The 72,089-nt window shown below is 43.5% G+C and overlaps 1 long non-coding RNA gene across 1 annotated transcript; it reads left to right on the top strand.

Annotated features, from left to right (window-relative positions):
• Positions 1 to 18,791: 18,791 nt before the first annotated feature.
• On the top strand, positions 18,792 to 48,600 carry LOC130277687 (uncharacterized). Its single transcript, XR_008845530.1, has 4 exons — positions 18,792 to 18,911; positions 45,383 to 45,554; positions 46,968 to 47,063; positions 48,471 to 48,600. It is a non-coding gene; the product is annotated as an uncharacterized LOC130277687 (long non-coding RNA).
• Positions 48,601 to 72,089: the final 23,489 nt, after the last annotated feature.

Genomic DNA, 72,089 nt, shown 5'->3' with positions numbered 1-72,089 from the left:
TACAAAGCCCCCTGTGGTGCCAGAACAGTGGAAACCCCCACATGTGACCCCATTTTGGAAACTACACCCCTCACAGAATTTAATAAGGGGTGCAGTGAGTATTTACACCCCACTGGCGTTTGACAGATCATTGGAACAGTGGGCTGTGCAAATGAAAAATTACATTTTTCATTTTCACGGACCACTGTTTCAAAAAACTGTCAGACACCTGTGGGACATAAATGCTCACTATACCCCTTATTACATTACATGAGGGATTTAAACAAACAACAAAAAACGTGGTCTCAAATGGCTGGAGGTGCTCAACCCCAAATGCGGTTGTGCATTTATACTGAGGGAGCAGATCCTGCCCTTGTAGTCCGTTGCTAGGGGCGATCCCCAGCATAAAAATGCATACAATGGAGGATGCCTGCAGCGGACTACAAGTGCCACAACAGAATCCTACACCAGATAAACGGTGTGGATGTGTAACAATTAGAATACAATACAGGAATATGGGTGCACTACTGTGGTAGATGTAAACAATACATTGGCTATCCCTCAACACTGATGTTAAAATTGAGACATTCGCCAGTGTATCCTTATATGAAGGACACACCAGAGCCCGCCCACCAACGCCAAGGTTTCTCAATTTGGTGCGAGACCTAACGCTAGTCCTACCTGTGCTTGATAAACAGAACAGGGGCCAGTGGGCAATTACGGCAGCATTCGGTTGACTCACAACTTCCTCCCAGATACCCTCCAGCATGACTGAGCACACATGCAATGGGAGGAGGGAGGCAAGCTGCAAGCCCCACCTGAGTTGGCTAATATGGGTGCCTGGCCTCACAGGTGCTACCTTAATGCTGCCTTGTAGATATTCAAGGCGCTGTTTTGCTTATCAAGCACAGGTAGGATTAGCGTTAGGTCTCGCACCAATTTGAGAAACCTTGGCATTGGTGTGCGGGCTCTGGTGTGTCCTTCATATAAGGATACACTGGCGAATGTCTCAATTTTAACATCAGTGTTCAGGGATAGCCAATGTATTGTTTACATCTACCACAGTAGTGCACCCATATTCCTGTATTGTATTCTAATTATTACACATCCACACGTTTATCTGGTGTAGGATTCTATTGTGGCACTTGTAGTCCGCTGCAGGCATCCTCCATTGTATGCATTTTTATGCTGGGGATCGCCCCTAGCAACGGACTACAAGGGCAGGATCTGCTCCCCCAGTATAAATGCACAACCGCATTTGAGGTTGAGCACCTCCAGCCATTTGAGACCACGTTGTTGTTTGTTTAAATTTTATATTTGGAGGTGTGTAAACTCCAACAAAAATCGCCTTGAATATCTTCAAGGCAGCATTAAGGTAGCACCTGTGAGGCCAGGCACCCATATTAGCCAACTCAGGTTGCAGCTTGCCTCCCTCCTCCCATTGCATGTGTGCTCAGTCACGCTGGAGGGTATCTGGGAGGAAGTTGTGAGTCAACCGAATGCTGCCGTAATTGCCCACTGGCCCCTGTTTTGCTTATCAAGCACAGGTAGGATTAGCGTTAGGTCTCGCACCAATTTGAGAAACCTTGGCGTTGGTGTGCGGGCTCTGGTGTGTCCTTCATTTAAGGATACACTGGCGAATGTCTCAATTTTAACATCAGTGTTGAGGGATAGCCAATGTATTGTTTACATCTACCACAGCAGTGCACCCATATTCCTGTATTGTATTACATGAGGGATGTAGTTTCCAAAATGGGGTCACATGTGGGGGGGGTGGTCCATTGTTCTGGCTCTATGAGGGTTTTGTAAACAGCCGTGGCCTTCAATTCCGGACAAATTTTCTCTTCAAAATCCCAATGGTGCTCCTTCTCTTCTGAGCATTGTAGTGCACCAGCAGAGCACTTTAAATCCACATATGGGGTATTTATATACTCAGAAGAAATGGGGTTACAAATTTTGGGGGTCTTTTTTCCTATTTTTCCTTGTGAAAATCAAAAATTTTGGGTAACACCAGCATTTTCCAACTTTAATTAAAATGTGTCAAACACCTGTGGGGTGTTAAGGCGCACTATACCCCTTGTTACATTCCGTGAGGGGTGTAGTTTCCAACATGGGGTCACATGTGGGTATTAATTTTTTTGCGTTTATGGCAGAACCGCTGTAAAATCAGCCACCCCTGTGCAAATCACCAATTTAGGCCTCAAATGTACATGGTGCGTTCTCACTCTTGAGCCTTGTTGTTCACCCGCAGAGCATTTTACGCCCACATCTGGGGTATTTCCGTACTCAGGAGAAATTGCGTTACAAATTTTGGGAGTATTTTTTTCCTTTTACTTCTTGTGAAAATAAAAAGTATGGGGCAACACCAGCATGTGGTGTAGCCCCCAACTTTTCCTTTTCATAAGGGGTAAAAGGAGAAAAAGCCCCCCAAAAATTTGTAGTGCAATTTCTCCCGAGTACGGAAATACCCCATATGTGGCCCTAAACTGTTTCCTTGAAATACGACAGGGCTCCGAAGTGAGAGAGCTCCATGCGCATTTGAGGACTGAATTAGGGATTGCATAAGGGTTGACATAGGAGTATTCTACGCCAGTGATTCCCAAACAGGGTGTCTCCAGCTGTTGCTAAACTCCCAGCATGCCTAGACAGTCAGTGGCTGTCCGGAAATGCTGGGAGTTGTTGTTTTGCAACAGCTCCGTTTTGGAAACACTGCCGTACAATAAGTTTTTTATTTTTATTGGGGGGACAGTATAAGGGGGTGTATGTGTAGTGTTTTACCCTCTATTATGTGTTAGTGTAGTGTACTGTAGTGAAAAAATTGCCGCAGCTCATACTTGAAGCAGGAAACTTACTGTAAACCTGCCCGTGTGAATGTATCCTGTACGTTCACATGGGGGGCAAACCTCCAGCTGTTTCAAAACTACAACTCCCAGCATGTACTGACAGACCGTGCATGCTGGGAGTTGTAGTTTTGCAATAGCTGGAGGCACACTGGTTGGAAAACCTTCAGTTAGGTTCTGTTACCTAACTTAGTATTTTCCAACCAGTGTGCCTATAGCTGTTGCAAAACTACAACTCCCAGCATGTACTGATCACTGAAGTGCATGCTGGGAGATGTAGTTATGCAACAGCTAGAGGTACGTAACTACAACTCCCAGCATGCCAAGACAGCTGTTTTGTCATGCTGGGATTTGCAGTTTTGCAACATCTGGATGGCTACAGTTAGAGACCACTGCACTGTGATCTCCAAACTGTGGACCTCCAGATGTTGCAAAACTACAAATCCCAGCATGCACAGACAGCAAACTGCTGTGTGGGCATGCTAGGAGTTGTAGTTTTGCAAGATCTAGAGGGCAGTATAGAGACAGTGGTCTCTAAACTGTAGACCTCCAGCTGTTGCAAAACTGCAAATCCCAGCATGCCCACACAGCTGTGTGGGCATGCTGGGAGTTGTAGTTTTGCAACATCTGGAGGGCTACAGTCTCAGACTGTAGCCCTCTAGATGTTGCTAGGCAACTTACCGGCTTCCGTCGGATCCAAGGAGCCGTCCTCTTCTGCCTCACGACATGCCGCCCGCGCCGATCACCGCAGCCGATCGCGTCCAGCAGCCTCCACCGACGGGTAAGTGGATCTTTGGCGCCCATTCCCCTTCGATTCCCCGTTCTGCCCGGCCTATTTTGGGTGGGCAGAACAGAGAAAAGAAAGTTAACCCCGCCGCCCCCGATCTGCAATTGGTCATCGTGTCTGACGATCAATAGCAGGGATAGGAGGGGTGGCACCCCTGCCACCTCGCTCCTATCCCTTCAGGGGGATCGTGGGTGTCTTAGACAACCGCAAACCCCCTTATATTCCGGGTCATACGGGTCGCCATAGACCCGTATGACCCGAAATCGGCGCAAATCGCAAGTGTGAATTCACTTGCGATTTGCACTGATCGCCGACATGGGGGTCTGATGAGCCCCCTGGGCATTTGCGCGGGATGCCTGCTGATCGATATCAGCAGTCACCCCAGTCCGGTCCCCGCCCTGCGAGCGGTGGGGACCGAAATTCCCACTGGTGAACAGGTACGCCCTGGGTCCTTAAGACCCAGGTACAGAAGGCATATCCATATGCCCTGGGTCCTATACAGGTTAAGGGGTTAAAAGTGTGCTTATAGTCATTGTCCACTTACAAGTCCCATTTTCTTTCAAGCATTAACTTCCTGAATGATGTCCTCAGATGTTGCTTCAATATTGTCTTCACATAATTTCCCTTCCTCATAATGCCATCTATTATGTAAAATACAGTATTCCTCCTGCAGAAATGTCCCCTACAACATGATGTTGCTAATCCTGGGCCAAATGGTAAGGATGATGTTCTTTGACTAAGAAGCCTCCCACTTTTTGCTCCATACATGGTCATTATGGCTAGACAGATTAATTTTAGTTCATTAGACCTTATTTATCCTCATGTGCAGTTGCAAACTGTAACCTGGCTTTTTCTATCACATTTGGAGCAGTGTTCTGTGCATGCTGAGCAGCCTGTCAGGTTATGTTGATATAGGACACATTTTACTGTACTTTTATACCCGTTTCCTCCAGCATCTTCACAATGTCATTTGTTGTTGTTCTTGGACTGATTTGTATTTTTTGAATTAAAGGATGATAATCCCCAGGAAACAGATCAGGTCTCCTTCCTGAGGAGTATGAGGGCTGCATGGTCCCTTGATGTTTAAAATTGCATATTATCATTTGAATAGATTTATCTGGTACATTAAAGCATTTGGAAATTAAATTTATCCCATATACCAAACTTATGGAGGTTTACAATTCTTGTTCTGATATATTGGTTGATTTCCATTGTGTCAAGCAAAGAGGCAAGCAGGCCTTGAAGACAGGTCTTATAATAACGTCATGGCCGTAAATGTTGGCCCCCCTGAAATTTTCAAGAAAATGAAGTATTTCTCCCAGTAAAGGATTGCGGTAATACATGTTTTGCTGCATACATGTTTATTCCCTTTGTGTGTATTTGAACTAAAGCAAAAAACGGAGGAAAAAAGCAAATTGGACATAATGTCACTCCAAACTCCAAAAATGGTCTGGACAAAATTATTGGCACCCTTTCAAAATTATGGATAAATCAGATTGTTTCAAACATGTGATGTTCCTTTAAACTCACCTGGGGCAAGTAACAGGTGTGGGCAATATAAAAATCACAACTGAAAGCAGATAAAAAGGAGAGAAGTTCACTTAGTCTTAGTGCATTGTGTGTCTGTCTGTGTCACACAAAGCATGGACAACAGAAAGAGGAAAAGAGAACTGTCTGAGGACTTGAGAACCAAAATTGTGGAAAATATCAAAAATCTCAAGGTTACAAGTCCATCTCCAGAGATCTAGATTTGTCTTTGTCCGAAGTGCGCAACATTATCAAGAAGTTTTCAACCCATGGCACTGTAGCTAATCTCCCTGGGCATGAACGGAAGAAAAAAAATTGATGAAAGGTGTCAACACAGGATAGTCCAGATGGTGGATAAGCAGCCCCAAACAAGTTCCAAAGATATTAAAGCTTTCCTGCAGGCTCAGGGAGCATCAGTGTCAGCATGAACTATCCGACGACATTTAAATGAAATGAAACGCTATGATAGACCTGACAGAGTAACTAATGTGCAAGTAGAAGGACACCTAGGAATAGTGATCATGATATAATACATTATAACTTGGTCTTCAATAAGGGAATCTCTCGAGGGGCCACAAAAACAATGAATTTTAGAAAGGCAAAGTTTCATCAACTGAGAGAAGCCCTTAACAATATAAATCAATATCCTTAAAAACATACTGACACTAAATGGAAGACTTTTAAGAATATTTTAAATTCTCATTGTAAGAGGTATATACCTTATGGGAATAAAAGGGTCAGAAATAAAAGAAAACCAATATGGATGAACAAAAATGTTAAGGGGGCAATAAATGACAAAAATAAAGCATGTCAGGGACCGACCGGGGGACAGGGGAACTAAAGTGCAGGGAGGCACCGACCCCCAGTTGTTGATCCACCGGTTAGGGTGGATTGGCAAGTAGGCAGAGAGAGCGGTTTTAGGGTCAGTTTAGGGCTCACTCTCCGTCCCCTGGTCGGTCCCTGACAGAATAATCAGCCAACCCACTTGCTCTGTTGCCACTTTCCATGTTCCTGATTCCGTTTTCAAGTGGACCAGATGCAAGGACCTCTTTGGCCTGTCTGCTGCAGAATGGTGTTCCTCCGTTCCTGAGCCAAGCATCTGTGCCCAGGTGGCAATCGTAGAGTGTAAAAAAAAAATTCTGGTATGTTTTCATGCTTGTTTTGTGTTTTTTAGAGGGTCCGAGGGCCCCCCCAAAAGGGGCGGGGGGATACTGTAATGTCCGTTTATTTGTTTTTGTACTTTTCTGTTTAGGTGTGTATTCACACACTAGTTTGTTCAGAGCAGTTTGCTATTTTACCTGCATAGGGAATAGTGAATGCTCTGAACGAATGATAACTCACATGGAGTTATTTAGCCAGGGTTCTCCTGTATTCTGGTGCTGGTTATTGTGCAATACACTTTAAAGTCTGCTTGAGCATTTACCTTGTCTTTATCTGAGTTTTAGCCATGGTTAAATAGTCTTGTTCTTTATAGATTTTAGTCTGTGTTACATTTGTTGGTTTTAGTATTTGCATATCCTTACTATTTTGGATCTTTTCGCAATATGTCTTGCTTGTTACCTGTGCCCTGTATGTTATATTCTTGTTCGGTATTCTGGAGTCTATTCAGACTCATCCGGTTCTAGTCTAATGTTTCATGTATTATATTTCTGTTTTCAACTGGGTGTGCTTTTTCTCCACACCGTGAAGTGTGTCCGCTGGCCAGTAGCCTATTTGGCTTTACAATTACTGGCTACTCCTATAGTGGAGTGGGGAGTCCAGTTTGTATGTTCTGTGTCCCAGTGTGAACAGTGTCCTATATTGATATCCTGTTTGGTTGATCTGATCTTTGTCCTTTGTACTTGTACCTGTTTGTGAACAGTGTTCTGTGTTACCTGTTCAGTTTAGTGTTTTGGCTCTCAGTTCTTCTGTCTATCCCCTCCATCTCCTGAATTCTGCTGTATACTCCTATCATGCCTAATCATGTTCATTTTATCATGTCTGTTGTTTATCTGATATCTGATTTATGAACTGTTTGTTGGTTCACTATATTCTGCTCTGTTTGTGAGTTTATATTCCGCCCTGTTAGTATTTGTATTCTGTCTGGTATATCTGTTTGTCTAGTAGTTTTCTGTTTCTGTTCTGGTCTGTAACCGACTATTTGTTTGCATGTGTTTTTATTAGGCCCCTGCACTTTAGCTCAGGGAGGGACCAGCACCCAGTTGTCGATCCACCAGTTAGGGTGGATGGACAAGTAGGCAGGGAGAGCAGTTTTAGGGCTCACTCTCCCTGTCCCCTGGTTAGTCCCTGAAAAAGCATTTAAACTACTAAAACAGTGAAGAAGCATTAAAAAGATAAAGAGAAACATTTAAAATATGTAAAAAATATATATATAAAATCCACAAAAATAGAGACAGAAAGTCTCATTGCCAAAGAGAGTAAGACCAAACCCAAAATGTTTTTTTTAACTATATAAATAGCAAAAAGTTTAAAAACAAAAGTGTTAACCCTGTAGAAAATGATGGGGAAGAAATTATAAACGGGGATCAAGAAAAAGAACATATATTAAACACATATTTCTCCACAGTATTCACAAAGGAAAATTAAATGGCAGGTGAAATACAGTGAGATAAGGTAAACACCCCTGTACAGGTAACCTGTCTAACCCAGAAAGAAGTACAGTGCTGCCTACAAAAAAATCAAAATAGACAAAACGCCAGGTCCAGATGGCATTCACCCCTGTGTTCTAAAGGAATTAAGTAATGCAATATACAGACCCCTATTTTTAATATTCAGGGACTCTATAGTAACATTGACTGTTCCCCAGGACTGGTGCATGGCAAATGTGGTGCCAATATTTAAAAAGGGGTCAAAAGGTGCGCTTGTTAGTTTAACCTCTGTTGTGTGTAAATTGTTTAAGGGTTTTCTAAGAGATGCTATATTGGAATCTTTTGATAAAAATAAATGCATGACTCCATATCAGCATGGCTTTATGAGGGATTGGTCATGTCAATCTAACCTGATCGGCAAAAATGAGGAAGTGAGCTTCAGACAGGACCAGGGGCAATCACTGGATGTTGTATATCTGGATTTTTCCAAAGCATTTGATACGGTGCCACATAAAAGGTTGGCGCATGAAATGAGAATGCTTGGACTGGGCAAAATGTCTGCAAGTAAGTAAGTAACTGGCTCTGTGATAGGAAACAAAGGGTGGTTATTAATGGTATTTATTCTGATTGGGTGACTGTTACTAGTGGGGTACCACAGGGGGTCAGTCTTGGGTCCTATTCTATTTAATATATTCATTTATGGCCTTGTAGAGGGGTTGAATAGTAAAGTAGCAATCTTTGCAGATAATACTAAACTCTGTAAACACAATAGAGGACAGTGCACTATTACAAATGGACTAATACAGTATTGGACACCAGTGTACAAGAAAGATATAGTGGGGCTGGAGAGGGTTCGAAGACAGGCAACCAGAGTAATACGGGGAATGGGAGGACTACAGTACCCAGAAAGATGATCAGAATTAGGGTTATTTAGTTTAGAAAAAAGAAAGCTTAGGGGAGACCTAATAACTATGTATAAATATATCAGGGGACTTTACAGAGATATCTTCCATGATCTATTTATACACAGGACTGTATCTATAACAAGGGGCATCCTCTACGTTTAGAGTAAAGAAGGTTTCTACACCAGCACAGACGGGAGTTCTTTACTGTAAGAGCAGTGAGACTGTGGAATTCCCTGCCTGAGGAGGTGGTCATGGTGAACTCGGTAAAATAATTAAAAAAGGGTCTGGATGAATTTTTGGAGAATAATAACATTGCAGGTTATGGATTCTAGACCTATAGGGACAGAAGGTTCATCCAGGGATCAATTCTGATTGCCATATTTGGAATCGGGAAGGAATTTTTACCTCAAGTATGAGGGGTTTTTGCCTTCCTATGGATCAACTCAGAAGGGACTCATTAGGGTTATAGGTTGCACTTGATGGACAGGTGGCTGAATGACACAGGGTGGAGGTGGCGGCAGCATGAAGACACCATATAGTGGCTTAATGACACAGCCTGGAATAGGCAGCAGCATGAGGAGAACATATAGTGGCTGAATGGCACAGCCTGGAGGTGGCAAAATCATGAGGAGACCATATAGTGGCTGAATGACACAGCCTGGAGGTGGCAGGAGCATGAGGAGAACATATGGTGGCAGAATGAGACAGCTTGAAGCTGGAATCAGCATTAGGAGAATATATGGTGGCAGAATGAGACAGCCTGGAGCTAGCATCAGCATGAGGAGAACATATGGGGGCAGTATGAGAAAGCCTGGAGGTTGCAGCAGCAACATCAGGAGTCCTGAAAGTGACCCAGTGACAGAGTGGTGCGGTGGGTGGCAATACCAGTACCCGGTGATGAAGGTGGGTGAAAAAAGGAGAACTTGGCATCAGATGTGTGGCATCCGGCTGGTGGCAGGATCAGAATAGTAGCTGAGGCAGGTAGGCAGAAGAAAATTATCTCTTTTGTAAAGGTGTTAGTGTGCACAAGTAAGTATTGAGGATATGCATTATGTAAAACTTAACTTTTAATAATATGCTTAGGATAAAATATATGGACCCAAGTTTTTTTTTTTTTTTAAATCAAACAAAAGGAAAGGTGTGCAAAAAACACCATGTGTCATCTACACCACCAAGTACTGATGTGATGCAAAGACCTCTAAAAGGTGGAAGGGAACAACGTATGGTCCATTGTAACCGGTGGGGCAAAAACTTCCCCTATAAGGAACTACTCTCGCATTATTAATTCCCTTCTTGGCAAGTGTTACTCACCCTAAAAAGGGAGACCCCACACAGAAACCTCTCCCTATTTTCACCTAAAAACCCTGGGAAATGGCAGTGTTTGTAGGTGGAAATAGGGAGAGGTTCCTGTGTGGGGCCGCCCTTTTTAGGGCGGGTAACACTTGCCAAGAAGGGAATTAATAATGCGAGAGTAGGATCTTACAGAGAACATTTTTACCCCCACCAGTTACAATGGATCAGTATGGTTATTCCCTTCCAACTTTTAGAGGTCTTTGCATCACATCAATACTTGGTGGTGAAGGTGGCACATGGTGTTTTTTGCACACATTTCCTTTTGTTTGATTTAAAAAAAAAAATTGGGTACATATATTTTATTTTTATCCTAAGAATATTATTAAAAGATACAGTTTACATAATGCATATTCTCAATACTTACTTATGGTCTGATGCGGAAAAATGTAAGTGGGGAGCAGCGTCTTAAGTGGGGAGCAGCATCTTAAAGGGGTACTCTGCTAATAGACATCTTATCCCCTATGCAAAGGATAGGGGATAAGATGTCTGATCGTAGGGGCCCTACCGCTAGGGACCCCAGCAATCTCGACTGCCGCAGCCGAGATCGCAGGGGTCCCCAGTGGCAGGGCCCCAGCGATCCTTTGCATAGGGTATAAGATGTCTAGGAGCAGAGTACCCCTTTAAGGCGCTGCTCCCCAGTTACAGACATTCCTCCGCATCAGACCACAAGTAAGTATTGAGAATATGGGATAGTTGATACGATGTCTAGGTGCAGAGTACCCCTTTAAATATCTTTAGCACTATCCATATCTGTGAAGTGTTGGTGTGGCACTATGGTCAATCTACTCTAATGCATCAGGCATTGGTGGGTGGAAATCCTGGCTGATCCATGCCTGATTCATGTTCACAAAGGTCAGTCTCCCCATTTTTCGTGGACAGATGAGTTCTCCTTGGGGTGACTATGGCCCCCGCCGCAATAAACAACTGCTCTGATGGCACACTACTGGCTGGGCGGGACAGGTTTTTCAGGGCAAACTCTGATAGTTGCAGCCACAAATCAAGTTTGGCTACCCAGAAGTCCAGCGGATCTTGAAGGTGTGTTGGCATGGTCATGTCAAGGTATTCCACCACCTGTTGGTTCAGGTCCGGTTCCAGGTCTACCTAATGCTGATGAGTTGCTTCCACCACTTGAAAAGGGAGGGACTGCAGCACCAGAAACATGGAAAGGAGCACAATCAGCTTCTGCGCCATTGGATGCGTTGGCGCATACTGGTGTCTCTTGGACATGGCTTTGCCGATGGATTGCTGGCGGAATGACTGACTCGAAGTAGGAGGAGCAGGAGCATCTAGAGCGACAGAAGATGGGTATGATACACAGGTCCCTTTGGCTGGGGCTGGAGCCTTGGCTGGCTGAAACAGGGAGCAGCTTGCCACTGATGCAGCAGGCTGGACCACCACATCGGAGCCACAGTTCTCCCAAGCCGCTTTATGGTGCCGCTGCACATGTTGACGCAGGGCCGTGTTGCCAACATTGGGACCCTGGCCATGCTTCAACTTCTGCCGACACATCTTGCATGGGGCCAGGTTAACATCCTCCGGATGCTTGATGAAAAACTGCCACACCGCCAAATAGCTGATTTTCCCACCAACAGTCCACGCTGATTGACTGCTACTGCCGCCGACTCCAGGAAGGTAGACTGCCCCGAAGTAGGTAATCTTTTACGGGCAAGTTTGGCTCCAGATTTTTCGCTTCTGCCACCATGCTGACTGCCAACCATGCTACCACCTTGATGGCTCCGCTGCTTCCTCACGGGCAACCTGCAAACCTCTTCTCCTGATGATGATGAAGCCCCTTCTGAACCCAGCTCCCAAGTGCGATTGGCTTCATCATTATCGAGTTGTGTCTGCACGTCACTGGTGTCCTCCTCAGGTTCCTCAACAGTGTCTGCTTCAGGAGCCTGAATGCTCGCAACACCACCTCCAACGCCACTCTCCTCATCACTACTTGCATGCCTAGTAGAGGAAGCAGCAGATGTTTCCTCCACTTCTTGGCTTGGCAGTACTATAGCTGCTGACTGTCCTCTAGTATATCGTCCTCACTAAATAGTGGAGCTGAACCCACAGTATAAGATTCTTCTGTGGGGGAGGGAACAGCATAGGGCAGAGGCAATGGGAGGACAGGAACTGCTCGCGGGCCATGCAAATTGAGGGTTGTGTCTTAGAAAGCCACCGACTGTTGACTGGGGGTGTCAGATGTCACTTATGATGAAGTGGATGAGTGTGTTAACCAATCGATGATGGCAGATGGGTTGCTGTTCGAGACACGACCCCTAGCTGATATCGGGAGCTCAGGTCTCTCACTGTGACTCCTGCTGCCAGTCACCCCTAGTCTGCTGTGATCTCTGCTTGATGAATTTAGGACACTGCCACTCCTCTGTGCACGTCCTGGCACTTCTCTGCCTGACATACTTAGTGCGCATATGAGGGGAGTACAATACGTTCCACTACGCTCAAAACAGTATTTGTCTACAACACCAGCAGGTGTGTACTTTTGGTTGACCTTTTATGGTATCTAGGCCCTTAAGGCTTTAACAGGAACAAAATGGTACACCACTTAGATGTATGTAGGTGATATGCACTCATGAGGGTAGGACAATGCGCAACAGTACAATTTAAACCGTATTTGTCTACAACACCAGCAGGTGTTTACTTTTGGCTGGCCTTTCACAGTGACTAGACCCTTAAGACTTTAAAAGGAACAAAATAGTACACCACTTAGATGTACGTATGTGGTATGCACCTATGTGGGGAGAACAATGCGCAACAGTACACTTAAAACAGTTTTTGTCTACAACACCAGCAGGTGTGTACTTTTGGCTGTCCTTTCACAGTATCTAAAGCAGGATACGAGAAGAAAAAAGGACCTCTGTGCCAGCGCTGCTCGGAACGTCTGAACTCAATGAAAATGCCGATTGTATAGTCCAACGATATTTTATTCAGACACATACATTTGGGGGTGATACAAGGACAAGACGCGTTTCGGAAGTGAGCCCTCCTTTTTTCAATTGTGGATGAGACTGCATACATCCACAATTGAAAAAGGGAGGGCTCACTCCCGAAACGTGTCTTGTCCTTGTATCACCCCCAAATGTATGTGTCTGAATAAAATATCGTTGGACTATACAATCGGCATCTTCATTGATTTCTGACGTTCCGAGCAGCGCTGGCACAGAGGTCCTTTTATCTTCTCGTATCATGCTTTATGTACTTGCCGACTCCCAGGAGGATCCCGGCCACGACCTGCAGGCTGCAGCTCCGGACCATCCACCAGTACCCCATCACGGAGGGGATATATGCATGAACCAAAGGTTCACGTAAGGTGAGCACATTACCTGCTGTGTTTCATACAATACGTGACCCATCGGAATTACACGAGGCGCTGTCCTCCATTTTTTTCTTGTTATTTCACAGTATCTAGGCCCTTAAAACTTTAACAGGAACAAAATGGTACACCAGTTAGATGTTCGTATGTAGTATGCACTTATGAGTGTCACGATTCGGCTTCCAGGTAGTGGATCCTCTGTGTCAGCGAGGGATTGGCGTGGACCGTGCTAGTGGACCGGTTCTAAGAGGCTACTGGTTTTCACCAGAGCCCGCCGCAAAGCGGGATGGTCTTGCTGCGGCAGTAGCAACCAGGTCGTATCCACTAGCAACGGCTCTACCTCGCTGACTGCTGAGAAGGCGTGGGACAGAAGGACTAGGCAGAGGCAAGGTCAGACGTAGCAGAAGGTCGGGGGCAGGCGGCAAGGTTCGTAGTCAGGATGGGTAGCAGAAGTTCAGGTACACAGGCTTTGGACACACTAAACGCTTTCACTGGCACAAGGCAACAAGATCCGGCAAGGGAGTGCATGGGAGGAGATCAGATATAGCCAGGGAGCAGGTGGAAGCCAATTAAGCTAATTGGGCCAGGCACCAATCATTGGTGCACTGGCCCTTTAAGTCTCAGAGAGCTGGCGCGCGCGCGCCCTAGAGATCGGAGCCGCGCGCGCCAGCACATGACAGCAGGGGACCGGGACGGGTAAGTGACCTGGGATGCGATTCGCGAGCGGGCGCGTCCCGCAGTGCGAATCGCATCCCCAACGGCCATGACAGTGCGGCGCTCCCGGTCAGCGGGACTGACCGGGGCGCTGCAGGGAGAAAGACGCCGTGAGCGCTCCGGGGAGGAGCGGGGACCCGGAGCGCTAGGCGTAACAGTACCCCCCCCCTTAGGTCTCCCCTTCTCTTTGTCCAGTAACTGCCTCCCCTGGGATGAGGACACCGGGAAAGAATGGAGGGTTTCCTCAACGGCAGGCAGTACAGCAGGAGTGGGAATGGGGAGGGAGGGCAGAGGCACTTCCTGTGGCAGGCAGAGTCCCAGTTCCTGATCTCCCCGGTGGTCCAATCAATGGTGGGGGAATGAAGCCGGAGCCAAGGCAGACCGAGGAGAACCTCAGAGGTACAGTTGGGGAGAATGAAGAACTCAATCCTCTCAAGGTGGGGTCCAATAGACATGAGGAGGGGCTCTGTGCGGTAACGTACGGTGCAGTCCAATCTGGCTCCGTTGACCGCGGAAATGTAGAGCGGCTTGACGAGACGGGTCACCGGGATGCTGAATTTATTAACAAACGACTCCAAAATAAAATTTCCTGAGGCACCGGAGTCCAAGCAGGCCACGGCTGAGAGGGAGGAGCTGGCTGAAGAAGAAATTTGCACGGGTACCGTGAGACGTGGAGGAGCAGACTTGGAACCAAGAGACGCCACACCCACGTGAGCTGGGTGCGTGCGTGCGTTTCCCAGGCGTGGAGGACGGATAGGGCAATCCACCAAGAAATGCTCGGTACTGGCACAGTAAAGACAGAGATTTTCTTCCCTACGGCGATTCCTCTCTTTCTGGGTCAGGCGAGACTTATCCACTTGCATGGCCTCCTCGGCGGGAGGCCCAGGCGTAGATTGCAACGGATACTGTGGGAGAGGTGCCCAGAGATCTAAGTCTTTTTCCTGGCGGAGCTCTTGGTGTCGCTCAGAAAAACGCATGTCAATGCGGGTAGCTAGATGGATGAGTTCTTGCAGATTGGCAGGAATCTCTCGTGCGGCCAGCACATCCTTGATGCGACTGGATAGGCCTTTTTTAAAGGTCGCGCAGAGAGCCTCGTTATTCCAGGATAATTCTGAAGCAAGAGTACGGAATTGTACGGCATACTCGCCAACGGAAGAATTACCCTGGACCAGGTTCAACAGGGCAGTCTCGGCAGAAGAAGCTCGGGCTGGCTCCTCGAAGACACTCCGGAGTTCAGTGAAGAAGGCCTGGACTGTGGCTGTGGCAGGATCATTGCGGTCCCAGAGCGGTGTGGCCCAAGACAAGGCCTTTCCTGAAAGAAGGCTTACTACGAACGCCACCTTAGACCGTTCTGAAGGAAACAAGTCCGACATCATCTCCATATGCAGGGAACACTGAGACAAAAATCCACGGCAGAGTCTGGAGTCCCCATCAAATTTGTCCGGCAGGGACAAGCGGAGGCTAGGAGCGGCCACTCGCTGCGGAGGAGGTGCAGGAGCTGGCGGAGGAGATGGTTGCTGCTGTAGCAGAGGCAGAAGTTGCTGTAACGTGGCGGTCAACTGCGACAGCTGCTGTCCTTGTTGGGCAATCTGCTGCGATTGCTGAGCGACCACCGTGGTAAGGTCAGCGAGACTTGGCAGCGGCACCTCAGCGGGATCCATGGCCGGATCTACTGTCACGATTCGGCTTCCAGGTAGTGGATCCTCTGTGTCAGCGAGGGATTGGCGTGGACCGTGCTAGTGGACCGGTTCTAAGAGGCTACTGGTTTTCACCAGAGCCCGCCGCAAAGCGGGATGGTCTTGCTGCGGCAGTAGCAACCAGGTCGTATCCACTAGCAACGGCTCTACCTCGCTGACTGCTGAGAAGGCGTGGGACAGAAGGACTAGGCAGAGGCAAGGTCAGACGTAGCAGAAGGTCGGGGGCAGGCGGCAAGGTTCGTAGTCAGGATGGGTAGCAGAAGTTCAGGTACACAGGCTTTGGACACACTAAACGCTTTCACTGGCACAAGGCAACAAGATCCGGCAAGGGAGTGCATGGGAGGAGATCAGATATAGCCAGGGAGCAGGTGGAAGCCAATTAAGCTAATTGGGCCAGGCACCAATCATTGGTGCACTGGCCCTTTAAGTCTCAGAGAGCTGGCGCGCGCGCGCCCTAGAGAGCGGAGCCGCGCGCGCCAGCACATGACAGCAGGGGACCGGGACGGGTAAGTGACCTGGGATGCGATTCGCGAGCGGGCGCGTCCCGCAGTGCGAATCGCATCCCCAACGGCCATGACAGTGCGGCGCTCCCGGTCAGCGGGACTGACCGGGGCGCTGCAGGGAGAAAGACGCCGTGAGCGCTCCAGGGAGGAGCGGGGACCCGGAGCGCTAGGCGTAACAATGAGGGGAGTACAATGTGCTCCAGTATGCTTAAAACAGTATTGTCTACAACACCAGCAGGTGTGTACTTTTGGCGCCTTTCACAGTAACTAGGCCCTTGAGACTTTAACAGGAAGAAAATGGTACACCACTTACAGTAGATGTATGCACAGGTTACGCTTAATAGAGGACAATATGCATTTAGTCCTCTGCTCACCCTAACTGGCTGGCTACTGTTAGCTTTTCAGTTGTTGTACACACTAGTGCTGCAGCACACAGTCCCTGTGTACTACACGCAAAATTGCACTCTCTCTCTCTCTCTCTCTCTCTCTCTATCTCACTCCCTTCCCTATCAGTGTTTCTAGGCTGGATTTGGGCTTGAGGTGAATCGCTGCTGTAAAAAAGCTTTTCTCTGCAACACATTGCTCTCTGTTCCTCTCTCTCTGTAATTTAACACTGATGTGACTGGGAAGTTAACAGCTGCTGTAATAATGCTTTTCTGTGCTACACACACTGCTGTCGGTCCCTCTCTCTCTCTGCAATAAAAGGCTGAAGTGACTGACCGCAAGATGGCTGCCGATTATATAGGGCTGTGACATCACAGGGGTGGCTGGCTGCTGGTAGGCTGCATGCTGCATGTGATTCAGAGTCATCCCGCTGACCCTTTTTCCCACCTTCCCAGGATTCCTTGCCCCATGTCTTCACCTGTGGATCTGCCACTTTAGATGCCCTGGAGCATGGAATTTAATGAAGTGATTCGCTTGATCGAAATGCAACGACATTCGCATTTGTTGCAAATCAAATTTATCTTGAAATTGGCAACAAATTTTGATTTGTCAGATTCAATTCGTTCATCCCTAACCAGCATTCTAGTGAAAATTTTTTTTTTCATTTTCACGTACAACATGAAAATTTGTCGATCACCTGGGTGTTTATTTTTTTGCTTTAATGTCAGAACCACTGTAAAATCAGCTACCCCTGTGCAAATCACCAATCTAGGTCTCAAATGTACATGGTGCACTCTCACTCCTGAGCCCTGTTGTGCATCCGCAGAGCACTTTATGTCCACATGTGGGGTATTTCCGTATTCAGGAGAAATTGTGTTGCAAATTTTGGGGGTCTTTTTTTCCTTTTACCTCTTGTGAAAATGAAAAGTATGGGGCAATACCAGCATGTTATTGTAAAAAATATATTTTTTTTACACTTACATGCTAGTGTAGACCCCAACTTTACCTTTTCATAAGGGGTAAAAGGAGAAAAAGCCCCACAAAATTTGTAACACAATTTCTTCTGAATAGGGAAGTACCCCATATGTGGTACTAAACTGTTGCCTTGAAATACGACAGGGCTCCAAAGTGAGAGAGCACCATGCGCATTTGAGGCCTAAATTAGGGATTTGCATAGGGACGGACCTGGATGCAAGCATTACTCTTGCCTCTGCTGCCAAAATACTCTATGGTAGTGTTTCCCAAACTCCCAGCATGCCTGGAGAGTCAGTGGTTGTCCTGCAATACTGGGAGTTGTTCTTTTGCAACAAGGAGGCTCCATTTTGGAAACACTGCCATACAAGATGTTTTTTTTAATCTTTATTGGGGTGGAGGGGTTAGGGGCACTGTGTAAGGGTGTGTGTATATGTAGTGTTTTACTCTTTATTTTGTGTAGTGTAGTGTTTTTAGGGTACATTCACAAGGGTTTATAGCGAGTTTCCTGCTGGGAGTTTGAGCTGCAGCGAAAAATTTGCTGCATCCCAAACTTGTAGTGGGAAATTCACTTTAAACCCCCCACCCATATGAATGTACCCTGTACATTCACATGGGGGAGGGGGCTGCAAAACTCCAGCTGTTGCAAAATTACAACTACCGGCATGCACTGACAGACTATACATGCTGGGAGTTGTAGTTATGCAACAGCTGGAGACACACTGGTTGCAAAACAATGAGAGCGTGTTACTTAACTTAGTGTTTCACAACCAGTATGCTTCCAGCTGTTCTGTCAGTACATGCTGGTAGTTGTAGTTTTGCAAGAGCTGGAGGCACACTGGTTGCTAAACACTGAGTTAGTTAACAAATTCTCAGTATTTCATAACCAGTGTGACTTCAGCTGTTGCAAAACTACAACTCTCAGCATGCATTGACAGCCAAAGGGCATGCTGGGAGTGGTAGTTTTGCAACAGCTGGAGGCACAACTACAACTCCCAGCATGCCCTTTGGCTGTCTGTGCATGCTGGGAGTTATAGTTATGCAATAGCTGGAGGCAAACATTATCATAGAAAAAATGTGCTTCCAGTTGTTGCTTAACTATAACTCCCAGAATGCACAGACAGCCAAAGGGCATGCTGGGAGTTGTAGTTGTGCCTCCAGTTGTTACAAAACTACAACTCCCAGCATGCCCTTTGGCTGTGCATGCTGGAATTTGTTGCTAAGCAACAGCAGGAGGCAAACAGTGCTTACCTGTTGCAGTGTGCTTCTTCTGCTGCGGCCGCCGCCACCAGGGACCGTCGCTAATGCTGCCAGGCACCCTTGCCCCCCCATCGGATAAGGTAAGGGACCTCCTCTGCCGCCGAGACGCCGCCGAACACCACCCAGCATTTTCCATGTTTGGTTGGCTGTTTTCGGCCGACCAAACGCGCGATCGTGGGATGACACTCGTGCCACCTCACTCCTGCTGGGCAAGGGTGACTTGTGCTATTTCGGACAGTACCAGTCACCCTTTTTTCCAGGTCACCGGGTCACCGGAGACCCGATTGACCTGGAATCGCTGCAAATCGCTGGTCTGAATTGACATGGGGGGTTCTCAAGACGATTTCAGCAGGCATCCATTCCATTCACAGCCTGGTTACCGGGGGTGAACAGAAATGCAGAGGGCTTACAGGCAAACCCTTGGTCCTTAAGTCCCAGGACGCGAGGGCATACCTGTACACCAATGGTCCTGTTGGGGTTAAATCACCCCCTTTTACCATTTAACAAATAAAAATTAAATATGTAAACATATTTGGTAACGCTGCATGTGGAAATGTATTAACTATTAAAATATAACATTAATAAACCTTTATGGTACACAGCATAAACATTTTAAAAAATGCAAAAGTTTCATTATTCTTGTATAGCTATGATGGTAACCATCAGATAGTGTCCCTAAGACTCTTGTGTTATGTGGATTACTATTCCCCTCTCGGATAACGGGTCTTGACCCTCCCCCATTATTCTTTTTTGTAAATATGTTATTCAGTTAACTGGTCATTTTCTTGCCTGACTACTTGATGTATCCTCCTGTTGAGAGATGTTACCACTTTGCCATGTGATGCACTATGAAGAAAAGCATTGCACTGTTTTGCTTGATTGTATACTTACCTGTAAACTTAATAAAACTTTATAAAAAAAAAAAAAAGCCTAAATACATGATTGAATCGATTATTGCTGTTTTTGGTCGCTTCACATAGCAGAAAAAAGGAATAAACATGATTGAAGAGTCACATATACGCAAAAAGAAGAATACAAACTACAGATTATGGCACACAAAATGACCCATATATGTTAAAATAACAAAGTTATAGGGGTTAAAATAGGACAATTTTACTCATTTTGTTGAAAAAAAAAGTGTGACTTTTTTTTTTAAGGCAGTACAATAATAGTAAAACAAGTAACCATGGGTATCATTTTACTCATATTGACCCACAGTATAAACAGTTTTACTGTAAAGTTCACTGCGTATAAATAAACCCCCCTAAAAGCTGTAAAATTGTGGTTTTCTTTTCAATTTCCCTCCACAAATAATAAATATATATTATTCTTTTGTAAAATGAAAGGTGTCATTACAAAGTACAATTGGTTGCACACCCAAAAAGCCCTGATATGGGTCTTTGGATGAAAAAATTAAAAAATCATGGCTCTTAAAAGACGAGAAGGAAAAATTTTAAAATGTTAAAATGAAAATGAGCCAAAAGGGATTGCGTCCTCAAGGGGTGAATTTGCAGTGTGTAAACTTCTGTCCCTCTGGAATTTTGATATGGTGAATTATAAATAAAAAGATCTGTTTGTAAATATTTTGTTGAAAAATTGTTTGTCAACTACTATATCATGTGATTAGCTCTATGTCTAAATGACATTGTTATGATAGCCTGGATACTATTCAATGTGGCAAATTCTTTTTTACAACAAATTTAAGGGGTACTCCTGTGAAAAACTTTTTTTTCTTAGATCAATTGGTGGCAGAAAGTTAAACAGATTTGTAAATTACTTCTATTAAAAAAATCTTAATCCTGCCAGTACTTTTTAGGAGCTGTATACTACAGATGAAATGTTTTTCTTTTTATATTTATCTTATGTCACTACCATGGTGCTCTCTGCTGACCTCTGCTGTTTAGGAACTGTCTAGAGCAGGAAAAAATCCCCATAGCAAACAGATCCTGCTCTGGACAGTTCCTAAAATGGAGAGCAGAGGTCAGCAGCTAGCACCGTGGTCGTGACATAAAAGAAATCCAAAAAGAAAAACATTTCCTCTGTAGTATACAGCCCCTAAAAAGTACTGAAAGGATTAAGATTTTTTTAATAGAAGTAATTTACAAATCTCTTTAACTTTCTGGCACCAGTTGATAAAAAAAAAAAAAAAGTTTTCCACAGGAGTACCCCTTTAATCTTGTATGTTATAACCATGAGATAGAGTGTCATGTGATATCACTGTCACTGCAGTAAAGCTTCTGCACCAGGGCCCAAAACCACCTGGTATATCCACTTGATAGATGATAACCGTCAGCTGTTGTAACTAATGCTATAATTTAAGACTTGTATCCAGATATTCTGATTGATTATTTGTTTGGAGTTTTAAATGTTTTAAAGTTGTGTAAGTTAGAAATTATAACTATGAGAACACATAATGAATATTAAAAATTACAAGTAATTTTTCCATTGTAAACGGGCAGTGTAAGATTCAAAAACGCTTTATATATTGTACATCATGACAAAACTTTAACCTTTCTAATATACTTCATAAGAAAACATTATTTCCTTTTTTATAGAAATCATGGCTTATAAAATCATGGCTTTGTCCAAGCTGAAGCACAGGCAGGGACAAAGTCCAGTAAGTAAGGGTGGGCTAGCACTGTCTGATAGGAAGTCCGATCAGTCAGGAGAGAGCACAGGGGAGTGCTATCAGACAGGAGAGAGACCAGAGGAGTCATATCAGATAGGAGAGAGTACAGTGGAGTTCTATTAGACAGGAGAAAGCACAGAGGAGTCCTATCAGACATGAGAGAACACAGAGGAGTACTATTAGACAGGAGAGAGCACAGAGGAGTCCTTATCAGACAGGAGAGAGCATAGAGGAGTCCTATCAGACAGGAGAGAGCACAGAGGAGTCGTATCAGACAGGAGAGAGCACAGAGGAGTACTATCAGACAGCAGAGAGCACAGAGGAGTCTCATCAGACAGGAGAGAGCACAGAGGAGTGCTATCAGACAGGAGGGAGCACAGATGAGTACTATCAGACAGGAAAGAGCACAGAGGAGTACTATCAGACAGGAGAGAGCACAAAGGAGGCCTTTCAGACAGAAGAGAGACCAGAGGAGTCATATCAGATAGGAAAGAGTACAGTGGAGTTCTATTAGACAGGAGAAAGCACAGAGGAGTCCTATTATACAGGAGAGAGCACAGAGGAGTCCTATCAAACAGGAGAAAGCACAAAGGAGTCCTATCAGACAGGAGAGAACACAGAGGAGTGCTATCAGACAGGAGAGAACACAGATGAGTGCTATAAGACAGGAGAGAGCACAGAGGAGTCCTATCAGACAGGAGAGAACAAAAAGGAGTCCTATCAGACAGGAAAGAGCACAGAGGAGTCGTATCAGACTGGAGAGAGCACAGAGGAGTACTATCAGACAGCAGGGAGAACAGAGGAGTGCTATTAGACAGGAGAGAGCACAGAGGAGTGCTATCAGACAGGAGGGAGCACATATTAGTACTATCAGACAGGAGAGAGCCCAGAGGAGTACTATCAGACAAGAGAGAGCCCAGAGGAGTACTATCAGACAGGAGAGAGCACAGAGAAGTGCTATCAGACAAGAGAGAGCACAGAGGAATACTATCAAACAGGAGAGAGCACAAAGGAGCGCTAGCAGACAGGAGAGAGCATAGAGGAGTGCTATCAGACAGGATGGAGCACAGAGGAGTACTATCAGACAGGGGAGAGCACAGAGGAATACTATCAGACAGAAGAGAGCACAAAGGAGTCCTATCAGACAGGAGAGAGCACAGATGAGTCCTACCAGACTGGAGAGAGCACAGTGGAGTACTATTAGAAAGGAGAGAGCACAGAGGAGTACTATCAGACATGAGAGATCACAGAGGAGTGCTATTAGACAGGAGAGAGCACAGAGGAGTTCTATGAGACAGGAGATAGCACAGAGGAGTACTATTAGACAGGAGAGAGTACAGAGGAGTAATATCAGATAGGAGAGACCACAGAAGAGTCCTATCAGACAGGAGAGAGCACAGAGGAGTGATAGCCCACCCATACTTACTGGACTTTATCCATGCCTGTGCTTCAGCTTGAACAAAGCCAATGTATGTATATATATATATATATATATATATATATATATATTTATATATATATATATATATTGTCAGGATCCGGAGTGGTATGCAGGGATGACACAGGTAGTGGATCCTCTATGTCAGTGAGGTGATGGCGTGGGCCGTACCAGGGGAGCGGAATCTAAGGGGCTACTGGTTTTCACCAGAGCCCGCCGCAAGGCGGGATGGACTTGCTGCGGCAGGTAACCCCCAGGTCGTTCCACCCAATAGCGACTCAACCTCACTGACTGCTGAGTCAGGCGCGGTACACAAGGACTAGGCAAAAGGCAAGGTCAGACGTAGCAGAAGGTAAGGGCAGGCGGCAACGGTTCATAGTCAAGGGCAACGGCAAGGGTCTGGATTCACAGGCAATGGACACACGGGAACGCTTTCACTGGCACAAGGCAACAAGATCCGGCAAGGGCAGGAAGGAGAAGTGGATATTTATATGTTCTGCAATGATTGGGCCAGGCACCAATTAGTGGTGCACTGGCCCTTTAAATTTCAGCAAGCAAGCGCGCGCGCCCTAGGGAGCAGGGCCGGGAGGAAGCAGACGGAGGCGTGAGGTAGGTGACATGGGGTGCGATCCGAGAGCGGGCAATCCGTAGGATTGCGTCCCCTCCGGTGACAAGGGAGCAGCGCTCGCGGTCAGCAGTGCTGACCGGAGCGCTGCATGCAGAGGCACGACGTGAGTGCTCCGGGGAGGCAGCGGGACCTACCCCCCCCCCCCTTGGGTCTCCCCCTCTTTTTGGAACCGAGGAATCTGTAGATGAGTTCCTTGTCTAAAATATTGGCCTCGGGTTCCCATGATTTTTCTTCAGGGACACAATTCTCCCAATCCACCCAAACATTTTTTTTTACCTCGGACGACCTTGGAGGTGAGGATTTCCTTGACGGAGAAAACATCAGAGGAGCCAGAGATAGGAGCAGGAACAGGGACCTTGGGAGAAAAGCGGTTAAGTACGAGAGGTTTGAAAAGAGAAACATGGAAAGAGTTAGGAATACGAAGAGAAGGGGGAAGATGAAGCTTGTAGGAGACAGAATTGATTTGATTCTTGATTTTAAAAGGCCCGAGGTACCGAGGACCAAGCTTGTAGCTAGGGACACGGAAACGGATGTATTTGGCGTAGAGCCATACTTTGTCACCGGGGGCAAAAACAGGAGGAATTCTTCTCTTTTTATTGGCATGTCTCTTCATGCAAGATGAGGCCAGTAGGAGCGACTTTTGAGTTTCCTTCCAGATGGAGGAAAAATATTGTGTCAATTCATCCACAGCAGGAACTCCAGATGAAGTGGGAATGGGGAGGGGGGGGGGGAAGCGGGTGACGGCCGTACACCACAAAAAATGGAGATTTGGAGGAAAACTCAGATTTCTTGAAGTTGTACGAGAATTCAGCCCAGGGCAGAAGGTCGACCCAATCATCTTGACGGGAGGAGACAAAATTCCGCAAGTAGATGCCAAGAATCTGGTTTACTCTTTCCACTTGTCCATTGGATTGGGGGTGATAGGAGGAAGAGAAATTCAATTTGATCTTTAATTGACTGCAGAGTGCTCTCCAAAATTTTTTAACAAATTGAACACCTCTATCAGAGACAATATGCGTAGGAAGCCCGTGGAGACAAAATATTTGTAGAAAAAATTGTTTCATCAATTGTGGCGCAGAAGGTAGACCCAGAAGCGGGACAAAATGAGTCATCTTGGAAAAGCGTTCAACGACCACCCAAATGACAGTGTTGCCATGAGATGAAGATAGGTCGGTTATAAAGTCCATAGCTATATGAGACCATGGCTGTTGAGGCACAGGCAGAGGAAGGAGAAGACCAGCCGACTTCTGGCGTGGAGTCTTGTCACGTGCACACACTGTACAGGCCCGTACGAAATCGGTCACATCTTTCTCCAAGGAAGACAACCAGTAGTGTCTGGCAATTAGCTGTATGAACTTTTTGATTCCAGCATGACCCGCCAGGTGGGAGGAATGACCCCATTTGAGAGTCTGGAGGCGAAGACGTGGAGGAACAGAAGTCTTTCCGGGAGGAATTGGCACCAAAGAAGCTGGGGCGGAGACGACCAGACACTCAAGAGGTATGATGTGTTGAGGAAGAACTTCTGATTCCGAGGCATCGGTGGTACGTGATAAAGCATCAGCCCTGACATTCCTGTCCGCAGGACGAAAATGAATTTGAAAATTGAAACGGGCAAATAACAATGACCATCTAGCCTGGCGAGGATTTAACCGCTGGGCGGATTGAAGGTAAGACAAATTTTTGTGGTCAGTGTAGATGGTGATGGGATGCAAGGATCCTTCTAGACGATGTCTCCACTCCTCAAGTGCCAACTTAATGGCCAATAGTTCACGGTCTCCAATGGAATAGTTCTCTTCAGGAGGAGAGAAAGTCTGGGAGAAAAATCTGCAAGTGATATTTTTTCCTTTAGCGTTTTTTTGAAGAAGGACAGCTCCGGCACCAACTGAGGAGGCGTCAACCTCAAGGAAGAAGGGCTTCAGAGGATCTGGCCTGGACAGGACTGGAGCAGAAGTGAAGGCGGCTTTGAGGTGTTTAAAGGCTTCCTCCGCCTGCGGTGGCCAGGATTTCGGATTAGCATTTTTCTTGGTCAAGGCCACAATAGGCGCAACAATGGTGGAGAAGTGGGGAAGGAAGTGACCATAATAATTTGCAAATCCGAGAAATCGTTGGATGTGGGACGTGGCCAATCTATTATTGCAGATAGTTTATCAGGGTCCATTTGAAGACCTTGACCGGAAACTATGTATCCCAAGAAGGGAAGACTGCTGCGCTCAAAAAGACATTTCTCAATCTTGGCACAAAGATGATTTTTGCGTAGGCGCTGAAGCACTTGACGGACATGGAGGCGATGTTCCTCTAGGTTGGAAGAAAAATTTAGAATGTCATCAAGATAGACCACCACACAGGAATACAGCATGTCCCGGGAAATCTCGTTGACAAAGTCCTGGAAGACTGCTGGGGCGTTGCATAGACCAAAGGGCATGACAAGATATTCAAAGTGTCCATCTCTGGTATTGAAGGCGGTTTTCCATTCATCACCTTCACGAATATGGATGAGATTATAGGCGCCCCTTAGATCAAGTTTGGTGAAGATCTTAGCTCCACGCAATCAATCAAATAGTGCAGAGATGAGTGGTAGAGGATAGCGTTTTTTCACTGTGATCTTATTAAGACCGCGGTAGTCTATACAAGGACGTAGAGATCCGTCCTTCTTGGCCACGAAGAAGAATCCAGCTCCGGCTGGAGAAGAAGATTTCCGGATAAAACCTCTTTTGAGGTTTTCCTGAATGTACTCTGTCATGGCTTGTGTTTCCGGGGCAGAAAGTGGGTAAATCCTACCACGGGGCGGTGTGGTACCAGGGAGCAAGTCGATAGGGCAGTCATAGGGTCTATGTGGAGGTAAGACCTCTGCTTGCTTTTTACAAAAGACGTCAGAATAGTCCTGATAGGCCTTAGGAAGACCTGGCAATGGAGTAGCAACGGAGACTTGGCAGGAAGGAACTGGGTGGAGACATTGCTTGTGGCAAGAAGATCCACAACTCTTAATGTCCCCGTTGGCCCAGTTGAGGCTAGGCGAGTGACGTTGGAGACAGGGCAAGACCAGAAGAATTTCTTAAGTACAGTTGGGCAGCACAAAAAATTCAATATGTTCATGATGGTGAACTCCAACACTCATGAGCAGAGGTTGAGTGCGGTAACGCACGGTGCAGACCAGCCTTTCTCCATTGACTGATGAAATGAAGAGAGGTTTGACAAGACGGGTAACTGGAATATTGAATCTGTTGATTAGGGAGGCTTCAATGGAACTTCCTGCTGAACCAGAGTCCAAGAAGGCCACAGCGGAGAAGGAAGTATTAGTATTAGCGGGTATAGCAATCCGCACAGGTATAGTCAGGCGTTGAGAGGAAGAATTCACACCTAGCAACGCCTCGCCTACGTCAACTAGGTGCGAGCGTTTCCCTGACGTGGAGGACGAATAGGACAGTCCTTTAGGAAATGTTCGGTACTAGTACAGTACAGGCACAGGTTTTCGTTCCTACGGCGACTCCTCTCTTGTTGGATCAGGCGAGACTGATCCACTTTCATAGCCTCGGCGGAAGGCACAGGAACAGATTGCAAAGGATGCTGGAAGAGAGGTGCCAGGGGAGGAAACCGCCTGGTGCGAACAAGATCCTTTTCCTGACGAAGCTCCTGGCGTCTTTCTATGAAACGCATTTCGATGCAGGTGGCCATATGGATGAGTTAAGACATGGTAGCAAGAATTTCTCGTGCGGCCAGAACATCTTTGATGTGACTGGATAAGCCTTTCTTGAAGGTCGCGCAGAGGGCCTCATTATTCCAGGATAGCTCAGAGGTAAGGGTGCGAAACTGAATGGTGTATTCGCCCACTGAAGAACTCCCTTGGACAAGATTCAATAGGGCTCTCTCCTCAAAGATACTGCGTACTTCTGAGAAGAAGGATTGGATAGTAGCAGTGGCAGGATCGTTGCGGTCCCAAAGCGGTGTGGCAAAGGACAAGGCCTTTCCAGACAGCAGGCGGACCACGAACGCCACCTTAGACCATTCTGTAGGAAATTGGTCTGACATCATCTCCAGGTATAGGGAACACTGGGACAGGAACTCATGGCACAGTTTAGAGTCCCCATCAAACTTGTCAGGTAGGGACAGGCGGAGTCTGGGAATGGCCACTCGCTGCGGAGGTGATGCAGGAGCTGGCGGAGGAGATGAATGCTGTTGTTGAGGCAGAAGCTGTTGTAGCATAGCAGTCAACTGAGTCAGCTGTTGTTCATGTAGCGTGATCTGCTGAGATTGCTGGGCGACCACAGAGGTTAGGTCAGCGACACTGGGCAGTGGGACCTCAGCAGGATCCATGGCCAGATCTATTGTCAGGATCCGGAGTGGTATGCAGGGATGACACAGGTAGTGGATCCTCTATGTCAGTGAGGTGATGGCGTGGGCCGTACCAGGGGAACGGAATCTAAGGGGTTACTGTTTTTCACCAGAGCCCGCCGCAAGGCGGGATGGACTTGCTGCGGCAGGTAACCCGCAGGCCAGGTAACCCCCAGGACTAGGCAAAAGGCAAGGTCAGACGTAGCAGAAGGTCAGGGCAGGCGGCAACGGCAAGGGTCTGGATTCACAGGCAATGGACACACGGGAACGCTTTCACTGGCACAAGGCAACAAGATCTGGCAAGGGCAGGAAGAGGAAGTGGATATTTATAGGTTCTGCAATGATTGGGCCAGGCACCAATTAGTGGTGCACTGGCCCTTTAAATTTCAGCAAGCCGGCACGCGCGCCCTAGGGAGCGGGGCCGCGCACACCGGGAGGAAGCAGACGGAGGCGTGAGGTGAGTGAGCTGGGGCACGATCCGAGAGCGGGCACGTCCCGTGCCTCGGATCGCGTCCCCTTCCGTGACAAGGGAGCAGCTGCATGCAGAGGCACGCCGTGAGCGCTCCGGGGAGGCAGCGGGACCCGGAGCGCTCGGCGTGACATATATATATATATATATATATATATATATATATATATATATATATATAAGCCATGATTTCTATAAAAAGGAAATAACGTTTTCTTATGAAATATATTAAAAATGTTAATGTTTTGCCAAGATGTACAACATATAAAAAGTTTTTGTATCTCACAGTGCTCATTTAAGTTTAGGTTTATAAAATACTCCTACACTCTAGTTTGTGCCCTTTAATTCCCTTACAGTGATCCTATTATCTTATGATTAATGGCATTTCTCTCATTGGACATCCTCAAGATGTATAAAAGTGTGATTTGAAAAAGGACTGATCTGAACGGTTAAAGGTCACACTTAAAATGTATGAAAAAAACAAACAAAAGATGCTTTTTGTTATGGATTCTAAAAGAGGGGTGTTGTTTATTATATAATATTTAAATTATGTTCAGTCTCATAATGCTTTTTTTTTTTTTTTTATGCATTAACAATTTATCAAGTTTCCACATTGCTATAATGGAACAAGTTGCATGAAGCAGTTTAAGGCTAAGTTTCTATTTGGTTACTTTTCTGGCACCAAGAAAGGCAAGAAAAAAACATCAAAAAAACACCACAGCATTTTCCTGCTGTCAGGCCCAAGCTTGATTATTAAAATCCTACATGTGTATTATAATTATAACTGTGTGATGTATTATCCAAGCCATGGGGGAGAGGTCATTCAGACTGTGGGCTTGTGTATTGCATTTTATTGGGGGTCTGGCTGTTTGTTTACATCTCCTTTGAAGTCAAAGGCTTTTTTGAAGTCATGCACTCTGGTCCCATCATATAATCAAATAGATAAGGGGCCAGGAAGAGAGAAGACCCCCTGGTGGGATCAGAGGGGAGGGGGGAATGGAGTCTCCCTCCAAAAAGGCAGATATATAATATTTAACAATGCTAGACTCAGAGTGTTCAATGCTGTGCAACAAGCTGACAAGACCATCCTAAGAACAGCACTCTCACTGACAAGGACTGATACCATCATACTGTAAGAACTTCATCTTTTGTTTTCTGAACTTGCCTTGCTAAACTCTTTTATATATTGTTATACCTGTATGTCATTTGTTCCTGTATTTCTATGCATAGCACTGTGATACATTTTATCAGATTAAATGTTTAATTAATCAGCTCTGGTCTTTGATCTCTAAATATATGAGCTCACCTTTTTTAAGGAGGCTCTGGTAAAACACGTTTATCTAAGGGTTAATTTGGTGACTTGCTGGGACTAGAAGTGGATACCCAGAGGTCTGGCGGCTTTAACCCTTGCACCATCACACTTTCTCTAGCGTCTTGGCTGGACCGATAGGGTGTTGTCACGCGGAGCGCTCCGGGTCCTGCTGCCTCCCCGGAGCACTCACGGCGTTCCTCTGGCTGCAGCGCTCCGGTCGGCATTGCTGACCGCGAGCGCTGCTCTCTGGTCCCCGGAGGGGACGCGATCCGAGGCACGGCTCGTGTCCGCCCTCGGGTCGCGCCCCGTCACACTCACCTCTCGCCCCCGTCTGCTTCCTCCCGGCGCGCGCGGCCCCGCTCCCTAGGGCGCGCGTGCGCCGACTTGCTTAAATTTAAAGGGCCAGTGCACCACTAATTGGTGCCTGGCTCAATAACTTCCTATCACTCCCTAACCTATAAAAACCCACTTCCCCTTCCTCTCCTTGCCGGATCTTGTTGCCTTGTGCCCTGAGAAAGCCTTTAAGTGTGTCCCAAGCCTGTGTACCTAGACCTTCTGCTGTTGCCCCTGACTACGAACCTCGCTGCCTGCCCTGACCTTCTGCTACGTCTGACCTCGCCTCTGTCTAGTCCTTGTGTACCGCGCCAGTCTCAGCTGCCAGAGAGGTCGAGTCGCTACTGGGGAACACGACCTGGTAGTTACTGCCGCAGCAAGTCCATCCTGCTTTGCGGCGGGCTCTGGTGAACACCAGTAACTGCTTAGAACCGATTCCCCAGTACGGCCCGCGTCATCGCCTCTCTGGTACAGGGGATCCACCTCCAGTGTCTTCACCAGCTGCCAGTCCGGATCCTGACAGTAGATCCGGCCATGGATCCCGCTGAGGTACCGCTGCCAAGCCTCGCTTATCTCACCTCCGTGGTTGCTCAGCAGTCCCAGCAAATTGCTCAACAAGGACAACAGCTGTCGCAGTTGACCGCCATGATTCAACAGCTCCTGCCTCCACAGCCTCAACCGCCAGCTCCGGCATCTCCTCCTCTCCGAGCTGCTGCTTCTTCTGCTAGAGTCCGCCTGTCTCTCCCAGATAAGTTTGACGGGGACTCTAAAAGTTGCCGGGGATTCCTGTCCCAATGCTCCCTGCACCTAGAGATGTTGTCGGACCAATTCCCCACTGAACAGTCTAAGGTGGCGCTCGTCGTCAGTCTATTTTCTGGGAAGGCCTTGGCCTGGGCCACGCCGCTTTGGGACCGCAACGATCCTGCCACTGCCTCAGTCCAGTCCTTCTTTTCTGAAGTCCGCAGTGTCTTTGAGGAACCTGCCCGTGCCTCATCCGCGGAAACTGCCTTACTGAAACTTGTCCAAGGAGACTCTACCGTGGGCGAATATGCCATACAATTCCGGACTTTGGCCGCTGAGTTGGCCATGCAAGTGGACCGGTCTCGCCTGACCCAGCAAGAGAGGACTCGCCGGAGGAACGAGAACTTATGCCTATACTGTGCGAGCTCTGAACATTTCCTAAAGGATTGTCCTCTTCGTTCTCAGCGTCAGGGAAACGCTCGCACCTAGTGATCATGGGAGAGGCGTCACTGGGTGTAAATTCTTCCTCTCCACGCCTGACTATTCCAGTGCGGATTTCTCCAGCTGATAAAACCTCCTTCTCTGCGGAGGCATTCCTGGACTCTGGTTGAACAGGAAACTTCATAAAAGCCTCCTTCATCAATCGGTTTAACATCCCTGTTATCCGTCTAGTGAAGCCCTTCTACATTTCCTCAGGTAACGGAGAACACCTGAATTCTACCGTGCGTTACCGCACGGCCCCTGTACGCATGACCGTGGGGGTTCTCCATCAAGAAAGGATTGAGTTCTTTGTCCTGCCTAACTGCACCTCAGACATCCTTCTTGGCTTACCCTGGCTCCAGCGGCATTCTCCTACCCTCGACTGGACCACGGGGGACATAAAATCCTGGGGCTCTTCCTGCCACTCACGCTGCCTTACGTCGCTTCCCAACAGCCAAGTCTCTATTGCTTCTCCTTTGCTCGGCCTTCCAAAGGCCTATCAAGACTTTTCTGACGTCTTTTGCAAAAAACAGGCAGAGGTCTTACCACCACATAGGCCCTACGACTGCCCTATTGACTTGCACCCTGGGACCACGCCGCCCGGTGGCAGGATTTACCCTCTCTCCGCTCCGGAGGCCATGACGGAATATATTCAGGAGAATCTCAAAAACGGTTTCATCAGGGAGTCTTCTCCTGCTGGAGCAGGATTCTTCTTTGTTGCCAAGAAAGATGGGTCTCTACGCCCTTGTATTGACTACCGCGGCCTCAATAAGATCACTACCCTCTGCCACTCATCTCGGAACTCTTTGACCGGCTGCGCGGTGCAAAGATTTTTACCAAGCTTGACCTCAGGGGCGCATACAATCTCATCAGAATTCGTGAAGGAGATGAGTGGAAAACTGCTTTTAACACTAGAGATGGTCACTTCGAATACCTGGTCATGCCATTCGGTCTTTGCAACGCCCCCGCAGTCTTCCAAGACTTTGTCAATGAGATCTTCCGGGACTTGTTGTATACTTGCGTGGTGGTCTATCTCGATGACATTCTAATCTTCTCCTCCAACCTAGAGGAACACCGCCTCCATGTTCTCCATGTGCTTCAGCGCCTCCGAGTTAACCATCTCTACGCCAAAATTGAGAAATGCCTCTTTGAACGTACCTGTCTTCCTTTCCTAGGATATCTGGTCTCAGGACAGGGCCTTCAAATGGATCCCGATAAGCTCTCCGCAGTCTTGGATTGGCCACGCCCCCCTGGACTTCGCTCTATCCAGCGCTTCCTCGGATTCGCTAATTACTACCGTCAGTTTATCCCCCACTTCTCCACTATCGTGGCTCCCATTGTGGCTCTGACCAAGAAAGATGCGAATCCGAGATCCTGGCCTTCCCAAGCAGAAGAAGCTTTTACTCGCCTTAAGGCCGCCTTCGCCTGCGCACCTGTCTTGACTAGGCCTGATCCACTGAAGCCATTCTTCCTCGAGGTGGATGCCTCTTCTGTTGGAGCCGGGGCGATTCTTCTTCAGAAAAATGCTAAAGGAAAAAACGTCACTTGCGGTTTTTTCTCTAAAACATTTTCCCCTCCTGAAAAAAATTACGCTATTGGTGACCGAGAGTTGCTGGCCATTAAAATGGCACTCGAGGAGTGGAGGCATCTCCTGGAAGGGTCTCTCCACCCGATCACCATCTACACTGACCACAAAAATCTGTCATACCTACAGTCCGCTCAGCGCCAGGTGGTCATTGTTCTTCGCTCGCTTTAATTTCTAGATACATTTTCGTCCTGCAGACAAGAATGTCAGGGCGGATGCCCTTTCTCGTTCCACTGATGCCACGGAGGGAGAAACTTCTCCCCAACACATTGTTTCCCCTGAGTGTTTGATCTCTGCTGCTCCAGCTTCCTTGGCACCAGTTCCTCCAGGAAAAACCTTTGTCCCTCCACGTCTTCGCCTCCGGATTCTCAAATGGGGTCACTCCTCCCACCTGGCGGGTCACGCTGGAATCAAAAAATCCACTCAGTTGATTGCCAGTTGATCCATTTGGGGTTTTTAATGCCCATTTTTTTCAAATAGATAAGTTTCTTCTAGAGGTATCTGTAAGCGGTTTTCTTCCCTCTCCGGGAGTAGGAATATAGAGGGTAAACAACAAGCAGGCACAGTAGTGTTGGTGGTGAACCAATGCATATTATGTACAAAGCAATATATTTTCTTGAAAAACATAAGATACAAGATGAAACATTCCCAGCATTTATTGTAAAATAGAATCCTTTTCAATGAGGCTTGTCTTATGTACTGTACATAATGCCTACCATGCATTTTACTGTATTCCTACTCAGATTGTCTAACAGATTATATTACAAATCATAAAACACCTTTTCTACCATATTGAGGAAAATATTTGATCCTGCATCACAATATTTATAGTTTCTGTGTCCACTTGAATAATTTCTTGTTTAACCTCCTCGTCTACTTCACAGGAAGGAGATTAATACATAATTCTGGTTGTGCTTTATATGGAAAGCATTCCAGTGTTACTTCCTAGCAGATTAATCAGCGTCATTCAGCGGGGATGCCATTTATTCCATTCTCCCAAGCGTATAAAGTTAACAAGTGAACGCTCTGCTGGTGATGTTTTTTTTTTCCTTCAGTCTCCGATATACAACCTGCAATTTCTTTATTGAGCGTTAGAAGTGCAATTATATGTTTTAGATGTAAAAAGTATGCTCATAGGCACATATATACTATATTCTAGATGAAACACTGTTGTACAAGCAACATTTATCTTTTAAATCTTTTCTGAGGTGTCTAGTGAGTAAATGCAACATTATATCTTCACTTTGAAACAATCTTGTTCTTTCTACAATGAATAAAAGAGCTTTCAACTGTGTGTGTCTCTAAGATGCACACACAGTTGCACTGCGTCCCTGAACAGGCATTGTCTTTTTTGCGCACTGGAAGGAAAGTACTGGCAGGGGACTGGAGCATTGGGAGGATGAAGCGGAGTTGCAGGATAATGCTGTGAGAGGGGAGTATTTTTTTTTATGTTGTCACTAGGGATGAGCAAATCGAATCTGACAAATCCGAATTTGTCATGAATTTCAGGAAAATGTTGCAAAAAATCATGAAAATTTTACCAAAATTTACGATTTTTTGCTATTTTAACACTAATTGGTTGCATATATTTATACTTACTGACCAATAGTTTATGAAACTTATACTTTCAGATGTCTACTTTATTTTGACGTCATTTTTTAGTTTTTAATTAACATTTTAAATTAGTTAGAACCCTAACAATTTAACTTGAAATTTTGAAAACTTTGAAAATTTGAAAAGTACATCTTTTTTTATGTGCTATGCAAGGTTTGCTGAAATTAAAAGGTAGTAGAACATAGGAACACCCCCCAAATGACCCCATTTTAAAAACTAGACCCCTCAAGGTATTCGCTAGGGGGTACAGTGAGTATTTTAACACCATCGTTTTTTGGCAGGAATTATTACAAAGTCAGTGTTAAAAATTCGAAAATTGCAATTTTTCACAAATGCATCATTTGGGGGGCATATTTTTTGTACATCACTTCTGATATTGAAAGAAATGCACCCTATATTTTATTTAGCTGCTTGTCCCATGTTCGGAAATACCCCCGCTTTGGCCATATATGGTTCCTTGGCCGCGTGGTAGGACTCAGAAGGAGAGGAGCGCCATTTGGCTTTCAGGGCAGAACAGTACCCCCACCCCCACAAGTGACCCCATTTATATACCGCACCCCTACAAGTTATTGGCTGGTCGGCTGGCAGTATAACGCGTCTGTCTGTGACAGTTAAGGCTCCTGATGGATATATCCGCCATGTTGTGGGAATAAGCACCCACTCATGGCGAATATATCCATTACTGCTGCGGCTGGGTAGCTCAGTGTGTCCGCTCATGACTGCTGGCGGAAAATCCGCCGCTATGAGTGGACGCACAAAGCTACCCAGCCGCAGCAGCGAGCTCATTACCGTGACTGCTGCATAATGTGTAGGATCACGTGGCGGACATCCGCAGCATATTACATGCTGCGGATGTCCGCCAATGCGATCCTACATATTATGCTTTTTTTTATTAGATTCATTTAATAAATGTATTTTTAATATATATATTTTTTTACACTTTTATTAAATTTTTATTTATTTTTACACTTTTATTTTATTTATTTATTTATTTATTTTTACACTTTTTAATGCTTTGGAATACTTAGTATTCCAAAGCATTGCAGTTATATGCTGCCTGCCAGTTTTCACTAGCAGGCAGCATATTTCACTAGCAGGCAATACCCAGGGCAGACCTGGGGGTCTTTGTAGGACCCCCGGCTGCCCAGGTATGCAGCAGCACCCCGCGATGCTCCGGGGTGCTGCAGGAGAGACAGAGGGAGCCCCCTCCCTCTGTCAGAACTCCTTACAGCGCGTGGTCACTTCTGACCGCGGCTGTAGGGGTTAAACTGTCAGGAGTGAAGTGAACTTCACTCCCGGCAGTGCGGCCACACACAGCACCCCGCGATCGCGCTGCGGGGTGCTGCAGGAGAGACTGAGGGAGCCCCCTCCCTCTGTCAGAACTCCTTACAGCACGCGGTAACTTCTGACCGCGGCTGTAAGGGTTAAACTGCCGGGAGTGAAGTGAACTTCACTCCCGGCAGTGCGGCAGGCCCCGGCCAGCCGCGTATTACACGCAGCACCCCGCGATCGCTATGCAGGGTGCTGCAGAGGAGACAGAGGGAGCTCCCTCCCTCTGTCATAACACTTACAGCCCGCGGTCACTTCCGACCGCGGCTGTAAGGGTTAAAACTGCCGGGACCGAAGTTTACTTCGGTCCTGGCAGTGCAGCAGGGTCCCGGCTGTGTGTTACAGCTGAGTCCCTGCCGCGATCTCGTGGGTGCACTGGGCAGCACCCACGAGAAGAATGGACGAGTATAGACGTCCAGGTGCGGGAACGCCCGCCAACCTGGACGTCTATACTCGTCCATGGTCGTTATCGGGTTAAGTGGGGTCCAGGCTCCAGGGCTTCTAAAATGGTGGATCCACATGTGAAGACATGGGGCAAGGAATTCTGGGAAGGCGGGAACAAGGATAAGCGGGATGACCCTGAATCACATGCAGCATGCAGCCTATCAGCAGCCAGTCACCCCTGTGATGTCAAAGCTCTATATAATCGTCAGCCATCTTGCTACCACTCACATCAGCGTTCTATTGCAGAGAGAGAGACAGAGAGCAATGTGTGTTGCACAGAAAAGCTTTTTTACTGCAGCGAATCATCTCAAGCCCAAATCCAGCCTAGAAGCACTGATAGGGAAGGGAGAGAGATTGAGAGAGAAGCTGCACTTGCGGGTGTATTACAGCAGCGATTCACATCAAGACAAAATCCGGCCTAGAAGCACAGATGGGGAAGGGAGAGAGATTGAGAGAGAAAGTGCTATTTTGGGTGTATTATAGCAGTAATTTACCTCAAGCCCAAATCCAGCAAAGAAGCACTGATAGGGAAGGGAGTGAGATTGAGAAAGAAAGTGCAATATTGGGTGTAGTATACAGCGACTGTGTGCTGCAGCACTGGTGTGTACAACAACTGAAAAACTTATAGTAGCCAGCCAGTTAGAGTGAGCAGAGCACTAAAAACATATTGTCCTCTATTAAGTGTAACCTGTCCGTACATCTACTGTAAGAGGTGGACCATTTTGTTCCTATTTAAGTCTCAAGGGCCTAGTTTCTGTGAAAGGCCAACCAAAAGTACACACCTGCTGGAGGTTGTAGACAATACTGTTTTAAGCGTACTGGATCACATTGTACTCCCCTCATAAGTGCATACCACATACGTACCTATAAGTGGTGTACCATTTTGTTCCTGTTAATGTCTTAAGGGCCTAGATACTGTGAAAGGCCAGCCAAAAGTACACACCTGCTGGTGTTGTAGACAAATACTATTTTAAGCATAGTGGAGCGCATTGTATTCCCCACATAAGTGCATACCACATACATACATCTAATTGGTGTACCATTTTGTACCTGTTAAATCCTTAAGGGCCTAGATACCATAAAAGGCCAGCCAAAAGTACACACCTGCTGGTGTTGTAGACAAATACTGTTTTAATTGTAGTGGAGCGTATTGTACTCTCCTCTTATATGCACTAAGTATGTCAGGCAGAGAAGAGCCAGGACATGCACAGAGGAGTGGCAGAGTCCTAAATTCATCAGGCAGAGGTCGCAGCAGACTGGGGGCAAGTGGCAGCAGGAGTCGCAGCAAGAGGCCTGAGCTCCCGGTATCAACTAGCAGTCGTGTCTCGACCAGCAACCCATCTGCCGTCATCGATTGGTTAACACGGTCATCCACTTCATCACAAGTGACATCTGAAACCCACAGTCAACAGTCGGACACAACCCTCAGTTGGCATGGCCCGGGAGGAGTCATTTTACTCCCATTTTCTCTGTCCTATGCCGATCCCCCTCACACAGAAGTATTTTATGTTATGCGTTCAGCTCCACTATTTAGTGAGGACGATCTACTAGAGGACAGTCAGCAGCTTCTTCCCAGCCAAGAAGAGGAGGAGACATACGCCGCTTCGTGGTCAAGTAGTGATGAGGACAGTGGCGTGGGAGGTGGTGTTGCGGACGTTCAGGCTCCTGAAGCAGACACTGTTGAGGAATCTGAGAAGGACATCAGTGAAGTGCAGACACAACTCGAGGATGATGAAGCCAATCGCACTTGGGTGCAGAAAGGGGATTCATCATCATCAGGGAAGAGGGTTGCAGGCAGTCTCATTCTGCCACTATATGATCTCCTCATGCTTCCGCCAACTGCAGGCAGTCTTATTCTGCCAAAATATTGTCTCCTCATGCTTCCGCCACCTGCAGGCTGTGTCGTTCAGCCACTATATGGTCTCCTCATGCTGCTGCCAACTCCAGACTGTGTCATTCAGCCATTATATGGTCTCCTCTTTCTGCTGCCAACTCCAGGCTGGGCCATTCATCCACTATATGGTCTCCTCTTACTGCCGCCAACTCCATGCTGTGCATTCAGCCACTGTATGGTCTTCTCATACTGCCACCAACTCCAGGCTGTGCCATTCAGCCATTATATGGTCTCCTCTTGCTTCCGCAAACTCCAGGTTGTGCCATTGAGTCACTGTATGGTCTCCTCATGATTCCGCCACCTCCAGGCTGTGTCATTCAGCCACTATATGGTCTTCTCATTCTGCCTTCAAATCCAGGCTGTGTCATTCTGCCTCTCTATGGTCTCCTCTTGCTGCCGCCAACTCCAGGCTTTTCCATTCAGTCACTATATGGTCTCCTCATGATTCCGCCAACTCCAGGCTGTGTCACTGTACCGCCATGTGGTCTCCTCATGATGCTGGCACATTATATAAAACTTTTTAGGTTCCTCTTGGTGCCGCACACTCCAGGCTGTGTCATTCAGCCACTATATGGTCTCCTCTTGCTGCCGCCAACTCCAGGCTGTGCCATTCAGTCACTATATGGTCTCCTCATGCTGCCAACTCCAGGCTGTGCCATTCAGCCACTATATGGTCTCCTCATGATTCCGCCACCTCCAGACTGTGTCATTCAGCCACTATATGCCGCCAACTCCAGGCTGTGCCATTCAGTCACTATATGGTCTCCTCTTGCTGCCAACTCCAGGCTGTGCCATTCAGCCACTATATGGTCTCCTCATGATTCTGCTACCTCCAGGCTGTGTCACTGTACCACCATGTGGTCTCCTCATGCTGCTGGCACATTAATTAAAACTTTTTAATGTTTTTATGTGTTTGAAATATTCAATTTAAATGTTAAAAAATATCTTTAATCTTTTCAACTGTGATGCCCTGTGGTCTCATCAAGCTGTTGCCACCTCCTCTCTGTGTCATTCAGCCACTATATGGTCTACTCATGCTGCTGCCACCTCCACGCTGTGTCATTCAGGCACTATATGGTCTCCTTATGCTGCCGCCACCTCCACGCTGTGTCTATAAAATACATTGAAGGATACTAATATGCATCTGGAGTTTTTCTACATGAATACTACATTAGGGCACAGGATGGCCTAACCACTAAATGAGAGCACAGAGCCTTACTAAGTACTATGTGAGGCAGTATAAGGGAGTGCTGGAGGGTGGAGCCTAAAATGTTTGACAATTTCTGGAGAGATGAGTATGACAAGGAAAAATCTTCATGATGCCCTGGGCCAAATAGAGAAGAAAAGTAAATGTGACAATTCTCCCCTACATGTAACTACAGACATGAACAACATAGAAAACCCCACAATAATTTGGACAAAAGTAATAAAGAAATAAATGCATTTCTTGAAGGGTAACTGAAGGAAATCAGAAATTGCTTTTGAATTGTGGTTCATAGTCATTTTGAAAAACAAAATAATGAAACTGGCCTGGACAAAATATATGATAGATATTACAGATGTGATTTGACAATAGGAATATGTTAAACTAAGGGTATTTAGAGGGTGAAAGGTAGTCACTGTGCTGTTTGATATCATGGTTCGGTATCATGGTTTGGAATTGTTTTAGGATATTAGAAAGAAAATGATAAACAAGCATGTTAAAGGTGAAGGCTAAAAGACCATATCCAAGCAACTTGATGTTCCTCTAACTACATTACTTATTCTTTAGAAGTTCACAGGACTGTAGCCAACCTTCCTGGATGTGGCCGGAAGAGGAAAATAGAATACAAATTGAAGAGATGGATAATACAAATTGTAACGAGAGAGTCCAGAATAACTTCCAAAGACATTACTGGTGTTCGTAGATGTAAAAATAAAGCATACAAAGAAATTAACACTGTATTTACTGTAAAGCATGGAGGAGGCTCGGTTTTGTTTTTAGGTTGCTTTGCTGAATCTGGCACAGGGTGTCTTGAATCTTTACAGGGAACAATGAAATATCAAGACTATCAAGGCTTTCATTTTGGTCCAGGCAAAATTCATTAAAGGGGTACTTCGCCCCTAGACATCTTATCCCCTATCCAAAGGATACGGGATAAGACGCCTGATTACAGGGATCCCGCCTCTGGGGACCCACACAATCTTCCTGCTGCACCCGGTGTTTGTTTACAGCATCAGGTGCAGTGCCAGAGGCTTGTGACATCATGGTCTTGCCCTGCTCGTGACTTTATGCCCCCACAATGCAAATCTATCGGACCTCCCATAGAATTGCATTGAGGGGGCATGGCCGTGACGTCACGAGCGGGTGTGACAGTGACATCCCGAGTCTCCGCCCCGCATCGCTAGTCATCCAGAATGGAGTGAAGTTCAATCTGTGCATTGGATTATTTTTTTACTAAAATACTGGTGAAAAAAATGCTCTGTTACCTGGATAACAGAAGTTTCAAACACTATTACTAGCGTCTGCAATGGGCCCATAGAGCACCTGTCCTTGGTCATCCCATAGAAAATTCTATGATTTTTTTCTGTCTAATTTAGCCTTTAGGAAAAGACTGCTTATGATTTCTTTATTTTTTTAAACAATTGTTTTTCTGTCTGTTTTGAAAAACATCCTTGTCTTACAGTTAAAATTTTTCAAGGTGATTGTTAATGTTAGAAATCTCATTGCTGAGAATCAATAGTTATAAACTCTTTTCTTTTGTATACAAAAGTTTAAAACACAAGTATCTTCTAAGACATCTGCGTTTTAATTTACAATCCTTAATGAGGCTGAATAAAATAGTTTGTTCCACCATATCTTTCATTCAAGGTTAACAAAGAGCCAGGCTTTTGTGACTGGGCACTAACATACTTGTGTTCCTTGCATAACTGTTGATATTTTTCAAAATGGCTTGAATGAAAAGGTTTTAGGTGAAACCAGATGGCCGCAATTGACTGATGAACTTCATCCAGCCTGGGAAACTAGGCACATCTTGTGTGGTACATTCTAACCTTTTCTTCCGTATCAGATGCAATTACAAAAACTGTGATAGAAAAATGTTTTGTTAATTTCATTTGTGCCTGTTTTTATATAGTTTGCATGTGAAATAAAGGAGGCAAGCTTTACTGTGATATTGCTATTCAAGGAGATGAGCTACTACACACACACTGCCAATTAAAGTGACAGCACAACCTATTCATGTTTCACACTACTGTATATCAGAAAAATAATGCAAAAAAAAAAAAGAAAGTTAAAAAGTTAAAAAGAAAGAAAGAAAGAGAAAGAAGAGAGAGAGAGAGAGAGAGAGAGAAAGAAATGAATATATACTTGCTCCTACGATATGTAAGGTCATATTTTGTGACATAACATAGCAACTACTATTAAACACATTTATAACTTAGTTTGGACAAAATAAAAAAAAATTGATTACTTTGCAGGTTATGATCCAGGAGGCTATTAATGTATAACACCTAAGAGTTCCACAGTTTTGGTGCCCATAAATGTCTATGTATCTCTTTCCCCAACCCATGGTTACCAGTCGTCCATAAATTTGTCTTGACCTTGCACACTTTTATTTTTTTTTAACCCGTTTCTGCTACCACTACTTTTTTTTGGGATTATGCCCTGTACTTCATACTTAGTTCTGGTGCATCTTCTTTGCCAAACACTAGATTAAATGACTAATGTCTTGGATATTCCCTGTAATTAATACTTGGCTCTGCTACATCTTTGTTAAAAATTACATGTCACCAAAGTCACCAAAGTTGTTGTTACCCATAGCAATCGCGCCTCCAACTTACCCTAATTCCACTACTGCTCCCTAAGGTTCCACTACTGGTAATGCATAATCGGTGAGTCAATCACTGAGAAAAAGCTAGAGGCAGCTAAGTCTTGGCACTAACAAAGCAAAATTGTGGAAAAAGAGTGCTATAGGTTAATTGTGCTACGTGGTAGGCTGTTTAATTAGAATCAAATTGTGAAAGAACTGGCCTAATATGGAGTATATTTGACTGTTAGGGCATAAATAATACGAAAAAAGAAAAAACATACAGGCATCCTGCACTCACCACATAAGTTTTCGTCAGTCAGCTCCCATCTCGGGCTGCTCCTCTGGATGGGTATACAAGGTAGCATGGGGCGCTCAGAGGCGACTGCTGGTGGTTTCACGCATAGGAATGCGCTTCATCCAGCCTCCAGATGAAGCGCATTCCTATGCATGAAACTGCCGGCAGTCGCCTCTGAGCGCCCCACACCACCTTGTATACCCATCCAGAGGAGCAGCCCGAGATGGGAGCTGACTGACGAAAACTTCCCTGTGTATCACTGGGACAGTGGACATTACAGTGTTCCATTTAATAAAGTTATTTACTTAAAAGCTCCAGATAAAGTATTCATCAAATATTTTTGTTTCTGGTTGGGTGTATATGTTAATGTAAAAGGATATTTGGTGCCCGCTCAGACTGTATCATACTCTAAAATAGGATGTTACCATATGAATAATATGTGCCTGATAAGAATGAGACCACTACTTATGTGTTACAACTGATTGACTCATTTCTTGTGTCATGTCATCTATAGATCTCACACTTACATCTAGCAGGACTTATATCCTCTCCCCTGATAATTGAAGAAATGGAAGTGACATGTGGCACTAAAAGGCTTCACTTCCTGTATGGAGCTTGGGGAATGGAAACCATCAATCACTAGTCTATTTGAGAGATCAAATTTTTTTTTTAAATGACTAGTGATCAAAATCAACGCCTATAAGTGACAAATAGCCTTCAATGTAGAGGTTAGCCTGACCCCTAAGCATGTGGGCAAGGCTTTAAAAATACTTTATATCATGGAAATGTTTTTCAATCTTGACATAACATAATGAGGAGGAATAAACTACAGTCTGGTTAGCTTAAAATACTAAATGACATATAAGTAACCCAAGGGTGTTTGCACAAGTTCAGCCTTTTGGAATCTTGTAATCCAATAAGTGATAGGATATGGGAAAACTGTTTAAATCTTGACCCTTTATGGCTCCAATTTATGGCATGCCTGATTAAAATGAGGTGTTGTGTCATAAAGAAACACTGTACTCTACGCTCTCTTTGTGTCACTTTGCTATTGCACTATTTTTTTTTTCTTTTTCTTTTTTTCTCGGGGGGGGGGGGGGGGAGGGGGGGCTGGTCCAGGCTTAGTTGGGTGTGGGTAGGAGTTTACATTTTTGATAAGTCCACTATGTTCTTTAACCCCTTAAGGATGCAGCCCATTTGGGCCTTAAGGACGCAGACAATTTTATTTTTACATTTTAGTTTTTTCCTCTTCGCCTTCAAAAAATCATAACTCTTTTATATTTTCATCCACAGACTAGTATGAGGGCTGGTTTTTGTGCAACCAGTTGTCCGTTGTAATGCCATCACTCACTTTATCATAAAATGTTTGGCGCAACCAAAAAAAATACTATTTGTGTGGTGAAATTAAAAAGAAAACCGCAATTTTACTAATTTTGGAAGGTTTCCTTTTGATGCTGTACAATTTAGGGTATAAATGACATGTGTTCTTTATTCTTTGTGTCAATACGATTAAAATGATACCCATGATAACATACTTTTCTATTACTGTTGCACTTAAAAAAAATTGCAAACTTTTTAACCAAATTAGTACGTTTAAAATCCCCCTATTTTGAAGACCTATAACTTTTTTATTTTTCTATATAAGCGGCATATGAAGGCTCATTTTTTGCGCCATAATCTGTACTTTTTATTTATACCATATTTAGTTATATAAAACTTTTAATCAATTTTTTTATAAAATTTTTTGGGAATAACATGTTATAAAAAGCAGCTATTTTGGACTTTTTTTTTAACGGTATCATTAACATTTTATTTTACTAGTTCAGATATTTACGCATGCGGCAATACCAAATATGTATATAAAATATATTTGTTTTAACACTTTTTGGGGGTGAAATGGGGAAAATGAGACAATTTACGTTTTTATTGGGGAGGGGGTTTTTCAAAATTTTTTTACTTAATTTTTTATTTTATTTTTTAACTTTAATTTTTACACTTTAATAGTCCCCATAGGGGACTATTTATAGCAATCATTCAATGGCTAATACTGTTCAGTGCTCTGTATAAGACATAGCACTGATCGGTGTTATCGGTCATCTTCTGCTCTGGTCTGCGGGAAGGCAGATCAGAGTAGAAGATGCCGGGAAGGCAGCAGAGCCAGGTGAGGGGACCTCCGTCTGCCGTGCTGGATGATCGGATCACCGCGGGAGCGCTGCGGGCGATCCGATCATCCATTTTTATGACCGAGATGCTGCAGATGCCATGATCTGTATTGATCACGGCATTGGAGGGGTTAATGGCGGACATCCGCGGGATCGCGGATGTCCGCCATTACAGGCGGGTCCCTGGCTGCGATCAGCAGCCGGGACCTGCAGTGCATGATCCGGGCATCGCTCCGATGCTCGCGGTTATGCTTAGGACGTAAATGTACGACCTGGTGCGTTAAGTACCACCTCACTAGGACGTACATTTACATACTGCATCGTTAAAGGCGTACTCCGGTGGAAAACATATTCTTTTTTTTTTTATCAACTGGTGCCAGAAAGTTAAACAGATTTGTAAATTACTTCTATTAAAAAATCTTAATCCTTCCAGTAATTATTAGCTGCTGAATACTACAGAGGAAATTATTTTCTTTTTGGAACACAGTGCTCTCTGCTGACATCTCTGTCCATTTTAGGAACTGTCCAGAGCAGCATATGTTTGCTATGGGGATTTTCTCCTACTCTGGACAGTTCTTAAAATGGACAGAGGTTTCAGCAGAGAGCACTGTGGCCAGGATGTCAGCAGAGAGCTCTTTGTTCCAAAAAGAAAATAATTTCCTCTGTAGTATTTAGCAGCTAATAAGTACTAGAAGGCTTAATATTTTTTAATAGACATGTTTTACAAATCTGTTTAACATTCTGGCACCAGTTGATTTAATTTGGCTTCAAATGCATTTCTCAGTATTTCTTATATGAGTACCATCTGGGATTAATGCCGCTGTGTCACAACTTTCCTAAAACATCAAGTTCTGGATGGCATTTGATTATTTACTGTGATTTAATGTTATTGACGTCTGACTGTTTCAATGTTGTATCTCAGAGTTACTGAACATAGTCTTTTTTTTTTGCTAGTTGTAACTACATTAAAATAATTTAAAAAAAGATTGTTTGGGGATTTCTTTTTTATTTGTAAAAGTGGCCAGGCTAGGCTAAAAATATTTTAAAAATCTGTACTAATCTGTCACAATCCCTGCAGTTGGTGTTCTAACAGTGCCTGATCCCTTCAGCTCACCACTTCCCGGTTTCCTCTCAACACAAGGAAGTGCCCAGTCTGCCAATTACTGGCACATGAAGTGCTATCCTATAGGTAGTCTTTCAGGAAATGGCTCCCAGTCGTCAAGAATAGGATCAGAGTATAGCCCATGCAGGTGTAGTTGTTCAGTACACGAATGTAATGTATTCTATGTGACAAGTACTGGTAAAAGAAAATGTTCATTTGTTCTAATTGTAGACATCTGTAAAGTTAAAAATGCTGTCTGATGTTTACACTAATGATAATTTTGAGTCTGCATACTCCATGCTGATACAAAGTATGCTCCAAGCAATTAATTTAAATTGCTCTTTATTAGTCTTAAAGGGGTACTCCGGTGGAAAACCTTTTTTTTTTTTTTTTTTTAAATCAATTGGTGCCAGAAAGTTAAACAGATTTGTAAATTACTTCTATTAAAAAAATCTTAATCCTTCCAGTATTTATTAGCTGCTGAATACTACAGAGGAAATCTTAATCCTTTCAGTACTTATTAGCTGCTGAACACTACAGAGGAAATTATTTTCTTTTTGGAACACAGTGCTCTCTGCTGACATCATGAGCTCAGTGCTCTCTGCTGACATCTCTGACAATTTTAAGGACTGTCCAGAGTAGGAGAAAAACCCCATAGCAAACATATGCTGCTCTGGACAGTTCCTAAAATGGACAGAGATGTCATCAGAAAGCACTGAGCTCCAAAAAAGAAAATAATTTCCTCTGTAGTGTTCAGCAGCTAATAAGTACTGAAAGGATTAAGATTTTTTGATAGAAGTAATTTACATATCTGTTTAACTTTCTGGCACCAGTTGATTTAAAAAAAAAAAAAAAGTTTTCCACCAGAGTACCCCTACCTGAACCTGGAGACATGTCAAAAATTTGGATCGGTCAAGTCCCCAACCACTTGTGAGAAAAATCAGGGAGAAAAGCGCAGCTGACCGACACAGTCCCATAGACTTACTTTGTAAGGTTCTCTCGCTTAGGATGCTTATCTCCCAGCTCTGATCTAGACCGATCAAAACATATCTCTACAAGTCAAAAGTCGTTTTTGTTTTTTTTTGTTTTTTTTTGTGACAAAACACACTTTTATTATTCATTTAGTATCTAATATGTTAAGCTATTTTCTTAGGTCGAATTAAGGATTTCTTGTGGTATAATGCTTTATACTATAAATTGTATAACTTCATTACAGGAGGGACTGAAATCACTTATTCAACATCAGTTCTATTCTTTAATAACTCCATAACCAGCAATTTCTAATTGCATAATCAGCCTTAATATTTCACACATTCATCTCAATCACAGTGCCCGGACAGGGTATACAGTAATAACTGTATGCATGACTGCCCCGTCTAACAGTATTCCAAGCATAAACTTTATATTCTAGTTTTTATAATACCATAAACGCAAAGCACATTCTCTTCTCTGGAAACAATTCTGCCAGATAATTCCTCTATTGAATAATGTTTAATTTTCTGATGATGCCATTAACTTTCTGAACATACACTTTTTAAACTCAGCATTTGTTTGATTACAGCAAAAGTAAAGCCTAGTGATCTGCATCTAATATACTCAGCTGCCTATTGACTGGATAGTCAGAAGAATTAAAGAGTCAGCAGAGCTGGGACAGAACGTGAGCGTGAAACAGATTGTCATGTGCTAATATCATTGTAATGTGTGCAGTCATACACATATCTGGCTTGGGAGCTTGTGTTATGTTTTACAATGATTCTAGTAATTGGTTCTTTAAAAGAAAATAAAGGCATTTGAATGAATACATAGAAAACAAAATTAAGAAATGAAAAAAGTTTAATAAAAAGGGTTTGGACACCTACAAAATACACGAAGGTGATGTTCGAATGACAATGCTAACATTAAACTAAGCTCTTAGCTTTTCTATTGTTAGCTAAAGGACATGGGTTTGCAAACCTTTCTTAGGCTGGGTTCACATATATCAGTTATCTGGCATCGTTTCCCTCTGGTGTGCACCAATCAGTTCACAATCATCCAGTGTCCCAATTTTGACGCCGGATGGTTGGACACACCGGAGGGCACTAGACAGGGGAACGCAGCTAGCTGCGTTCCCTTGTCCGGTGTCAGAAGCAATGAACACCGGATGCCATACAACTGATAACAACTGATGCAGATTGTCATTAGTTGTGTCATTAGTTGCGTTGAGATTTAGGCTGAGTTTACCTATGCCGGATGCCTGACATATGTGTTCCCAGCTTCACAGACTGAACCAAAATTTCCCTTAGCCTAAGTTTCAAAAAAAAAAAAAAAAAAATGCTACAAAATGTTGCACTGCATTTTTTTTTTGTGTGTAAAAAAAATAATGTGGCTAGATATTAGCTGCATATCAATACGGATTTATAAAAGGCCATACTTAGTTGGAGTTTGTGTCTTTGGAGTTTTTTGGCCTCAGTGTTTTTTTGTTTTTTTTAATTGCAGCATGTTTAGATTATGGCCTTTTTTTCTATGAAATTTTGGCATTTCTCTCTTTTAGAAGTGTATGGAAAAGGGGTGGACACAGGAATAGAAGAAAAATGCCCCCCCCCCCCCCCCCACCCCAAAAAAAAAAAAAAGAAAAAACCTTATATTCACACAACACCAGAAAAACAAAAACAAAAAAAAACAGGAAAATGCAGTGATAGTTTGATAGTTTTTCAGGTGTTTTTTTCAGCATTTTTTTTTTAAATGTATTTATTTTTTGCTTAAAGAACACTGGCAAAAGTGGAAACTTTGTCTTACGGGGAAATTCTGTAAAATGCCAACATTACCTAAAAGCAACCATTCTTCTATGAGAGCACTGGCTAAAAGATAAACATGACAGTGACAATTACAGTATACCCAATAACAGGAAAAGCTGCAGGATTACCATAGCAGCAACAATTTCTAGAACCCAATTAATTAGAAAGCCACAGGACTCCCATGATAGGAACAACTTCAATAACCCCCAGAGAAAGTGGATCCAGCAGGACAGTATGTGAAAGCAAAATTCACAGGACCCTCATAACAGCACCAATTGTATGATCTTTAGTAACAATGAAAGGCACAGGATCTTCCATAAAAGTGACTGCCACCGGTGACAGCGACAGCCACAGGACTGCAAGTAACAACACCAGCTGTAGGAACACCAGTAATATCCGAAAGACAGCAGTAACAGTCATGGGATCCTAAATATCCTTGAAGGAAAAACAGCCACTGCACAGGAGAAAAATAAAATGAAAAAATAAATCAGAATTATTAGTGCTCATTCACACTAAACACACCGGCATAGGTCCCATTGTGAGGTGCAGAACTGCTTCCTATGCAGTTCTGCATTCGCTCCTCAGCTGTTCATAGATTTCTGAAGATACAGCGAGGGGAGGGGAAGGCAGAGGTGGGCAGGACACAACTGTTCACCTCCCTCAGCCCCCGTACACAGCTCAGGAGGAGAGGAAGGGCACAAATTTTCACAGCCCCGCTCCTGAGGTAGGTGCTTAGTTTGCCTTTGGCTGTTCAGGCATGCTGTTGGCGCACTGGTTAGGAAACAATGGTTCATTGTAATGAAAATAATTATTGGTGTTTAAGTGCAATGTAAAGGTTTGAAGTTGACTCTTTGGTGGTAAGGATAGGCTCAAAATGAATATCCCTGGTGATCTAGGGCAGTAAATACTCTAGATGAATGGTTAAGCCCTTAGTAGTATAGGGCAGTGATTTGTATAATTTGTTAAACTTCTAATGTTCTGGGGCAGTAATGGACATGCATTCTCTTGTGGCCCAGAGCAGTGAACAGATTAAAGGTAAAGTTTATGGTGGTCTACAGCAATTACTTAGTCACTGACTTGAAGGATGCTACAATATAACCAGAAGCTCAACAAGGCCACCCTACTTCGTTACCTTGCACTGTCATACTGCCTTGTGTTCAACTATAAGATCAGTACATGGCAAGAGATAGACAATTCCACAGCTGCCCTCCCTGTTTGTGCACAGAATTCTCAGTGTAAATGAACACTATGACTACTAGGACTGTCAGTAGAGTGTATATATATATATATATATATATATATATATATAACATAACAATAAAACAAAAATAGTCTTAGTCAACAAATAGCAAGCAATATACAGGAATAGCGAGACCGCATAAGGAAACAGTTAAGAGCACCCATATATAGTGTGGCCAACAAGCTCAAGTGTATACACAATATAGTAATTAAACTAGCAGGGATAGAGACCCACACATGTAAAACAGGCAGCAATAAGGAGGACGGGGGTGCGTAGAAGCAACCAGTAAGAATGACTGTAAGTCAAGAAAAGAAGGAGGGCGAAGAGAAAAGTCAGGGAGAAAAAGAAAAGGGAGGGAAGTAGGAATGGAAGGGAAGGAAGGAGGAGAAAAGTCAAAAGGGGTATATACTTTGGAGGATGGCAAACACAAGCAGGGCCCCCGAAAGGTGGGTGGGCTGGCACTACTAGTCTGGAAACAAGGAGGGGGTCATGACATTAACTCCTTAACGACACAGGATGTATATTTACATCCTGCGCCGGCTCCCATGATATAAGGCGAGGTCATGCGGTGACCCCACATCATATTGGGACAGTCCCGGCGGCCATCAATGGCCGGACTCGCGGCTAATACCAGACATCACCGATCGCGGTGATGCCCGGTATTAACCCTTCAGACGCGGCAATCAAAGGTGATCCCAATGTCTGAAGCGAAAGTGAAACCTTCCCGGCAGCTCAGCTGTGCTGTTCAGGACCGCTGCAGTGAAATGGCATCCCAAACAGCTTGCAGGACGCGAGGAGGATCCCTACCTGATTCCTCTCTGTCCGATCGCCGAATGACTGCTCCGTGCCTTGAATCCAGGCAGGAGCAATCAAGCGGCGATAACACTGATCAATGCCAGGCTATTGCATGGCAGTGATCAGTATAAGAAATCAGTGTGTAAAAAGTGTTAATAAATTTAAAGTGTTAATAAATTTAACCCCTTCCCTAATAAAAGTCTGAATCACTCCCCGTTTCCCATTAAAAAAAACTATGTAAATACAAATAAATATAAACATATCTGGTATGGCCGCATGCATAAATGTCAGAACTATAAAAATATATCATTAACTAAACAGTACGGTCAATGGCGTATACGTAAAAAAAAATTCAAAAGTCCAAAATAGCGTATTTTGATCACTTTTTATACCATTAAAAATGGATAAAAAAACTATTAAAAAAAAGTCTGATCAAAACAAAAATGATACCAATAAAAACTTCACGCCACAAAAAATGAGCCCTCATACATCCCCATATGCGGAAAAATTAAAAGGTTATAGGGGTCAGAAGAGGACATTTTTAAAAGTATTAATTGTAGTTATGATTTTTTCCATAAGTAAGACAAAATCTAAACTATATAATTAGGGTATCATTTTAATCGTGTGGACCTACAGAATAAAGTGAAGGTGTCATTTTTACAGAAAAATGCACTGCATAAAAACAGAAGCCCCCAAAAGTTACAAAATGGCATTTTTTTTTTTCAATTTTGTAACACAATGATTTTTTTGCCGTAGATTTTTGGGTAAAATGACTGATGTCATTACAAAGTAGATTTGTTGCCGCAAAAAATAAGCCATCAAATGGATTTTTAGGTGAAAAATTGAAAGGGTTATGATTCTTAAAAGGTAAGGAGGAAAAAACAAAAGTGCAAATAACTGAAAAACGCTGAGTCCTTAATGGGTTAAATATGAGGATCTGTAGTTGTCTGAGGAAAGAAAGTTGATCCAAGGTCCCTAGATTAAGTGATGTTTCGTCAAATGTTGTCTGGAGTCAGCAATACGTTTCTCCATTCTGTGAACATATGAGAGTTCCTGAACCCATGAAAAGAAGGATGGGGGAGAGGTGGATTTCCATTGTCTCGAGATCACTGACCTGGCTAGAGTAAAATATTTTATGTACCACTCCCACAATGTCATTCTGCATCTCCTGTCCTCAGAACCAGCTAGCTAGTTTGCCCCACCACTAAAACAATTCCTGCAGCCAGGGTCTATTAGGTTACATGGATTCCTTGGATCATCATTGGCAAACAAAATAAAGGCAATTATTACCTTCACAGCATAGTTAAGAATACATAAGGATGAAAGTATGAAAGTAAAATAAAACTGGTACGTTCAATGGCATTATAGATAAAATGAATCTGTTCATCATATCATAGAGATAGTTTTAATTGCTCCAATCTTAAGAGCAAGTTGGCAAAAGTACACACTTAGAGCGTTCTCTTCCTGCTCTGTGTCCCGTGACGGAGATGGTCTCATAGTGCAGGCCTATGGACCCTCTCGCTCACATAGACCACAAATCATGTAGGAAGCACCATGGTGCACTCTCCTCTCCTTGTTTTCTGTTATCTACTGTTATCCAGTAATAGATTGTGGTCTAATCACACCAAGATGCTGTATTCAGACCCTGACCGATCAAAACATTTGACGTGTCCCTTGGACATTTTTCGCCCTATAGGACACACTGGCATATAAGACGCACCCAATTTTAGGTGCAAAATCTAGAAAATAAAGATTCTGAACCCAACAGTGATCTTCAACCTGCGGACCTCCAGATGTTGCAAAACTACAACTCCCAGCATGCCCGACAGCCGTTGGCTGGTATAGGAGGTAGTACTCGTGTCCCCGCCACTCCGGACCCGTCACCGCTCGTCACCGCTGCCCTGGATGTCACTCCATCGCTGTCGCTGCGTCCTCGTGGTGTCCCCGACGCTCTGGACGTCTTCTTCCCGGGATCCACTCTCTCCGTCGCTGTCATCACGTCGCTATGCACGCAGCTCCTATTAGATGACGGAATGGCGGGTGCGACGACGTGATGACATGCAGGGGATCCCGACACGGAGCAGACACCGAGGAGGCAGGTAAGGTCCCTCCCGGTGTCCTGTAAGCTGTTCGGGATGCCGCGATTTCAGCCCGACTGAACAGCCGGGTTAGTGTCACTTTCGCTTCAGATACGGCGGTCAGCTTTGATCGCCGCGTCTGAAGGGTTAATACAGTCCTGTATTAGCCGCGGGTCCCAGCCGTTGATGGGCGCAGGGACCGCCGCGATAGGTGTGTATTCGTCGTATAAGACGCACCAACTCCCCCCCCCCCCAGATTTGGGGAAGAAAAAGTGCGTCTTATACGGCGAAAAATACGCTAAATGTTAAAGGCCCAGGGTCAAAATAGTGCTGTTATTTTATAATGCTGCTGGAAGAAACCTGGATACATTAACTGGATGGTAGACGTTTGTTCCTAGAACATTTCAAAAGTTTATTTTTTATTTTTTTGACAGGTACACTTTAAGGGCTTACTGCAGAATTCACCCATTTCTATGACATTTGCGTTTATATGGATTTCTGTTTACATTTACAACTGTGACCATAACCTGCATATGCACAAGGTTTTCAGGTTGTTTGATAACCAAACCTACTGCAACCAGACCAACGTGTATATTATGTAGTTATAGTCTGAAGCTTTAGCCCTGCATCACTTTGCCTCTCTGCTAAATTATACTGGAAATGAATCACACTTATAAGTAAATTTTATTTTCTTTAACCTCTTTGAACTTCCTTCCTTAAAATAATAGGGAGCCCACTCATGACAAGCGTCAGTTGCTTGTAGTTTTAGAGCACTCATTAAGTCAAGTGAGTGAAATAAAGTGGGAGTTATTAACGTGACACACAAGGAACACAGTAATTTTTGCTGAGGCATAGTTTATAGTAAAAAAAAGAAAGCAGCACATATCCCCCCCCCCCCCAAAAAAAAAAAAAAAAGCTTTACAGAAGTCTGTGTAGTGTGATGTCTATTGCACTATTGCACTGAATTTTTTTTTTTTGTAATGTACATAAGTACTATAGGAATGGCAGATAATTCTGCAACAATGATGTGCTATAAGCATATTGTTTTCCTACTGGAACTGGGAGTCAGGTTTGCTTGTGCTATAAAACAGTAAAACAGGAGCACATATACAGTTTGTGTGCTTATTGCTTCCGTTGCAAGAAATATTAAATTGGTTAAATAGATTAGAGGTTACAGTATATTGCTTTCTAATGATACCTAAAACAAACAGACCAGTTTACTTCTTATGTGTCAATAAAATGTAATAATAATAATAATAACTACTACTACTATCATTAATATTATTATTATTATTATTATTATTAATAAGTCATCTGTATTATGGTTGTAGCTAGGGACATAACTTGATTGTATTATGATTGTAGCTAGGGACATAACTTAACAATCTGATTGGTTGCTATGAGCAGCTGCTACTCTATTCAATTAATAAATCTCTCTGACTTTAATTCACCAACCCGCCCCAAAAAATAAAAAAATAAAAAGGGGCAATTGTTATCTGTCTTTTTTTTTTTTTTTTTTTTGTGGATTGATTTTAGCTGAGCAGAGATATGTATGTATATATATATATATATATATATATATATAACAAAAAAGTGAGAAACAACTGAAAATATGTCATATTCTAGGTTCTTCAAAGTAGCCACCTTTTGCTTTGATTACTGCTTTGCACACTCTTGGCATTCTCTTGTTGAGATTCAAGAGGTAGTCACCTGAAATGGTTTTCACTTCACAGGTGCGCTGGTGTGGAGGAGGAGGTGTGATGGTGTGGGGGTGCTTTGCTGGTGACACTGTTGGGGATTTATTCAAAATTGAGGGCATACTGAACCAGCATGGCTACCACAGCATCTTGCAGCGGCATGCTATTCCATCCGGTTTGCATTTAGTTGGAGAATCATTTCTTTTTCAACAGGACAATGACCCCAAACACACCTCCAGGCTGTGTAAGGGCTATTTGACCAAGAAAGAGAGTGATGGGGTGCTGCACCAGATGACCTGGCCTTCACAGTCACCGGACCTGAACCCAATCAAGATGGTTTGGGGTGAGCTGGACCGCAGAGTGAAGGCAAAAAGGGCCAACAAGTGCTAAGCATCTCTGGGAACTCCTTCAAGACTGTTGGAAGACCATTTCAGGTGACTACCTCTTGAAGCTCATCAAGAGAATGCCAAGAGTGTGCAAAGCAGTAATCAAAGCAAAAGGTGTCTAGAACCTAGAATATGATATATTTTCACACTTTTTTGATATGTCTATAATTCCACATGTGTCAATTCATAGTTTTGATGCCTTCAGTGTGAATCTACAATTTTCATAGTCATGAAAATAAAGAAAACTCTGAATGAGAAGGTGTGTCCAAACTTTTGGTCTGTACTGTATATATATATGGTTAAGTTGGCCAGCACATACTGATACCAAACTATTGCATGGACCCGGCATACTGGTGCATGCTGCTAGGCTAAATATACACAAACAGGAGAATACAGCAGCACACTGCTAGCACAAAGATATAGATAAAATATGAAATTATATATTGCTACGATGAAATATTGAGGTGCTTCGTTCACCATTTGGCCAAATAGTTTGGACCATCCCACCGTGATAAGGTGACCTCACTGGGACAGACCGTACACTGTGAATGTGCCTCTGTGCAATCAGTTACCAGGCTTGTTAGGTCTGAAACATCCAGCACCTTATAAGATGGGCTGGGTGCAGGAACCAATATGGAGGTAGCCACTCCCTCATATGTATAACACAAAAAGGATAAGTTGGCCAACGCATACTGATACCAAACTATTGCATGGACCTGACATACAGGTGCTCGCTGCTAGGCTAAATATACACAAACAGGAGAGTACAGCAGCACACTGCTAGCACAAAGATACAGATAAAACATGAAATGCTATATTGCTACAAACAAAAAAGAAAAATTGAGGTGTTTTGCTCATCATTTGGCCAAATAGGTCACCTTATCACAGTGGGATGGTCCAAACTATTTGGCCAAATGATGAATGAAGCACCTCAATTTATCATTTTTCATTTATAGGATTTCCTGTTTTATCTGTATGTTTGTGCTAGCAGTGTGCTACTGCATTCTCCTGTTTGTGTGTGTGTATATATATATATATCCGGCACACTGATTCCCCCCTAGATAGGAATCTTAGATTACTGAGAGCAGAATCGCATTGGATTATGCGTTTGGAAGTGCAAGGCCCACTCGGCTTTAATGACCGAGTTGATATGGCCCTTTTCTTAGAATAAATTTGCTCCTTTAATTATGTTCTTTTTTGTCCAAAATAGGGCTATGAATCTATAATTGTTCAATGTTTTAGTATAGATTACATGTTTTTATGGATATCTATGCTTTAATATTTCTCTGCTTTTTACCTGTATTAATACCCCGTAAGTTCCGGTGGATAAGTCACATGATCATTGCACACTCACCTGCAAGATAAAAAGCTGAGCACAATGATGCTAGTTAGAGGCCGGATGAAGCGCATATAGCGCAAAATAACCGGTTATCGCCTCACTCCTGAGCGTCCGTTACAGCATGGTCCCCGTTCAGTTGGTCTAACCATCATTGATTCCTAGGAGCCGACTGTCGCTAATCTAATGGTGAGTGTGGGTATTTTGCTTTTGAGCTTATCTTCTATGCACATTGTATGTATGTATATATATATATATATATATATATATATATATATATATATATATATATATATACCAATGCGTGTGTATGTAAATATACCAATGCAATGTATGAGGCACTCTATGAGGTAGAGTATGGCACTTTTCACAGAGTTTGGGGCATTTTTCTCCCCTAGACCTTCACAGTTTTTTTTCCTGCTATAAAAATACATGTGGAAAAGTGTATTCTGCTTTCTCTTGTTGTTGTTGTTGCATGTAATGGTGTTTTTTTACAGTCTTTTTGAAAAATCCTTGACTAATATAATAAAAAATAAACATGATTTGTAACAGAAAAAAAATGCCAAAGAAAAAACACACCTAAAAAGCATGTACTAAAGCACAGTATTTTGGAGAATAAAGTAGTAGTAAAAACATGTAGTACATAAAAAGAAAGAAAAATACAGAGTGTGAATAAGGCTTTAACGTATTGACTGCTGACTTCAAAGGTGTTTTTTGTTAGTATGCTCTAAAGGGGTAAATAATTTGTTGACCAGACCATTTGGGTCCATTGTTAAATAAGTGCCCCATGAAACCAAAACCATGCATTCACCTAACTCAATTATTGTGCCCCTAGTACTAAACTGCAGTCACTCTGCTCTTGTTCACACTTTCTAAACATATTTATAAGAATAAAAAAACTTCTGCAGTTTGAAACAGACTTTAATTGTATTACGGAGTACAATGAATCAAAAGACAACAATGTGCTTGTACGTTTAGCCAGTGGAAAAAAAACGCTACAGGATTTTCTATGGGGCTCAAAAGAAGAAATAGATTCATCTCAATCTTCTGAGTCCCATTCAAAATCTTCTGAATAGAATTTCCCTCAAGTTTACCGTTTCTTTGGCCCAAATGCAACATTTTTCATGGTTTTAGAACTGTCATTACACAAAGAGACCAAATGTGGACATTGTTTACAGTGAAGAGAAGCCAAAAAAGATCCTTTGCTTGTCTATGTTCCCTCTACAGCTGGATAGTGTAAGTCCAGCTAAAAGGTGCAATGTATATTTGGAAGTATTTCTTTGTGCCCCCGCAGAAACTGAACACCGCAGAAGCATGGAATGACAGGGGTAGAAAAAAATGCATTATGCAAAAACCAAACTGAAAAAAAATGGAAGGGATATTTCTTAATTTTGGATAATTCCCTTATGTGTGTCATTATATCCTGTCAACATTAATAGAGGAAATTCAACAACTATGGATCATGAATATCTCCTCCTTTTAGGACTCGGATTGTATTGTCAGAGCGATCACTAATTCTGTGTTTTCTTTTAATTAGTCATGCGGATCATAAGACTAGTCTGTACATTTTCGCAATAATTTCATTAACCCATTGCATTCTGATAGGGCAGATGTGCTGACATTCGAGCTGTGTAGGAGCAAAATAATGAAGTAAAGAATAACACTTAGTGCTTGTTTATACTATTTTAATATTACCATGAACAGGCTAAACATCTCTAAAACTAAAAAACTCATAAATGCTTATCACTGCACGCTTCACAGCCAAAATGGATGCATGCTCTTGTCATGTCCCTAGCATTACTCCTAGTGGCAGTCAGTGCATAAGTGATGTACTATATAATGTGTAGGAATCACTTACTTCTGAGAACACTGCTGCTAGCCTAGTTATACAGATCATGTGTTCTGTTGCTTATATATTTGTATATACACAAGACTTCACATCACAAACTACATCACCAACCTTACTTACTATGTTCTTTCATTTCTTAGCCACACATACATACATTGTTCTTTGCCCCACTTTTGGTCCCAATTTAGGCTCTGGGGAGTTTAGACTGCTGTACTATTTGCTTGATACATTAAAAACAACTTTTAACATGTTGCTTATACATGTCAAAATGTGTTGATCGCACCAGGTCTCACTCCGGAGATCCCCTGCAATCATGAGTAATTTACCTGGAAAGCAGGAGGAAATTGTGTTAGAAGTTTATGTAGAGAAAAGGTCAGATCTGTTGGCTGCCCAAGGAGTACAGAGCAATGCCACCTACTTTCCTGGCTTACATCTTACAATTGCAGTAGGTCTCAGACGTGAGACCCAGTGCCAGAAACAACCTTTCCACTGTCTGATCAACATGTAAAAAGTTGTATTTAATTACTGTAAACCTATAATGGTCTGTAAACTGACAATCTGACCATGTGACATTATTGTGTGATTCTTTTTTTTATACTCTTTATCAGTATGAATGCACCCAGATTGTATGATAACATATAAAAAAATATATATATAATAATCTATTTACCTTTTCACTTTCCATAGCATCCACTGTCACGGCACCAGAATTTTACTTTCTGGAGCTGCAGATGGCATATCCTTTTTCCACACAGCCAATGACTGGCTGAAGTGGAACACTGCTGTGCACAGTGATTGGCTAAGTGGAAATGTGTAGTATTGTCTGCAGCACTAGGAAACAAAGTTTACCGGAGATCGGGTGCCGTGATAAAAGATGCTACAGGGGAGCATGGAAGGTAAGTATGTTGTCACCTAGCCTTGGCACATTACTGGAAAAAGTTTTTGCTGGACAACCCCTTTAACATTTTGGCATTATATTGAATGATAAGTAATGCAAATAAGTTGTCAAACATAGAATGACAATAGGGTAAGTATATGAACATCCTTTAAAATAACATTCAGTACCTTTTGACTTCCACTGTGCCCACCTGCATACACCTACCCCAACTTTAATTGAAGGTGGTGATTAAGAGGAGATAGGCTGGATAATCCTAGACTCTTGTCTTTCGGGGGATTACCCCCGGTCACTTCAGCCTCATTTTCATTCTAACTAAAAGCTTATATCTCGACATGAACTATGGAGATAAAATTTGCATTGTCAGAATCCCAATGACTAGCCCTATCAAGTCAATGGCTTATTTTCACCTCCATTTTCCTGTTGACATGTCTGTCTTCTACTTGTGACTGTATGAATGATATTAGGGATGAGCGAATTGAATCTGTTGAATCCAAATTCATTAAGAATTTCAGGAAAAATTTGATTTGTAATGAATGCGAATATGGCCACAATTCAATCATGCGATCTCTTCATTAAACTCCATTTAGTGCGGTCCAGGCTCCAGGGCATCTAAAATGGTGGATCCACAAGGGAGGACATGGGGCAAGGAATCCTGGGAAGGTGGGAACAAGGGTTAGCGGGATGACCCTGAATCATATGCAGCATACAGCCTATCAGCAACCAGCCACCCCCGTGATGTCACAGCCCTATATAATTGGCAGTTATATTGCAGTCAGTCACTTCAGCATTCTATTACAGAGAGAGAGAGGGACAGACAGAAGTGTGTGTTGCACAGAAAAGCATTTTTACAGCAGTGATTCCCCTCCCAGTCACATCAGCGTTCAATTGCAGAGAGGGACAGAGTGCAGCGTGTTGCACAGAAAAGCTTTTTTAAAGAAACGATTCACCTCAACCCAAATCCAGCCTAGAAGCACTGATGGTGAAGGGAGTGAGATTAAGAGAGAAAGTGCAATTTTGGGTGTAGTAAACAGCGACTGTGTGCTGCAGCACTGGTGTGTACAACAACTGAAAAGCTAATAGTAGCCAGCCAGTAAGGGTGAGCAGAGCACTAAAAGCTTATTGTCCTCTATTAAGTGTAACTTGTGCATACATCTAAGTGGTGTACCATTTTGTTCCTGTTAAAGTCTTAAGGACCTAGACAATGTAAAAAGGCCAGCGAAAAGTACAAACCTGCTGCTGTTGTAGACAAATACTGTTTTAAGCGTACTGGAGCGCATTAATCTCCCCTCATAAATGCATACCACATATGTACATCTAAGTGGTGCACAATTTTTTCCTGTTAAAATCTTAAGGGCCTAGATACTGTGAAAAGCCAGGCAAAAGTACACACCTTCTGGCGTTATAGACAAATACTGTTTTAGGCGTACTGGAGCACATTTTTCTACCCTCATAAGGGCATACCACATACGTACATCTAAGTGGTGTACCATTTTGTATCTGCTAAAGTCTTAAGGGACTAGATACAGTGAAAGGCCAGCCAAAGTACACACCTGCTGGTGTTGTAGACAAATACTGTTTTACGCGCACTGGAGCGCATAGTCCTCCCCTTATAAGTGCATACCCCATACGTACATCTAAGTGGTGTACCATTTTGTTCCTGTTAAAGTCTTAAGGCCTAGGTTGTGTATGTGGAAGGTCAGCCAAAAGTACACACCTGCTGCTGTTCTTGACAAATACTGTTTGCAGTATTTTAAAAAAATCTTTGAGTACATATATTTTATCCTAAGAATATTAACAAAAGTTAGGTTTTACTTAATGCATATTCTCAATATTTACTTGTGGTCTGATGGGGAGGAATGTCTGTAACTGGGGAGCAGCTCCTACAATATATTTAGCATTATCCATATTTGTGAAGTGTTGGTGTGGCACCATGGCCAATCTACTCTGATGCATCAGCCATTGGTGGGTGGAAATCCTGGCTGATCCATGCCTGATTCATCTTCACAAAGGTCAGTCTCTCCACATTTTTCGTGGACAGACGAATTCTCCTTGTGGTTACTATGGCCCCCGCCGCACTAAACACCCGCTCTGATGGCACAGTACTGGCTGGGCAGGACAGCATTTCCAGGGCAAACTTTGCAAGTTGCGGCCACAAATCAAGTTTGACTGCCCAGAAATCCAGCGGATCTTCAAGTTGTGTTGGCATGGTAATATCAAGTTATGCCAACACCTGCTGGTTCAGGTCTTGCTCCAGGTCTACCTTTTGCTGGTGAGTTGCTTCACTATGTGGGTAAAGAAAGCTACTCATCAGCGACTAGAGACTTAGGCTGCTGCTGATGGAGCTGTTACTGCTCCTGCCACCCCACCCCTCCCCAGAAGCTATGGCAGTGGAAGGTGAGTGCAGAGGGCCGCCCGAGTCATACCTGTGAGAGGATGGATGATGGCGCACTTAGGCATTGGCCAACTGATTACATAGGAAGTCTCTGTAGTAGGTCAGTTTGTCCTCCCTCTCAATGGGTGTAAAAAAGGCCCCCATTTTGTGCCGGTAGTGAGGGTCCAATAAGGTGGGGAGCCAGAAGTCATTCCGCTGGCAAATGGTGACAATTTGGCGGTTCCTACACAAGCAAGTGAGCATGTATTGTGCCATTTGTGCAAGTGACTCGGTGGGACTCCCTGCCTCCATCTCCACTGCATACTACCACGGTGTGTCTGCGTCCTCTGTTTTGCCTTCCTCATGACCCTGCTACTCCTCTCCTGTCAGATGACAAGAAAAACCGCCCACCTCGCAAAAAGTAAACTGTGCTCCACTGTGCCCCTCTCCCTCCTCCAGTTCAGCCCCCACGAGGGCTCATGTGGCCGTGAGATGTAGTCGCCACGTCACCAGTGCCCTGACAAGCCATCATTTCCAACACTTGTAGTAAATGAAGCAGATGAATGACGTAGTTCATCCCATAATCCTGGAGACTGACTAATAATGTGGCTTCCTAATAGGGCCTGAACAAACGGCAGGTGTCACGTATGAGCTGCCACTGGTTGACATTGAAGTTACACAGGGGAGTCCCCCTATCCACTTGGATCATCAATATATCGGTGATGGCTTTTCTCTGTTCGTAAAGTCGGTCCAACATATGGAGGGTGGAATTCCAAAGTATGGAAATATTGATAATCTGACTATGTTGGGGAATACAGTTCTGACGCTGCAGCTCAGTGTATGAGTGGCTGAAATGCATGAAATGCTTTGCGGTGAATGAGTGGCTGAAATGCATGCAAAGTCTCCTTCCCATTGTTAGGATGTCTTGCAGATGGGGGAACACTTCAGGAACCGCTTGACAGCCAGATTGAACACGTGTGCCATGTAGGGCACATGTCTTAAGCTTCCTTGTCGCAGCACAGACAAGATGTTCTTCCCTTTGTCGGTCACTAGAGATGAGTGAACTCATTTTTTTTAAAGTTTGGCTCGATCCGAAATTATTTGCGGCAAATCTGTATTAAAAATGGCTATTTCTGGCCTACAGAGAGAGCCTCAACAGGGGTGTAAACACTTTTCTGTGTTCAAACACGCATATGGAGTGTGCTGGGGTAGTGAAATGATACTGTTATTCAGAATAACATGCAGAGTACCGGCATCGCTTTTAGAATCACTGCCCCAGAGCGGCACAATGAGAGACCCTGGAAGGGGCATCAGTATGAGGAGACCATATAGTGGCTGAATGACACAGCTTGGAGGACGCTGAAGCATGAGGAGACCATATAGTGTCTGAATGACACAGCTTGGATGAGGATGAAGCATGAGGAGACCATATAGTGGCTGAATGACACAGTGTGGAGGTGTTGGCAGCATGAGGAGACCATATAGTGGCTGAATGACACAGCGTGGAGGTTGTGGCAGCATGAGGTGGCCATATAGTGGCTGGATGACATAGCTTGGATGAGGCTGAAGCATGAGGAGACCATATAGAGGCTGAATGACACAGGGTGGAGGTGTTGGCAGCATAAGGAGACCATATAGTGGCCCAGCAGAACTAGTAAACCAAATATTGCCTGAAGGGCACAGCCTGGAGTCGGTGGCAGATGAGGAGACAATAGGGCCTCACAATCTCTAATGATAAAAGATGATTTTTGAAATTTCAATTGAAGATGTATGGTACCTAGTGCTACCATAAACATATATAGGTAATGTCCTAGGCTCAGCAGCATCACTAAACCATATAGTTGCTATATGACACATACAGGAGCAGGCAGCAGCATGAGTACACAAGAGGGGTTCACAACCCCTAACATTAAAAGGTGAATGGTAAAATCTCTATTGAAGATGCATGTTAGCTAGTGCTACCATCCAAAAATGTAAGGCCCAAGCCCAGAAGCATCAATAAGCCAAGTAGTTCCTGAAACACACAGTCAGGAGCAGGCATCAGCAGTACACCAGAGGGTTTCATAACCCCTTACATTGAAAGATCAATGTTGAAATTTCTATTAAGCCTGTATTTAGCTAGTGCTAAACATCCAAAAATGTAAGTCCCAAGTCCAGAAGCATCAATAAACTAAGTAGTTACTGAAACACACAGTCAGGAGCACGCATCAGCACTACACCAGAGGGTTTCATAACCCCTTACATTGAAAGATCAATGTTGAAATTTCTATTAAGCCTGTATTTAGCTAGTGCTAAACATCCAAAAATGTAAGTCCCAAGCCCATAAACATCAGTAAGCCAAGTAGTTCCTGAAAGACCCAGGAGCAGGCATCAGCAGTACACCAGAAGGTTTCATAACCCCTTACATTGAAAGATCAATGTCTAAATTTCTATTAAGCATGTATTTAGCTAGTTCTAAACATCCAAAAATGTAAGGCCCAAGCCCAGAAGCATCAGTAAGCCAAGTAGTTCCTGAAACACACAGTCAGGAGCAGGCATCAGCAGTACCCAAGAGGGTTTCATAACCCCTTATATTGAAAGATCAAGCTTGAAATCTCAATTAAGCATTTATGTTAGCTAGTGCTACAAGAACATATTTGGAGTTAATATCCCAGTCCCAGTAGCATCAGAAAACAATATACTGGCTGAATGACACAGCCTGGAGGTGGGGAAAGCATAAGGAGCCCATGTAGTGTCTGAATGGTACAGCCTGAAGGTGGCTGAAGCATGAGGAGACCATTGAAATACTAGCATTTTAAATAGAAATCTAAGATTTTGAAATTGAAATTGAGGATTTTGAAATGGAACTTTTAACTCTGAAGTCTTAGTGTCCGGGCCCCGGCGTGTGGGTACAAAGGACCTAATCTATCAAGGAGTCACATGTCACATGTCAGCACAATGACAGAGCCTGAAGGTGGCATCAGTAGGAGGAGACCATATAGTGTCTGAATGGAATAGCCTGGAGTTGGCTGAAGCATGAGGAGACCCCAGGGCAATCTCTAAGAAAAAAAGACAAAGTTAGAAATTTAAACTGAAGATTTTGGGTAGCTAGTGCTACTATAACAACATTTTTTATTCCCAGGCCAAGGCCCAGCAGCATCAGTAAACCATATATTGCCTGAATGACACAGCCTGGAGTTGGATGAAGCATGAGGAGACCATATAGTTTCTGAATGGCACAGCCTGGATTTGGCAGCAGCATGACAAGACGATTGAAATTTATGATTTTTTAATTTAAGATTTTTAAATTGATATCATGGATTTAGTAATTGAAATTTCACTACTCTGCCTGTAATACTTATTGCGTATATGAGGGAAGTACAATATGCCTCAGTTCGCTTAAAACAGTATTTGTCTAGAACAGCAGCAGGTTTGTACTATTGGCTGTCCTTTCACAGGTATATAGAACCTTGACAAATTAACATGTACAAAATAGTACACTACTTAGATGTAGGTATGTGGTATGCACTAATGAGGGCAGAAAAATTTGCTACAGTGTGCTTAAAAATACTTATTTTTACCTGTGTTCCAGACATTATTCCTTTATAATCAGAAAATTTCAGAATACCACCTGACATTCAAAATAATAAAATGATAGATACATTCTCTGAAGAAAAGGATCTTTCATTAGATGATAATATGAGTATTGTGTGTTCCAGTGACATTAGCTCATCGGAGGAACAGGAAAACATGATACAACTTAATTCTGTAAATGAAGAACCACAACAAAGAATGAATGACTTAAAGCCTACTGGAACTGAGGAACTTCAAAATGGTAAATCTACCACCTGGGACAGTCAGTCAATTCCAACAGCCGGTGGTCAGTATCCACAGTTCCCTGTTTCTGCTAGTCCTTGGCAATATTCCTTTTATTACTGGTCTGGTATCAACATGGCTATAATGTTGGGAGAGTAACTCAAGGATAGCCACATGTTTCCTACAATACACAGTCAATATATGGAGACCATATAGTGGCTGAATGACACAGCCTGGAGGTGGCTGAAGAATGAGGAGACCATATAGTGTCTGAATTGCACAGTCTGTGGCTGGCGGTAGATGAAGAGACAATAGGGCTTCACAATCTTTCAGAATAAAAGATGAATTTTGAAATATCCATTGAAGATGTATGGTACCTAGTGCTACCCTAAACATATATAGGTAATGTCCTAGGCCCAGCAGCATCACTAAACCATGTAGTTGCTGAATGACACAGCCAAGAGCAGTCAGCAGCAGGAGTACACAAGGGTTTCATAACCCCTAATATTGAAATATCAATGTTGAAATCTCAATTAAGCATGTATGTAAGCTAGTGCTAACATCCAAAAATGTAAGGCCCAAGCCCAGCAGCATCACTAAGCCAAGTAGATCCTGAAACACACAGCCTGGAGCAGGCATCAGCATGAGTTTACAAGAGGGCTTCACAACCCCTAACATTATGTTAATGTTGAAATCTCTACAGAGGATGCATGTTAGCTAGTGCTAACATCAAAAAACATTTAGGCAAAGGCCCAGCAGCATCATTAAACCATATAGTTGCTGAAACACACAGCCTGGATCAGGCAGCAGCAGAAGTACACAAGAGGGCTTAAAGGGGTATTACAGGAAAAAACTTTTTTTTATATATCAACTGGTTCCAGAAAGCTAAACAGTTAAGGTTGTTCTTTTCTGTCTAAGTAATCTCTGATGACACGTGTCTCGGGAAACGCCCAGTTTAGAAGAAAACCTCATCTAAACTGGGCGGTTCCCGAGACACGTGTCATCAGAGAGCACTTAGACAGAAAAGAACAACCTAAACTTCAGAAGCTCATAAATACTGAAAGGATTAAGATTTTTTAATAGAAGTAATTTACAAATCTGTTTAACTTTCTGGAGCCAGTTGATGTATAAAAAAAAAGTTTTTTTCCTGGATAACCCCTTTAATAATCCTTAACATTAAAAGTTGAATATTGAAAAACTGTATAGAACATGTATGTTAGCTAGTGCTAACATCCAAAAAATTTAGGCACAGGTCCAGCAGAATCAGTAAGCCAAGTAGTTCCTGAAACACACAGCCTGGATCAGGCAGCAGGATGTGTACATAAGAGGACCCCTAACATTAAAAGATCAATGTTGAAATCTTTATTGAGCATGTATGTTTGCTAGTGCTACCATAAAAAATTGTAGGTAATATCCAAGACAGTCCCAGCAGCATCAGAAAACAATATATTGGCTGAATTACACAGCCTGGAGGTGGGGGAAGCATAAGGAGCCCATATAGTGTCTGAATGGCACAGCCTGTAGGTGGCTGAATCATGAGGATACCATATAGTGGCTGAATGGCACAGCCTGGAGGTTGCATCAGGAGTCCTGAAAGTGACCCTAATGCAAGGAATTTCTAAAACTGGGGACCAGCACCTTAATTGTGTTTTGCAGTATCTATGACAGCACAACAACAGAGCCTGGAGGTGGTAGCATCAACATGAGGAGACCATATGGTGGCACAATGACAGAGCATGGAGGTGTTAGCATTAGCATGAGGAGACCATAGAGCAGCAGAATGAGAGAGCCTGATGGTGGCATCATCAGCATGAGGAGAACTTATTGCGGCACAATGACAGAGTCTGGAGGTGGTAGCAATTGCATGAGGAGACCATAGAGCAGCACAATGACAGAGCCTGGAGGTGGCCGCAGCAGCATGAGGGCCATGCCAACTGAGGGTTGAGTGTGAGGAACTCACCCACTGTTGACTGGGGGTGTCGGATATCACTTAAGATGAAGTGGATGACCGAGTGAACCGATCAATCATGGCTGCTGGGTTGCTGGTCGCAACACGTCTGCTGGTTGACACCGGGAGCTCAGACCTCTCGCTGCAACTCCGGCTGCCACACACCCCTATTCTGCTGCAACCTCTGCCTGTGCCTCATGAATTTAGGCCTCTGCCACTCCCCTGTGCACATCCTGGCAATACTCTTCCTGACATACTTATTGTGTATATGAGGGGAGTACAATACGCTTCACTACACTTAAAATAGTATTTGCCTAGAACAGCAGCAGGTGTGTACTATTGGCTGTCCTTTCACAGTATCTAGGCCCTTGACAGATTAACAAGTACAAAAAAAAGTACAAAATAGTACACTACTTAGATGTAGGTATGCGGTATGTACTGATTAGGGCAGAAAATGTGCTACAATACGCCTAAAAACTCTGTATTTTTGTAAAACACCAGCCGGTGAGTACTTTAGCTTGGACTTTCACAGTATGTAGGCCCCTGACAGATTAACGGGTACAAAATAGTACACTACTTAGATGTATGTATGCGGTATGCACTTATGAGGGCAGAAAATGCTCTACATTACACTTAAAAAAGTATCTGAGTACAACACCAGCTGATGATTACTTTTGCCTGGACTTTCACAGTATTTAGGCCCTTGACAGATTAACAGGTACAAAATAGTACACTACTTAGATGTACTTATGCGGTATGCAATTATGAGGGCAGAAATATGCGCTACGAGTCTAAAAGCTCTGTAATTTTTGTAAAACACCAGCCAGTTATTATGTTTGGCTGTCCTTTCACAGTACGTAGGCCCTTGACAGATTAACAGATACAAAATAGTACACTACTTAGATGTACGTATGCATTATGCACTTATGAGGGCAGAAAAATGCTCTACAATGCGCCTAAAAACTCTATATTTTTGTAAAACTCCAGCCGCTGATTAGTTTTGTCTGTCCTTTCACTGTATGTAGGCCCTTGACAGATTAACAGGTACAAAATAGTACACTACTTTGATGTAGGCGTGTAGTATACACTGATGAGGGCAGAAAAATGCTCTACAGTACACTTAAAAAAGTATCTGAGTACAACACCAGCTGATGAGTACTTTTGCCTGGACTTTCACAGTATGTAGGCCCTTGACAGATTAACAGGTACAAAATAGTAGTGTTGAGCGGCATAGGCCATATTCGAATTCGCGAATATTCGCGAATATATGGACGAATATTCGTCATATATTCGCGAATATTCGCATATTCGTTATATCCTCGTTTTATTTTCGCGTATGCGAAAATACGCGCATGCGAAAATTAACATATGTGGAAATTCGCATATGCGAAAATTAGCATATGCTAATTTTCGCATATGCGAATTTTCGCACGCCAGTCTCACACAGTAGTATTACAGCCTTCTTTACACCACACAAGCTGGAAGCAGAGAGGGATGATCACTGTGATGTGTACTGTGAAGAAAAAAAAAAAAAAAAAAAAAAAAAAAACGAATATTCGTAATTACGAATATATAGCGCTATATTCGCGAAATTCGCGAATTCGCGAATATGCGATATTCGCGAATAATATTCGAATTGCGAATATTCGCGAGCAACACTACAAAATAGTACACTACTTAGATGTACTTATGCAGTATGCACTTAGAAAGGCAGAAAAATGCACTGTAATGCACCTAAAAACTCTGTATTTTTGTAAAACACCAGCCGGTGATTACTTTTGTGTGCCCTTGACAGATTAACAGGTAGAGAGAAAGGTGGGGGGGGGGGGAGAGAGGGGGGAGAAGGGAAAGGGAGGGAGGAGAAGGGGGGAAACGGGGATAAGGGGGAGGGTGATGTGGTATTGATTTTTAACAGTGATTTTTCTTGTTTTATTCAACAGTCCCCATTGATTTCTTCTTTCTCATTTTCTCATTTTTAGGAGTGACTCCGTGAACTCTCCCGGATATCTCCTTCCTCAACACAAGGTAAGGATATTAATTGCTTTATTAGTTCATCTTACTCATGTTTTATATCCTCATATATACTATACACCTTTCATCTAACCATTGTTTACAGTGTATTTTTGGCATGATATATCTATATTTTGGGGCCTAAATTATAAAAAATTTTATTATTAGTTGTATTTATTGATTTTATTCCATATATAATCATTTCTCTTTGTTTTCCCCATTCTTCCCCTATCAATATGGCTTGACACGTGCTCACTTGTGTAGATTGATATTGTGTTCTATTGATTTTTATTGTTGATTTTTTGCAGGCATATTTCAAAGGAAGGCTGAGAACGTAAAGCCTTCGTTTAATCGTTGTGGACTGAGGGTTTTTGCTTCCTCTCTCAACAGTTTTTTACTCAGATTTCCCTCTCTTGGACCCAAGCGGGGCTTAATAAATCTTCAAAATTTTTTAATTCCTAGTGTCTCACGAATATGTCTTGCCAGGGGGGTGTCCACACCTGTTCTTATTGTACTTAGATGTTTTGATATTCTTCTTCTTAGCTGTTGTGTAGTCTTTCGCACATACATTTTTGGACATCCACATTCGGCGATATAAACCACTCCAGTCGTCAGGCAGTTGATGAAGTCTCGTATTTCATATTTTCATCCATCAGATGGATTTCCAAACTCTTTTATCTTCGGCATGTACGTACAAAAATTGCATCCTCCACAGGGGTGGGATGCCTTCCTGTTTGACTTTAACCACATGAGTTCTGTTTTCTCTTCTTTGTAATGACTATGTACCAAGTGTTCCCTGATGTTCCTGCCTCTGCGGTATGTCACACTTGGGCCTTGGGTAAGTACTTGTTTTAGGTCATTGTCCTCCCGCAAAATTGGCCAGTACTTCCTGAGTATTTCAAGTACTTGCTTTTTACTTTGGTCATAGGTTCCTGTGCACCTTACTATTTTTGATTGATTGGTTGTTTTTTTCTGTCTCTGTAGATCCACCCTTGGGGTATCTCTGGCCCTAGCATAGGCACGGTGTAGAACGTTTTTTGGGTAACCCCTAGCCAAGAAGCGATAATATAGAAGTTTGCTCTCTTCCAAAAATGCTTCTTCGCTTGAACAGTTACGTTTTGCCCTAAGGTACTGGCCTATGGGTATCCCATTTTACTTTATAATAATATTGGAATTAAAAGTATAATGAACATAATAAGCATAAGGAAGAAAGATAATAATAGATATACTTTTAGCAACAAAAATCTAAATGCTAAAAATTATTATATACAAGAATACTAATAGGGCAATCTATACATATATATATATATATATATATATATATATATATATATATATATATATGAGTTTAAAAAGAATAACACACTAGCCCAGAGCCAAACACAGTCTGCACATCTATAGTGAGCATAGAGCAAGCATGAATAACAGAAGTTACACACCTGAGAAACTCTAAGGAGGACATTTATCAAAGCATTTAGTAGGTTTTTTGCACGTGCGACTACTCTCTTTTTTTCTGCAACTTTTTTCCCTAAGAAAAAAATAAAAATCTTGCTTACCAAAGCAAAAAGTGATTTTTGACTTTGCAGTGGTCAGAGGTTTATCAAGTGCGAAAGTCGCAAAAAAGTTGCATTACATAGAAAAACCTACTAAATTTACTCCAGCTCCGACCTGGAGCAGAAAAAGCCACTACCAAAGCAAAAAAAGAAAATTTGCTTACGTGAAAGAAATTTATCAACAGGCTAAAAGCTGTTGATAAATAAGTTGCACATAAGCAAAAAAATGGTACGGAAAAAATAACTAAAAAAAGGAACACATAAGCAAACATTGATAAATGTCCCCCTAAGTGTTTTCGCATCTCAGTATGCGCAGGCAACACCAATAGTAAACAAACAGTTTGCGCAGATGAGAATATACACACGGGATGTGTATGAACGGGCACAGAATATAAACAAAGTCCTTGTGCAGCCAAGACTGCGCATATGACGTCTTACATGGCTTCCTAGATAAACAAAAGACGAGATTGGCTGGCTAGTCTGATACAACCACATGTGATTAGAGAGGGGAGAAAGGAGGGCTCTGATTGGAATAAATACATGACAATCAAAATGAACGGCCCTATTGGAAGAATGGAGTAGGGACCGAACACCCCATTGGAGAGGAACAGATCATGGTTCCTGTCAGTGACGTAACAAACGGAGTCTATAAGAACAGCCGACACGGCATCCATGCTCAGATGTCCGCCTCCTCTTGATAAAGCTACTTTATAGCGAAACATGTCGAGGGGGGCAGAGTACGAGATTTTCATTAAGAATAGTGCTGTTGCCCTGAATATAATTGTGTGTGACCTGCAGGCACACTCAGTTTCTCTTTTATTTGTGGGAAATAAGATTCTCTTACAACAATACAATAAGTGTATACAGCACTATTTGTTTTTTATAACTGTATAGAAAACTAATAAAGCTTATGGGAATTTTATAAAACAAGTATACGGGAAACTAGGGTATTATTGGATCTCCCCATGGGGAATCTATTGGAACAAAACAATACTCCTAAAAACTCTATATTTTTGTAGAACACCAGCTGGTGAGTACTATTGCTTGGATTTTCACAGTATGTATGCCCTCCACAGATTACAGCTACATTATGGTACACTACTTAGATGTTGGTATGTGGTAGGAACATATGCGGGCAAAAAAATGCGCTACTGTACATTTGGAAAACGCATTTTCATGAAACAACAGCCAGTAATTAGTTTTCCCTGGCATTTCACTGTATGTAGGCTTGTTACAGATTAACAGGCACAAACAAGTTCACTAGTTAGATGTAGGTATGTGGTATGCTCGTATGAGGGCAAAAAAATGTGCTACAGTACACTTGGAAAACGTATTTTCATAAAACACCAGCCGGTGATTACTTTTGCCGGACTTTCCCAGTATCTTGTTACAGATACAAAATAGTACACTGCTTTGATGTAGGTTTGTGGTATGCACATATGAGGGCAGAAAAATGCACAACAGTCTGCTGAAAAAACTTATTTGTGCACAGCAGCAGGACACAACAGTGCAGCACCACAAAAAAAAAAAAAATGTGTATTAAGCCCAAAATTGCACTCTGTCACAGAGTATTAAGAATGGTGTGAACTGTTGGTTATTATACCATCTACAGACTAGTATAAGCAGCAGATGATTTCTTGCGGAAAAAAATCACAGAATTGCGCTGAAAAATCATTCCTGCCTCCTGTGATACGGTTCATGAAGTTAAGGCAGCGTGTTGATATGTATGAGGCAGCGAAAAGCTATCTGACCCTCTCTGATAAATAGTGTTGAGTGGCATAGGCCATATTCGAATTCGCGATATTTTGCGAATATATGGACGAATATTCGTCATATATTCGCTAGATTCGCATATTCGCAATATTTGCGTTTTATTTTCGTATATGCGAACATTCGCGTTTGCAAAAATTTGCATATGCGAAAATTGGCATATATAAAATTTGCATATGCGAA

This window comes from Hyla sarda, chromosome 6, assembly GCF_029499605.1.
Source record: "Hyla sarda isolate aHylSar1 chromosome 6, aHylSar1.hap1, whole genome shotgun sequence".
NCBI lineage: Eukaryota > Metazoa > Chordata > Amphibia > Anura > Hylidae > Hyla > Hyla sarda.
This window is presented reverse-complemented; position numbering and strand designations above follow the sequence as displayed.